The sequence below is a fragment of the Myodes glareolus genome, chromosome 7 (assembly GCF_982192425.1).
Source record: "Myodes glareolus chromosome 7, mMyoGla1.1, whole genome shotgun sequence".
Lineage (NCBI taxonomy): Eukaryota > Metazoa > Chordata > Mammalia > Rodentia > Cricetidae > Myodes > Myodes glareolus.
In genome coordinates, this window is record NC_142032.1 from 84728670 (window position 1) to 84794807 (window position 66138).

The window sequence follows — 66138 nt, forward strand, 5'->3', positions numbered from 1 at the left end:
AAAAGAGAAAAACAATGGCCCAAACTATCTCAGATTTTGGTGACTACATGAATTTATGGGCTCCTAGAATATCAGGGAAAAAAGTGCCAACAGTGAAAGTATAAAAAGACAACCACCTAGACATATAGCCACATTTATTTTTAATAAAAATAGAGATGGCAGCTGTAGAGATCTTTACAGAGACCAGATCGGTTCTGAGTTTGTCAAGTGACTCTCAATACCTGTAGCTCCAGCTCCTGAGGATCTGGCTTCCAAGTGCACCCCTAAAACACACATGGATAGAGGGAGTGGGACGAGAGGGGCAGTAGGGGAGACAGGGAGAGGGGAGAAGAGGGAGAGGGAGAGAGAAGACATAAATATTTTTGAAAATGGAGAAAGAGCTGTAAAAGCAGACAGTGAAAATAACACAAGGAGGCAAAGATCATGGACAAGGCTAGACCTCCCCCGGGTAGTTCATGAGGAAGCCCTCCTTCACGTACCCAAGGCACTTCTGTAGAAGTCTCAGAGTTTGAATAGGAGTTTGTGATACCCCCAAGGTCTATTATCTGGACTACTGGTGTCAGTGAACGTACTTTGCCCCAGGGTCAAGCTGTGATGCAGGTACTAGACCTAGAAACGGCGGCATCCACCTGTAACCTTGACTGAATCCTTCTGTGGCTTTGGCTCTCGTGTCAAAAGCTTTGCCAAGGGACCAGAACTGAGTCACATACATTAGCACGTTAGGCGGTCTGCTTCATTCAGTCTCAGCTGCACAGATCTTGAGACGACACTCTAATTTGGCCCCAGCTCATCTCAGCTGTCATGTGACATACGTCTCTCTCACATACAGATGCAGAGAGAAGTGAGCCCATGCTGGTTCCTAGGGCAGGGTTGTTAATCTTGGCTCCTCAGTAACTCCTGAACAGGCCCCCAAACATGTCTCTACTCCAATAGTAATCTTCCCTGCATAAAACATAGCAAAGACCTGCCCGGTTGCAACTCTGGGGACACATGTACCAACTTCAGTTGCAAAGCAGGCTTAAGGGACCCAAATCTCAACCCCTAAGCTGTGATCTGACAGCAACTCTGCCAAACTATGGCAGAAGACATACCCAGCTTACTCTTTAGGGCAGGCTTGCCAGCCTCCATTCCTCAGAGGATCCTAGAATAGCCCTAAATCTCAACTCCACTTTCTCTACGGTGCAGATTGACAGTAGTTTGAACTCTGGGTGTATGCATGCAGAGATGGTCTTAGAGACTCTGTCTCTTAGATCCTGAAGCAGCCCTGCTGCTTGGTTGTGGGCCCTCTTGGCCTCAGATTGAATTGGTACTGTCTGTCCCAGGACCCACTCCATGATCCAACAGCAGTCCTACCCGAGACTTAGAGGAAGTTACACTCGTCTGCAAACCAAGTAAGAGATCTGATTTGCACCCTGGAGCAAACCCTAATCCTCTTGCTTTAAGTCCTGAAGACAGTCTAGCTCAACCACAGATCATGCAAAACTCAGGTCTACTAGGGTCCTTGTCAAAAAGGGACAGCAGCCAGCAGTCAGGGAACTGGTTCTAAGAATGTTTGCTTGTGATCTCAAAGGCAAGGCCACCAGTTCAGAGATTTAAGAGAATACCCAAAATGACTAAAAACACTTTCTAAGGAATGGAAGAAGTATTTGTTCCTTCAAAGGGACAGGTCAACATATCAAATAAAAAGGAACCAGGCAAACCTAACACCATTAGAGAAACATATCAAGCTTGTAGCAGCCTACCACAGGAATTGGAGACCTGTGGGTTGTCAGAAGGAGAATTTAAAAGGCTCACCTTACAGAAGCTCAGGGAGATGGAAGAGAACCTATGTTGACAACAAGATACATTGAAGAAGAAAAGTAAATGAATTTAAGGGGAAAGTAAGCATATTTGTCATGAAATGAAACAAATATTTTCCAGAGACAATCTTATAGGTAGAAACTATAAAGTATGAAACTATAATTTAATTTATGCTGAAATTAATTGATGAATTGAGAGTTAGAATTTATACATAATTTGAAAAGTGATATCGACAGCTACTGCCAATAAACTGTCATGGTGCTATGAATTTCTATTAATGTATTCATTTTATTTAAATAACATTTTTTCATTTATTTTACATACTAACTGAAGTTTCTCCTCCTCCAAGCCCCCCATATCTGCTTCCCATCTACCCACCCCCACTTCCTCTCCTGTTCTGTCTCCACCCAGAAAGGGGCGGACCTCCCATGGCCTTGAGCAAAGCATGGCTCCTCAAGTTGAGGCAGGATCGAGCTCCCCTTGAGTCAAGAAGGGGCAAGGCAACCCAACATCAGGAACCAATTCCCAAAGCCGGCTCTCTGAATTTTACTGTATTCCCAATAAAATTATGGTTCATAGTTCTTATACCCAAAAGGCATCGCAAAAATAAAAATACATGGGAATAATGGGGAAAGAAAAGACTATATGAATGCTTTCATGTCTCTGTTCAATATAGTGATGAAGTCTTAGCCAAGCCAGGCAGGAGAACACAGAGGCCCTCAGATGAGAGACCAGGGTCAATGAGCACTGGCAAAGGCTGGGTTTCTATAGGAAGCCATGCAGACTCTTCCACCAGGCTTCTAGTGCTAATAATTTGATGAATTTACAGGGTGCAAGCTTAAATGACAAAATAAGTACTACTATAGTTATATGCACTACCAACAAATTATCTAAATAAAGCAAAGGAGGAAGAGAAGGAAATTAACACCATCATAGTAGCTTAAGAACAAAATAAAATCTTTGAAAATCAATTTAACTACAGAGACCTGTGTACTATTCACAGTGAAATATCGATGGAAGAAGACACAGATAAGTAAAAATATATTCCGGACTTATGGATACAAAAATTATTGTTAAGATTTTCATAGCATATACACTTTTCTGAAGATTCAATACAATAGTTATAAAAATTCCAACCAACTCATGTGACCTTGACTGGCTAAGGCATCTCTGAACTAAAATAACAAAGCCAAAAGTATTGTATATCCGACTTCAGAATATACTGCAGAACGTTAGTTCTCAAACAAACATAACCTTGACTTGATGGTGGATGTATGCATGAGTGGACGAGAGTGGATCTTAGAAATAAACCCACATGTTGGCAGTCAATTTATTTTAGCCCAGTTGAAACACCTTAGGAAAGAATAGATCTGAAGTGTCTAAACACACACACACACACACACACACACACACACACACACACACCTCAGGAAAGAGAATAGATCTGAAGTGTCTAAACACACACACACACACACAAACACACAAACACACACACACAGTGACTATGCAAAGCGATATATAAACTAATTAGCTTAATTGTGGTAGTCCACAATATATATCTGTATTAACATATCATGTATATACCCTACATATATACAATGTATCATTTTATCAGTTCTACTTCAGTAACACTAAAAAGTTTCAAACTAAAACCAAAACTAAATAAAAACTAAATCCAAACCCCTCCAAGGCTTACAAATGTAGGGTGGCCATTGTTGCAAATTCTGGGCCTTCTATTATGTTTTTCACTGTCTCCTACTCCTCATATCCTGCTTTAAAGTGCTGCAGCAAAACAACACAGGCTAAGAGACTTAAACCACAAGATGTATTGCCTCCCAGCTCTGAAATTTAGCCCCCTCCTGCAGTATTGGCATGGGCGGTTCCTTCCGAGGCTGTGAGGCCAGGCTCAGTCCCAGGCCCCTCTCATTAGCTGATGGATGGGCAGCCTCATGCCCACACGGTGCTTCCTTGTTTCTGCCTCTATCTGTGTTCAGATTTCTCTTCTTGGTTATGACATCATTCTTAGTGGATCAAAGAAGCCTTCTTTACTGTAGGCAAGTAAAAACACACCAGGGAGTGGAGCCCATTTCTGAGTTTCTCAGTGACCCATCATAGCAACAGTAGTCTCCTCAGCGACCCCTAACAGGGTAGGAATGATGGTAGAATCGGTTTTGAGTGTCAGAAACAAGAAACCTGCACGAAGCTGGTTTGTTAAGACAGGAAGCAGTCACTATCACAAATATCTCATTGCTTGAAACACAGAAACTTGCCAGTGTTTGTCAATTCTTCCTTAATTGTCTGTTGTGTGTTCCTCCTGGCACCTCTAAGGACTAAATTCTATGGGGAAAAAGAACTTCATTTTATATAAAATTTTGATGTATTATTAGTGCCCCCTCCCCCCATGCTCAGGTGCGTGCCGCTATGTGCTTGTGGCTGTGGGCGTCAGAGGACAGCTCTCCAGGCTGTGCTCTGGCTTTCTGCCTCGTTTAGGCAGGGTCTTCCTTGTTTGGACCAATCAGTGTACTCTTGGCTAGCTGGCTGGTGAGCTTCAGGGCTATCCTCCTGACTCTTGTTTTCCGTCTCATAACAGGAGTGCTGGGATTCAGATGTGCAAACCAGTCAGTTTTTATGTGGATTCTGGAAAATCGCTATCAGACTTACTGGCTGAGCTATATCACCAGCCTTGTTTGTGAAACGGTATCCTCAAGGCACAGGACGCTATTCAGAACCAAAACCCACGTATTGGAAGCCGAATAAACGAAAGTGAGGACTCGAGCGCCGCCTGGTGGTCAGATGAGCTAAACCGATGCCTTTGAACCCTGCTTGAACATTTCTTGGTCTCCCTGGCTTCAGCCTGAGAACCTTGCAACTTTGGTAAAGTTGACAATCTGGGCACACCCCTGACCGGAGCAAATGAAATCTTTGATGAAGGAAGAGATGAAACTTTGAAATCAGTAGGCTCACGTGAAAGGCCGGAGCATTGAGGGAAACACAGGTTTCTAGAAACTTCTGCCTTCCTACTCATTACTGTCACTATTCCCAGGATGACCCTGGGGCATCAATACATGAGATTTCCTTGGACCCTGTTCCAGTCAGGTTGCCAGGGAATAAAGAAAGAACAAACACTCTTGGAGACCAGAGGGAGCTCCAGCAGGGAACTCACGGGTAGCGTGTCCCCCTAAGGAAGAAGAGGACCAGCTCTGCCCCCCCCCCCCCCCCCCCGCTGATACCATCAGAAAGAAGCACCAAATGCTGACATAATAGTTTTAGGTAATGACTTAAAATACTACGCAAGCGTCTGGAACAGTCTTCAGTAGTCTATATTTGCAAAGGTAAATAAATGATGAAACAACCACCGTGCTTGGAGAATTTCGCGTTGCCCCCTGGGAGTTCTTCCGTAGGACAGGCTTAAGGTGTCACGCTTTTCTACCAGTCTCAACGCTCAGCTTGCTGGAAGAGTTGGACCTGTCGACAATGGACTGGGCCTTCTTCACCCTGCCTGCAGCCCCAAAGGGCTCCTCTGTTCTGATTTTTAGGACCGTCTTCGTTGTTAGTACCCAGCTCTTGTGTGGAGCTGGGACATGGAAAGAGTTGGCAGGAAGTGAACAAAAAGACCCGAATTCCAACAAAAGCGCGGATCCCAGTGTCCTCGAAGCCTACTCCTGCCCATAGCTCCCATGTCTTCCCCTCCAGCTCCCTTCTGAAGCAGACAGGCTCTTGCGGTGGGCTGAGCAAAGGAAGCCAAAATGAAGCAGGCAGTCATTTTCTGACCATGCTGCGAGCAGCCTATTGGGCCTCCCAGACCTCGCTACCCCGGATGGGCGAGGGCTTCAGTTCCCTTGCCTTGCCCCTCTACACGGAGCCTCACACATTTACTCTCTCCCACTTCCTTACCGGAATCCGCGCAGAACTGTATCACTTGCTTTTCACAGATGAGGAAACTGAGGATCTGATGGGCAGCGTATTCTTGGTGAGAAGAGAACTGGACGTATCACCTTCAGCTCTGACCGTGAGCGGCTTTCCCAGAGCGAGTGCCCCATCTACTTCCTTTAAGTAAGGTGGCACCATATGCCCTGCCCATACGGGCCTTTTTGGGCTTCCTCTTTTCATGATCAATTATCTTGATCTATTTTGACTCTGGTATTTCTCAAACTCTGGCTTGGATGGCTCACCTTTGTTTCACTTCCTGGTGAAATTGTTTTACACTGTTTACTTTCTTTTTCAGGGCTACAGATGGGAGTGGGGCTTGGTCCATGATGTGTGTGTGTGTGTGTGTGTGTGTGTGTGTGTGTGTGTGTGTGTGTGTAGCAGGGGGTATTCAAGCGCTATTTCTCAAAACCCTCAGCATTTTTAAAAAGGAAAGGAATATTAAATCAACAAATAAACCTTCTATCTCAACTCTAGTTTGGAAGTGCCACAAACAAGTGAAACTAAATACTATGAAAACACAGATTGTTAGCTTTGCTAAATCCTGTTAGGTCACAGTCTGCTGCCAAGTATTTGAAACTAGTTGTGCTAAGAGGGGGAACACATTTTCACTAGCCATTTGTTGCGATGGTAGCGCTGCATGAACAGGCAACTTTCAAATACACCAACGCAGACTTTCCTTCCTCGGGCCGGCAGCTTCGGGGCAGGGAGCAGCTGTGGTCTCTCCTCTGCCTGGTCAAGTCTTTGGTTGGGAGTAGCTCACTAGTGTGTGCTTTATCAATGGGACAGGTGGCCGCAGATAGGTGAGACCAGGAAGACACAAGTGATGAGGACTGTGCCCAACTTCAGGGCCCCGGAAACTCTGCAATCTTCCCTTGCGGGGGAGGGGGCGTTGATAGTTGCAGAATAGCAATAGACTCTGCCATAGAAACCTAGAGATGGCAGAGTGGAGCTTTCTAAGGGACTCTAGGAAGATGATTTTGCTTTAGCCATAACTCCTGCCCTTGTACTGAGCTCACAGCGATTCCCCACCCCAGAACTCACTCTGTAAAGCAGGCTGACGTCACCTGCCTCCATCTCCGGAGTGCTGACATTAAAGGCGTGGACCACTGCCGCCCAGTACCCACGGCGATTCTAAACAGGCTTCTACAGCAATGAATGGGGTGGGTAACTGGAGAAGGGACTAACAGTTGGGTGGAATACATGAGAATTTGCCACATCGCTCAAGCCCCTGCTTCCTTCGTAGGTTACAGCCCCGAATCTTTAACTTCTCTCTCGTTCCTTTTTCCTCATTCACGTTTATTGAAAGTATAGACAGAGCCAACTGCATCTACCCTTTCGTGTGCCAAGGCTCAGCCAATAGCTATCAGTGTTCTGACCCATGTGCTCAACTGAATGTTGGTGAGGGGAGGGAGACAAGTGCCCAAATCTTCTGCCACCAAATGCAATGGGCTCTCTTCGGTTCTTGCTGTGGCTGTTCCCGGCGGTGCTGTTCGACTGTTTTAGGATTGTTTCCTCCCCTCTTTCTGATACTGCACTGGCCTTTTGTCTCCTTCATGTTCATGGGCTCTCCTTCCTCTTCGGAACCCTTACGTACTATATCTCTTCAAGAACCTGCCCTCCGTAACCTGCGGCTCCGCTCCTTCCACATGTACCTTCCCCCATCTCAACAATCTCCTGTGTTGAAAATTACCTACATTCGAAGTCCCGATTTCTCTCTGAGCTCCAACTTAAGTTCCTGACCAATTATTCAGTGCTCCATATTGCTACTAAATATACTAGACATCAATATTGAGCAACCAGTCCTGTTAACCCGAATGAGCATGTCCACTGAGTGAAACAATATTCCCACCGCTCAACCCGCCTTTCTCAGTAAATGCTGAAATCATGGGCCCCAGTCTGTCGGGTTGAAGTCATAGAAGTCAACATTTAGTATCCCCCTTCCTCAAACACTGTCTCCCTTATTTAATCATTAATTCAACAAATCCCACAAAGAAGAGGTTTCTCTAAGCCCTTCCCGATTCCCTTTTACAGATTTTCCTTTAGCCCTTTTTCCACTCGGCCGCCAAGGTAATCATCTAAAAGGGCACAGTTGATTCAGGCTTTGCGCCGTGTTAGCTGCTTTCGTGCATTACTCTTTAGCGTAAGTCCAAATCCTTAACATGGGATAGGACGGCCTCCTCTGCCATTGTACAAGTCGACCAGGGTTCTTAGACCGCAGAGTCTCTAATGGGGTGATTCTCCTTCTCTGGGGGATCTTATGTGTTAGTTTTCTCAATATGTGCGGGCAGCAAGTCTGTGGAGAAGACACCGGGCTTGGGTGCTGACTGTCCTATGAGCCCTTCATGTTGAAAACTAGAATGTGCTCTTGAGAGGAGCTAGAAATGACCTAGTGGGGTATCTTTGGTCATTGGGGGCATACTCACAGTAGGGAGATGAGGTTCTGACCCTCCCTTATTCCGTTTCTGCTGGCTTGTGAGGCGAGACATTTTGCTCTGTAATGTATGCTTGTGTAGGTGGAGGTGCTGCCTCACAGCAGGGCTGAAACAGCGAGTCCAGCCCACCATGGGCTGAAAATCCTGGGACTCTGTGTCCAAACTAAGCTTTTCTTTACAGAAGTTGATTAACGCAGAATCTTCATTGTAGAAAAGAACATGAATGACCCTTTAATCACACTTGTGTGATGGTGTGAAGCTGGGAAACTTCACACCTTCAATACATACGCAAGTGTTTACCCCTGAAGCTCCTCTAGAGCCAAAGATAGGGCTTGCCCGTCACTGCTTCTTGACACCAGGCATTCCTAGAGGAAAACACTAATTTTAAGAAGATTCATTTATTCTATTTTATCTGTATGGGTGTTTCGCTTGCATGAATGTTGGTGCTCCAAATATATACACACTTGATACCTGAGGAGGTCAGAAGAAAATTTCAAATAAAGGAATCAGAGTTATGACTGGGTGTGAGCCACCATTGGGTTGAGAAGCAAACCAAGGACCTCTGAGAGAGCAGCCAGTGCTCTCAACTGCTGAGTCATCTATCCAGCCCCAATAGGAAGGGTTTGCTGATGTGAATTTTTCCAGCATTTTGGGGAGCTATTAGAATGCTGCATGCTCTCCCCCACAGTAGAGTTCATTGTCTGTCCTACCAGAGGAGGAAGCCCCATCCTTTGTATGTGGGGGGAATATGAGAGTATATTATCACCCTGAGTATCAGGGCTGCTTGCACAGGGATTTAATGGTCTGCCTATTGGTTGTACTGTCCCTTGAAGTAGCATTAGGAGAGAGATATATATGGTTGCTAAAATAACATGCTCCGAATTCAACATGCACAGAAATTCAACAGTGGACACCAGGCTCCATTTTCCCATGGACTCCGTGACCTCTCTTAGCAATTGTTTCAATTGTTGCTCTCATAGCCTGTTTGCAGGCCTCCACTCTTATTGGACTACATACATCATTAATGGAAAAGCAAATTAAATTCTTGGTCTGTGTGGCTATCAAACTTAAAAGTAGGCTGGATGATGGCCTACCTCAGAAAAAACTGGGACAAAGCAATCACTTGACAACATCTGGAGATGTTCCTTATAACATTTAGGCAAGAACATCGTAAGCAAGAGACAGTAACTCAGAGTCACAATGAATCATAATAAGTCAAGACATTAAGACCAGCCCTTCTCTCATCTCCCCTCTCTCCTTGGCATTCCCTCTGTTTCCTTCAGCTCTTTGAGCACTTGAGTCTCTCCCTAGGTGATGTCACTACCTCAGTGATGTAAGCTGGCTGCGCATCCCCCGAGACTGGGCTGTTGACAAGGGGAATAAGTCTCCCTAGGCACAGAATTGGACATTATCAGCTTAGCACAGGGCTATGCAGGGGAAGGAGTACAGTTTTATAATGTGCCTTTAGCTTCTGGGACTCCCATGAAGAGAGAGAATTTCTGTCCCTTCCTCTAGGATCTGGGACAATACCAGTGACTGGTGGCCTCTGTGGCCTTTGAGGGTAGGTGGAAATTTGACCTTGTGTAGGTGTGTGCATGTGTGTGTGGCAACCAGAAGAGAACCTCTGGTGTTGTTCCTCAGGTGCTGACCACCTGAGGGGGACGAGGCACCACAGTAGCCAGGGACCTAAGTAAGTTAGGTTGGCTGGTCAGTCAGTCCTAGGGATCTGTCTGTCTCTTCCAGAGCTAGGATTATTAACATAAAGAGCTTTATTTTATGGGGTGTCTAGGGCTTGAACTAAGGCCCCCATTCTTGCAATGTATCAGCTGAGCAACAATCCTACTATGATTTACTCTTAATTACCTATGGAGGTATGACATCTGAGACAACCACGCTGTGAGGAAATTCTGCCCACATAAAAGGTCTCTGTTTGTTACTCCGGCCCACTCAGGTTCTACGTGAGTGAAGCCTTCTGATGACAGGTGATCGGACACTGTTGGGCAACTGGAATACCAGACGCTTCTTTTTCACAGTTCTGGAGTCTATGGAGTCCATGAGGAAGCCGGTAAATAACCTGGTTCTCTGTCAAGGCTCTCGCGCCGTGCAGACCCCTGCTTCCTTCCGTGTCCCACAGGATCAGGAGAGAAAGATCTCTTTCTGTCTCCCCCATTTCTTAAAAATCTGCTGACCCCACCACTCCCTCATGATCCACCTTCATGACGTCCTCTTAGCCAGGATAAGGTTCAGTACAAATATAGTCAACATATGACCCGGGGGTGGGGGGGTGGGGTTTGCAACATAATCCCATCCATCAAATTCTCTCAACTCCTCAATACTTCAACAGTAGGTCCTAGATGTATTGGAGCCCTGACATTAAAAAAAAAATCACTGTTCCATTCTTTTTCCAAACTCCAAGCCCACAGAGTTTATAAGCATAATGAAATGGCTGCTTTAATCTGTACTCCCTTAAGTTAATTTGTTATGACCTAATGGACACTCAGGACAGGTTGTGTTCTTCTGCATGGTGGGGGGTGATGGTGGCTGATGTCCCTGCTTTTGAAAAGGTGCTGGCAGGGTATTACAGGGAGAGAACAGAAGAAGAACAGAGGAGGATGAGGGGGTCAAGCTCCATCATATGCTGGAAAAGACAAGGGCTGGCGACTTCTTCACAGCCCCCATACACTGGCCTCTACTAAAGAGATAGGCTACTGTGAGTACTCGTCTAGGCCATACACAGGAAGGATGGAGGGGAGTGAAGGGAGTCAGAGTCTATACTGAGGGACAGCACAGATTCCTCTGAAAAGCAAAGGGCCTTCACTATGCACAACACCAAGGCAAGGCTCATGGGTTGGACACTGCAATGAAATGTAGTAAAAATCATTCTTAATGTAGGAAAGCCAGCACAGAAAGTAAAGGAGTAACATCCGCTCACTACCCCAGTGCTAGTGAGGTGGAAACAGGACGGTCCCCCGGGGTCCACTGGCCAGCTAGTCTAGCCTAAGTGGTCTTCAGGCCAGGGAAAAATTCTTTCTTAAAGGAGAGTCATAGTGTTCCCGAGAGTGATAATCAAGACTTTTCTTTGGTGTTCACCAATGTGAACACTAATGTGTGCGCACACTTTCACACACACATGCATACGCACATGCGTGCACACTCACACCTGGACACACATGAACATGCCTCCATATACACATTCATTCTCACTAGGGAATGATGACAGTAGGCCACAGGTTAAGAAGGACCAGTCAGAATCAAGAGAAGAGCGTGGGACACAAACAGCTGCTGCTCAGAGCGGATAGTGTCACTCAGCTAAAACCGCCCAGTGTCCTCCACTAGGAGAAACCTTTGGCTGAACGGAGGTTCTTCTCTAGCCTGAGTTTTCGCTAGATAAAATCCTGAGTAAGACCGTGTAAGGTCTAAGCCTTCAATCACAATTTAGTATGAAACATGAGCCGGAGGAAATGCATCAAGAAAAGACTTTGGAGAGGAGGGAGAACAGAGGCGTCGGAGAAGGTCCAGATGCATGAGCAAGCTTCTCAAGAGCTAAGCAGCTTGTGTCCAAAGCCAGAGGAAGCCAGACTTAGAGGTTGTCTAATGCCATCCTTAATTCTTTTTATTCTTCATTATTTTACTATAATTATTTATTTATCTGTGTGTGTGTGTGTGTGTGTGTGTGTGTGTGTGTGTGTGTGTGTGTGACCTATGGAGGTCAGAGGACAATGGGCAGGAGTTAGTTCTCTCTTTCAGCCTTGGAGATTGAACTCAGGTCATCCGACTTGGTGGCACGTTCCTTCACCTGCTGGTGATCTCATGGGCCCCTTTTCCCTTTCAGAGATTTCTTCTAGTGCAGCCTGTTTGGTATCCTAAGCCGTATTTGTATTACATGATGACCAGACTCCATGCAAACAACTCATGTTGTCCTTTTGAGAATTAATCTGGGTACACTGACGTGGGAAGATAAGAAGCTTAAGAGGGTAGGAAATGAGGAAGGCTCATGTGTGACACCACCCTAGATTTTTCCAGTGGACAGCATGGATGGGTGAGAGGAGAGGAACTGTGACCTTCTGCCCTCGTGGAGGTGGGTGGCGTGGCTGCTTGCTTCCTTGCCTTTCAGCGACTGCCCATACCTTCACGAGTCCTTGTTGATAGCCCACGAAATGTCTTAGGATCTTGAAACAAAGCACCTTTTCAAGTCTAATAGGCTTATAATATGAAACCCAATGAGGCTTGATTAAAACAATAGTTATGAGAGACCTAGACCAGCTCTTACTGGCTAATTCATAGATTGTTTTTATCCGTGCTAATGTCATCTTTACAACATTTCAGGACATGGCAATCACTGCGAAGCCCGAGTAAGCAGCACGAGCCCAGCTGTTCTGTAACACAAACATCTGGAGTATTGGGTTTTCACACTTTCATAGGGATAGAGAGTTTGTGGGGGGGGGGCAAAAAGGGGGAGTTAGTTTTGACTGACACAGACTGTAAAAGTCAAAGCAGACATACTTGTAGGCTAAGGGACGATGGTCACGGCACAGGCTTTCCACAGACAGAACCTGTCCCTGTGTTTCCCCCTCTGTGAAACTTCAGATGATGACTCTCGTCAAAGAGCGGTAGTGGCTAGCTCCTGCCAAATGTTTGGTAAGCAGTGTTCTTTCATTGTCACTGAGTGTTCTTCAGAAGAGGCACTGGCTCTTGAGAACCTTTGCCTTCATTTCCTGACTGCCCAGTTCCAAGAAGACTCATTTACCCTTGATCTCCAGGTTACAGGTGACGCTCCCACCACCTCAGCATCCCCTTGCACCTGTAGAGCTGCTGGTCAGGTAACTATAGTAACCGGGCCATTTACATCATCTGTCAGTCCTCCATGGTTTCCCCAGCCCATAAGCTGCTACAACCCCCCTCCTTTCTGTCTACCCAAAGAATGCCCATAGAGTTTTGATTTTGAAATGATTTTAATATTGATTCTAGGAAAAGTAGATACAATAAGAAACGTGAGCCAAAGGGCGTGGCATGTTGGGAGGTGCAGAAGCTGAGCCTGCAGATGCCACACGTATGAAGCAGGATGGCCTGTGACTTGTGTAGAACATTTCTTTGGGCATGACAAATGTTGTATAAGTGGCATTTCCCTCTCGTTTGGACATGATGCCCCTAAGGACTGAAGCAAACTGGGAAGACTTTGGTGTCCTGCCCACAGTCTCCTCTTCTCCTAATTTCCAGTTCCTTCTCTTCTCTTTTCTTTCCCTCTTCACTCTACTTTTCCCTTTTTCCTTCCTCCCTTCCTGCTCACTATTATTTATAATTGCTTTTCCTTGCTGTTTTAGATTTTTCTCACTTTATTTTTTTTCCTGCAAATCTCTCATTCCCTCTTTTTTCTTTTAACATCCAACATGTCATTGTTCTGTGTAATAACTAAACAAAGACAGAAATCACATACACGCCTCTGTATGAGTACTCTTATATCTCCGTAGGAAGACTGAGAAGTCCCAGGAAGGACTGGGAAAACAGAACCACAGTGAGGGCCTTGGGAGTCTCACTGGGCCTGGCCTTGTCTTGATGTTTTCCATTCTTCAGTTCGGAGCTTCGCTCGATTGATTTTCCCTGTGATGGTCTTGGGCAGGTTCGAGACAAACGCCACCTGGTGTGAGAAATCAGATCAGCGTGGGTTGACCACAGTGGCATTAGATTTTTTTTTTTTTTTGAGGAGCTGCTGTAAGCACCAGCTTTTAAGTCTGGAGGGTCTAGATACATAAGGGGGGAGTATGGAGATGTTCTAACGTCAGCTCTGTCTGTAAGAAGCCTCAGAAGGTCTCTAGACACCAGGGCAGGAAGAAGATGGCTAACCCAGAGCAGGGAGGACAAGAGCACTGGATTTTATATGCAATCTTGACGAGAGAAGCAGTAAAATGAACATGGCATAGTCCAGAGGCAGACAACTGAACTTCCTTACCAAACTCTGTAGGCTTCACTTCCTACTCAAGTCAACTTTAGAAGGTCCCTGGATGTTTCCAAGACTCAACTTAACTATTAAGTACACTAAGGGACAGTAATATCTTTAGGTTGTTGTGGAGATATTAAGAGGTTGTTCATGGAGTGGACACGCGTGAATAGCAGCTGTGGTCATTCATCCGAGCTAGAAGAGACATCTGAAATAGATATCTAACTGGGGACATGGTTTTAAATTTTGTCTCAGTTCTTATGTGTGATTGGCCAAGCTACACAGTCTCATTGATGTCAGCATTCTCTCATTTGAAGTGAAGGACCCACTCTGATATTCCCGAGCATTAAGCTGTAGATGTTAACAATTCATTGAGACTTTCACTTAAGTGACTCGGCTGGCTGTGGCATTAATCTGGGAATTGGTTGTTTGTAGAGCTAATAAAAGGTAGTCAGTGGGATTCTGGTAAAGAAAAACTATATTCTTGGCAGCTTCAGAGTGAATGCTTCCATAAGAATTGTTGAGAAAGGAATTTGCTCAAAGCACATTGGGATGGACCAGAGGCTGAAAAACCCGTGGGCAGAATACATAAGCATAGTCCCAGCCATTCAGTTAGTCCCTCTTCATCCACGGCTTGGTTTCAGTGGGCTTTAATTACCTGTGGTCAACTGCAACCTAAAACAGATGATGCATATTCAAGAAATAAATAATTTGTAAGTTTAAGTGAATTTTTAAAATTAGGTTGTTCTAATTGATTTATTTTATTACCTGTGTTGTTAATTTCTTATCATCTTTGAATTTTAAACTGTATTTGTCAGAGGTATTCATATATGATGATTAATCTTGTCAGCCTAATTTGATTGACAAGAGCCTAGGAGGTTAGCTAAGAGCATCTCATGGGGATGACTAGGGATGGGTTTCCAGAGATGATTGGACCATGATAGCTCTGTGTTAATGAACGCTTTAGTCCATTGATGATTTCACATCATCAATGTTATTGATATTTCACATCATCAGTGTTATTAGGAGGTGGTGAACCCTGGAAGCTGGGGTCTAGAAGGACGGAGAAGATCACAGTGAAGGACTGTCTCTGGGGTTATATATCGGCCTTGGCCCCTCTTGTGTTTGCTCTTTGCTGACTTTCTGTGTGAGGCGCAGCCTCTTCCTCCACAGGCTGACACTACCATGTGTTCTGCCTCATGCTGGGCCTGGAATCAACAAAGCTGAAGACTAAAAATGGAAATCGCTGAAACCAACATAAGTTCTTCCTTGTATGAGGCGTTTTTCAGGCATTTTGGTCATAGTTTGAGAAAAGTAGCTGATACAGTATACATAGGGAAAGAAGCCCACAGTTTACAAGAAGTTTGTTATTACTGAACTGCCCAAAGTCATTCCATTTTGTTCTTGTTGAGCTAGCTCTACCCACCCGCTCCCAGCCCTTGCTGACTGCCCACTCCCAGCCCTTGCTGACCATACCCTGCCCAGCTGAACGTTTCCCTGCAGCTGCACTTGGAGGCCCATTCTCTTACAACTTAAAAAAATCATTTTTATCAATAATTAGACCTTTCGAAGTCCTGCTTGCCTCTGGCATGATGTGATTACTGTTTTTGGCTTTATAACCCCACCCTGTGGCAAAAGCCTGCTCTTGATCTCTGGCCAAGAAAGTCATGGTGGCCTGTAGCTTTCTCATATGTGGTGATTTCTTATCCACTGGTCACCCTGTTTTAGAAGGGACAATGGTATTGTTTCTGAGTGATTTAGCATTTGAAGGGCAAAATGGAATAATTGCAGCGAAGACCAACTGTTCTAAAGGATTTGCCGTTTGGTACCCGGAACACATAAGGAGTGGAAGGGGGCCACAAGGAAGAGTTCAGTTTGATGCTAATAAGAAAGCTACCCTGTTTTACCGTGAATGAGGAATAGAGGATGTGGCTGGCAGGGAGGGCACTGCAGGGGAAAGAACCTGCTGCCTTAGGGACTCTAGAGGACAAGAACAGGGCCAGTACTTGAGTGACTCATTGTGTGTATGGTGTGACTGGGTCCCCTTTCTTGGTCTTACAAAATGTCCAGTAGCAATTCAAAATCCCTCACATATGGCATGACTGGATATCTTGCTTCTTCTTTAAAAGTTAAAAATAAAGCCATTCATTTCTGTTATATGTGTATGGATGTTTTGCCTGCAAGTTGTCTTTGTACCATGTGTATGCATTACCTGAAGAGGCCAGAAGAGGGCGATGGATTCCCTGAAACTAGAGTTACAGACAGTTCTAAGCTGCCTTGGGGATTTTGGGAACCCAGTAAAGATTCCCTGGAAGGGCAGCTAGTACTCGTTACTGCTGAGGCATCTCTCTAGCCCCATGTATCTTCTTTAAAACAACACTCATTAAACGTTTACTCTGTTCCAGCCACTCTTCAACATGTCCAATGCTTAAAGTCTTAACCGCTCCGCCCCCATATCTAGAGAGGACATCTAGTTCTCTATTAACTCAAACGAACCTTCAACAGATCAGAGTCCCACGCTAGTTCCCAGGCTGTTTCAGCAACATGGCAGACTCCCCCAGGTGCCTTTGTCTATTCTCTCTCTCTTATGTATATAAAAACTTACCAAGTTAATCAGGGAGCTGCCAGTTCGGTGGTTTCTTTAGCAATAAAGAAGCCCTTTACATACAGAAGGGAAAATCAACATCTTCCGACTTTATTTTACAGATGAGGAATCTCGGGATCAGAGAGGCTATTGGGCAATTAGCAGAAGTGGATTTTGACCCACAGTGTGACTCCTGAGACTGTGTCGTGTTGCCCCCTTTCGGTTTGAGAATGAAAGTCTGGTTGTGGGCTCTGATAACCCAGCTGCATCCCTTTGCAGGAATGGAGGACAGGACATAGCGCCCCACCAACATTTTTCTAGTACCTTTTTGAAGGATTGCTGTCTTGCTAGGGTCATGGCCCTTCCCGCAGCAGCGTGCATTCATGCCTTTTCTACATGGGGTTACAACGGCCCTTTCCAGCTCCTCATTCCAACTCAGCACATTTCTGAACTGACCTCTGAGCTTCTCATGGGGTGGTCCAGGTTCCAGCTGAGACCGAAACTCAGTGTGCTTTCACTATGCCCTTCTCCCCCCTTCCCATGCTTCCTTTTCCCAGAGGTACATATCCAACACTCTTAAAACCCTTGCATATGAGCATCTCTCCCTGGGGTCAGCTCTTAGAGTGCCCACCCATGACAATTAGCCTGTAGCAAGCCACTGGGCACAGAGGATACCTAAGAATTTAATTGGCTCTAAGCCTAATGTGGTTCCTCTCACGATCCATCCCAGGCTCAAAATATTTTTTCCCATTCTCTGGGACAAACTCCTATTTTGTGCAAAGCCAGCAACTGGGTTTGCTATGGTTTGGACATGAAGTATCTCCTAAAGAAGTTCATGTGTTGAAGGCTCAGACAGGGTTCAGAGGAGGAGCTGTGAGGGTGTGATTGGCTCATTGGCTTCCTCAGTGGATTAATTCACTGGTGAGTTCAGAACCTGGTGGCATCGTTGGGAGGTGATGGACTCTTTGGGGGAGGACATTCTGTCAAGGGTTATCTCATCCCGAGTCCCTTTCTCTGTTGGTCTGGTTCTGGACTGCCATGAGGCGAGCTGCTTCCCTCTCCCGTGCCTTCTCACCGTGGCATTCCTACCTCGCCACACGTTGAAAACGAATGGAGTCAGCTGACCAGGGATTGCAACTTCTGAAACCATAAACCAAAAGTACCTACTTCCTCCTTGAAGTGTTACTCGGGCTCTTTGTCTCAGGGATGAGAAGTCGAGCAGCCCCAGTCTCCCTGCCCTAGCAGTGCACTTGTCTCAGCGCCCAGAGTGAAAGTCCCTGACAGTCCTCTGTGGGCCCTTTGCTCTGACTTTCCCATCTGCCGTCCCTTTATTCCGCCATTTCCAGAAGGAATATTTCCATTTTCCTAGGAGAACCCCCTATTCCTCACTTAGACCACATTTGGGGTGTAGGGAAGAACTCTCTTCCATCCTCCCTCTACTTCCTGCAAGGATGACCACATGGCTCAGAACTGACCAATCGGGATATCCCATTGTCCTGGTCCCATAGAGTGGTTTAATAATAGGTACCCAAATTAGTCCAGCAAGAAGCAACTCCAAGGGTTGGAGAGATGGCTCAGAGGTGAAGAGCACTGACTACTCTTCCGGAGGTCCTGAGTTCAATTCCCAGCAACCACATGGTGGCTCACAACCATCTGCAATGAGATCTGGTGCCCTCTTCTGACCTGCAGGCATACATAGAGGCTGAACACTGTGTATATAATAAATAAATAAATCTTTAAAAAAAGTGCAATTCCAAGACCTTTATTGGTCTTTGGGGGACATGCATGCTTTAGTTTTCCAAGCTGCTAAGACTGTATACTTGGAGAAGATGGCACCTCAGAGAAAGAGAGCATTTCAACAAATGAGGTCAATCCAGAAGGCGAGTGAAAAAATGAGATAGAAATCTCTGACCACATCGTCCATGTGCCTGGGACTCACCATGAAGAAGGTTATGCCCACTCACAGACTTGTCAATTATACAAGCAGCAAATTTTAAGTTCTATTTCTGTCATTGCAACGGAAAGCTATATAGTTCTGAACATTTTTTACAAAGCCTCACTATACAGAGTGAAACTTTCCCATGAAAGCATTTGGCTTTTAATTCAGGGTGAGTCGAAGGCTGTGGCCATTCTTCAGGCACTAAGATAGTGGTTGGGTGGTTTGGGGGGAAGTTTCTGGTCACTGCAAGAAAGACTTTTGAGTTAGAAGCCTTGCTCGCATGCCAAAGAAGAGATGTATAATAGGCGTTCTTCTGCAAGCACAGGGGACACGGCTGGTGAAGGCCTTACCTTCCTGGGGTACTTGTAGGGTGCCGTCACCGACTTCACATGCTGCTGCAGCAACTTGGTGAGCTGGTCTGGGTCATGGGACAGGAACTCAGGGGCAAGGACCACAAATGCCTTTACCACCTGCAGCAAGGATGGAACCCAAGTGGGATCAGAATACCTATTCATCTCTTGGGATGAAGCAAAATCAGTATCAAGATGGCCACCACTACCACAACTAAATGCCTGCATCTATTCAAACGTCTGGATCAAAGAAAGGGAAAATATTGGAAGTGGGTGAGAACAGCCAACGGGCCAACCGGTCCTCCAGGGACTTATCTTTCGGAAGGAGTCGTGAGGATGAGAGACCCCGGAGTCATCTCCTTCACCCGTGATAATAAGGACTCCTGGGGAGGGCGGGGGAGGAGCTGCAGAGAGGAAGGACAGGAAAGCCAAGACTGGGGGCTCTAACTTTAAATGGTTTGTTCAATCTCTTCAAACTTCAGTTTACGTACATCTGTAGGGTGGGATGAAGTTCTCACATTTAATTCATGGGAGGTAAAATAAAACCATCTGCTATTAAAAGCCCAGCAGAAGGTCCTCTTTCGCCCTCCCAGTGGCTCTCGTAGCCACGCGGTCCGTATCTGCCAGCCACACGGCATCACCAAGTTTGAGCTATGAAGAAATGTGCTGGGACCCAGATCCACTCACCCACCTTATGCCCTCTCCATACACACAGTGAGCTCTGCTCAGTCCTGGCACCTCGATGTTGCAGGGTCCTCCTCCTGGCTCATGCCACGGTTCAAGGGCTGCATCTTCTAGACCAAGCCCTCCCTTATTCTTGTCAAGAAACAGATCCTTACAGCTGACTATGTGCTACGGTGCTACGTCTGGTCCCCAGCACTTTGCAAATATCTACCACATTTCATGCTCATGACGATCCCTCGTCTTACAAATGTGGAAACTGAGGAAAACAAGTGGTTAAGTAGCTTGGTGAGGGTCATCCAGCTCATTGTAGGTCGGTCAATATTTGAACCCAAGCTGCCTAGCCTGTGAATCGGGGCTGGAGAGATGGCTTAGTGGTTAAGAGCATTGCCTGCTCTTCCAAAGGTCCTGAGTTCAATTCCCAGCAACCATCTGTAATGAGATCTGGTGCCCTCTCTGGCCTGCAGGCACACATGTAGGCAGATATTGTATGCATAATAAATGAATAAATAAAAAAAAGAATCTGTGTCCTTGACTGCCAACACTGTCTCTGTGCTTCCCAATGGCACTGTCACCTCTCCTCTGGAAGGGTCCGGGCTGCTGATCACAGCTGTCTCGGCCACGGCAGGGTGCTCCATCAATGCGTTCTCTACCTCTGATGGTCCAATACGGTACCTGCGAAAGTACATCCTTCAGAGGAGGCAGGACACCCAGTCTCGAGGACTGAGAATCAGGCAGAACAAAACCCAAGCTCACTGGTCAAGAAATAAATGCTCACCCGCTGGAATTAATGATATCGTCTGTCCGCGCTATGAAGTAAAAATACCCTTCTGGATCCTTGATTCCCCTGTCTCCCAGGAGCCAAAAGTCTCCCCGAATATTGGCCTCTGTCTTCTTGGGATTGTTCTAGAGAAACAGAAGCAAAAAGCTACTGTGTCTGCAAAGTCTAAGACCCCTGGCCCAGGACTTCTGTGAACAGTTACTTCATTCGGTTTACCACGTGAGCAGCTCTACGTTGCGTGGTGAACCTGTCGCAAATCGACTGACCTTAGATTCTGCAGTCAACTTGAATCTTCTCCATTTATTTCCGTCCTTCCAGTCTCTCACTACTACCCTGAATCTAATCTTATATTTAACACTGATGTATTCATTGGTCCATTTATATCCTAGGGCGTTTCCCCTGTGTATTCTCTTTTCCCTTCCTCAGACACAATACCACCCAAGGTTATTGAGTCCATTTGGCATTGTCTCCCTGGCTCTCTCATTATAAGTGAAAGGTCTAGAGATTGGCCAGTAGGATTCCAAAGCCTCAGCCAGTGTTCACACTTCTGCCATGGCTGGGCCCCTCCATGTAGCCGAGTCACAAACATATGGGTAATTGGGAGGCTTGAGGGCTACCTGTTGTCTGGACGTTATTATAGCTTACTCTGGTATGGAGCATGGGTTTTAAGTTGATGTCCAGTTACAAGGTTAGAATTCTACACCTACCTCTATCATTGGGAACGCCAAGGGATGTTCAAGGGGTTTGTCTGAAGCCAAACTGCTATTCTAAGTTATAGAAGTGAGACAACAAGCCAAATTTCATGACCACAGATTTCGGCAGACCATGCAACTTCTACCGGCAGTACCAACATGGCCTTAAATATATCTGTCAATGCCACTGCATCTGTTTCCTGTGTAAAGGATGGGGACACCCGTGTCCTAGCTCCTTTGCTAGCATGTGAGAACACATGAGGAATGTGTACAGGCAGTGTTTGGGGAAGAGCGCAATGTAACTGTGTCCTGGTTGCATTGCCTCAGTTTCCTCATGGAGATGATAATTTGGACCTGTCATGGTTCTTTATTTATTACATGTGTATGTAGCTCAGTCCTAAGTGCTTTATAAATACCATTGCCTTTACATTCCTAGTGAGATACAATATGATACCCAACTCACCAATAGAAGTGAGATGGGGGATAAATAACTTGCTCCCAGTCATCCAATAAATCCTGGAGTAGCGTTTGAATTTAAGCAAGCTGGATCTCAAACTTTTACATGGTGTCTAAGAGCATTAAATATGTTAAAGGTGTATCAGGAATTTTAAGAGTCCTCCTTTGTAGTATATACTCAATAAACCTTCCTAATGCTGCAACCCTTTAATACAGTTCCTCATGTTGTGGCCACCCCCAACCACAAAATTATTTTCATTGTTACTCCATAACTTTAATTTTGCTACTGTTATAAATCATAATAAAAATAATTGTACTTTATGATGGTCTTAGATGACTTCCATGAGAGTATCATTTGATATCAAAAGGGGTCATGACCCACAGGTTGAGAATTGCTACAATACATAATAGGAAGAGCATTATCCTTGGACGTGCTCACTTATTATCTTGGGTACAAGCCTTCGCCACATTTCCAGAATATGTGTGTTCAAGGTTGTCTCTGACGACTTCCCAAGATTTGTAGACTTGACTTGAGCCTATAATCTCTGGTTTCACCATCCCTACATGGTAAGAGAGCTGGTCCTTCTCATATATCATCTAAGTGCTTTCCAGAAGTCTGAACCCTAGATGATGTCAGTGCTACTGTGATTCTTGCCATGGAGTTGCCCAGCATGGCTCAAAAGCTCCACAATACCTAAAAGTCTGGGCCCATGCTTTGTGGAGAGAGCAGGGAGCATGCTCAGTGGAAATAAAAATAAGTGCACATTGTAGAAGGTTTTATTGTTGCAAAGGCTTATGGGTAAAGGTGAGTTTTTTAAAAAGTGATTTCTTAGTACTCGGCTGAGGATGGCGAGAGAGAATGGCCAGGCTTCAGCTTCATCCTTCTTAAAGTGCTCATTTTTTTTGGGTTCTAGTTTAACATTATTGTTGGTTTACACACAATTTGTCTTTATGGAAAAGTGCCCATTCTTGAACCCCGAGAACTCTGACTTTCACCAATACCTCTTGAGGGGTCTCTACAACATTTGGCATCCCTCATTCTATGTGGTTCATCTCATCCTTTCGGGGAAACAGAGGGAGAGCATAGTTCCTCACCACGTATCCAGAGAAGATGCCTACTGGCCGGTTGGGCTTCACCCTGATGGCTATATCTCCTTCCTTGCCAGGGGGCAGAACGTTTCCAAGTTCATCTATGACCTGAAGGAAGAGGAAGATTGGATGGATGGCCCATTGAGGAGAAGCTACTCAAACAGCGCTGTGACGGCAGAGTTGTCAAGGGGAGACCATTTTGCTCTCAACAGGAATCAGAAATCAAGAGGAGCCAGGAGGTTTAGGCTCAGATTCCTGGTGCACCTGCCTGGGTGTGTGCCAGACAAGCCTCTCAGCATACTGGACCAGAGGAACCTAGGCAGGTGCCGTTGGCTTGAAGAACTCAGGAGAAAACACCTATTTTCACTGAGAGATTCCTCACTTGTAGATCTAGAGACTGAAAACCAAATACTGTTCTGCCACCTTGCCCACTTTGAATTCAGTTACGAGGCACTATGCTTGGACGCTGGCCTCCGTAAAACAGAAATGCTTATGGTGAATGAAATAGAATACTAAAAAGCATTTCTGTATAGTTACCACAGTCAATTACATGACAGATCATCACACATGATTATGAATTAGACATAAGTTGTTATACTTACGATATAAGTATAACAGAAATCTACATGTAATCATAGACCCATAAACATAAATTCAAGTTCTTAGAATTCAGCCAAAATCAATAAAAAGAGAAAAGGCTTTAGCTACAGTACTGTCACAGTAATGCTAACAAAAATGAGTGCCGTCCACTGATTCACAACAGAGAGTGGTGACGTTCATTGTCTCATCGGACACTGGACTCTGTGCTGCAGTGGGTACCTACTGACCCAGAAGGAAATGTGCGGGGTTATCAAACTAGAAACCTGAGTTACAAAACATTATACCAGGTCACTTCTATTTTTCTTTCAAAATCACGTTTAGTGATGCAACTCCCCAGGCAATTTTCTAAATGAGCACAGTGTCTCTTGTTTTTTTTCCTCCCCATCCTTCCCCTTGACCTCTCTCTCCCACTCACGCAAAAAAAAAAAAAAAAAAAACTAAAAACGTTTCATTCATTCATTCGTGTGTGCGTGTGTGCGTGCGTGTGTGTGTGTGTGTGTGTGTGTGTGTGTGTGTGTGTGTGTGTAGGTTGTGGTTTGTCCTCTCTTCCACCATGTGCGTTTCAGGGAATCAAACTCTTAAACACCAAGCCAGGACACTGACTCTCCTCCTCCTTTTAAAATATTATCTTAATATACCAATATTATTTGTAAGTTTAAGCTTGTGATTTTTGAGAACTTCATACACTAATAATTTATTTACATCAATTCCATCACCCTCCCTAACTCTTTATTTGTCCCTTTTCTCTCCTCTCAAATTCATATCTTCTTCTTTAATTACTGTTACATACATAAGTGTTTAATAACCACACACACGCACACACACACACACACACACACACACACACACACACACAAACACACCATGCTGAGTCCATTTACTGTTGCTCAGGTATGCTTATGCTAAGGGGTTGACTGTTTGGGATTGAATGGCCTATTAGGAAGCTTGTCCCTGGAACACTGGTTCTCTCGCTCTCGGTAGCCACTAACGGCGTCTCCTTTTTCACGCAGGTGTGAAGTCTTGCGAAATCTCCCCCTTCATATTGGGCAAGGTCACTATGCTGGTTTTGTCTTGGCAACTGTGTGGTTGAGATTTCCTGGGAGCAGCTTCTGCTGCCATCTCTAGAAGATAGCAATCTCACAGCATGAACCCTGGTATTCTGGCTCCTCGTTCTCCCAACCCTCTTCCACGATGTCCCCTCAGCCTTAGGTGTGGGGTCTCACTCAAGATGTAGCAATTGGGGTTGGTTACCCCATGCCAGTTGCTCTCTTCATTTGGACAATTCGTGGACCTCTGTAGTGGTCTCTGTCTACTGCAGAGTGTGCGTGTGTAGGGGGAATAAGTTAGGCTTATCTGCGGGCAGAAGGATAAGTACGTGGAATGTAGTTAGAGATTTATTAGTTGAGGGAAATGGCAGTGGTTGGTCATCCTCTAGGGTCTATGTCCTCCCCAGCCATAGGTTTATAGTGCTAGGCATGGATTTCTTCCTGTAGAGCAGGCTGTATGTCAAATTTTGTTATCTCTAAGACAAAACTGCCATGATTGCACCATTGGGATCTCTTGCTGGGACAGTACTTGTTATTAGACTTATAGTTGAGTAGAACTATGGTCAGGTTGCATGGCACCTTTCAATACTGGGCGAGCGAGGCCTCAGGAAGGAGAATTTAGGTCAGTTCCAGTCAATTTCTCCAAGTCTAGTGCCCAAAGTAGGTGGTGTCTTCATCAATAGGCTCTTATTTCCAGGTCCCAGAAGGCAACCAAGGGCAATAGCAATGGCCTCTTTTGTTTTGGAATCTCTCAGAGCCATACCCCTAGCCAACAACTCCAAGGGAGAATTCCCATGCCTGGCGTTAGGGTTTTGGGTTTTGCTAGTCTTTGGCTCTTTAGGGACCCATTAGCATGCATGTTGTATATCTTCATTTAAACTGTAGTTGTACACACACACACACACACACACACACACACACACACATACACACACACACACCCTACATACACATTCATTACATATGCCTTTAAATAAACATAGAATAACATGCTTCCCTTTGGCTTTTTCAAACATCCTTAGTGTTATTTGTGTCTTTTTTCGCCCCTCTCTCTGTATTACCCTTCACTCTCCTCCCCAGCCTCGCTAGTAAAAGTCTCTCCATTTTTCTCATTTTCCCTTCCTATCACTTGTTTTCCTACCTCCCCTTCTATCGTTTCTTCTACTCTACTCTCCCCCTGATCGCTTCCTACTTTCTCAGTTCCTATTGTTACTCCATGTTATGTACACAAACCTAAAGACTTGTAGCTGGGTAAGACTCCAGGAAATAGTGGAGAGGGTGCTTGAACTGGCCTTCCCCTGTAATCAGATTGATGACTGCCCTAATTGTCATTATAGACCCTTCTTCCAGAAACTGATGGAAACAGATGCAGAGATCTACAGCTAAGCCCTGGGCTGAGCTCCCAGAATTCAATCACAAAGAGGAAGGAGCAACAATATGTGCAAAGGGGTCAAGATCGGGATGGGGATACCCACAGAGACAGCTGATCTGAGCTAGTGGGGGCTCACTGACTCTGGACTGACAGCTGAGGAGCCTGCACAGAACCAAACTAGGTCCTCTAAATGTGGGTGACAGTTGTGTGACTTGGGAAGTTTGTGGGGTCACTGGCAGTGGAACCAGGATTTATCCCTAGTGTATGAGCTGGCTTTTTGGAGCCCATTCTCTGTAGGGGGATACCTTGCTCAGTCCAGATACAGGAAGGAGGGTTTTGGTCCGGCCTCAAGGTGATATGACAGACTTTGGTGACTCCCGATGGGAGACCTCACCCTCACTGAATGGGATGTGGGGTGGGAGGAAGGTGGGAAGAGAAGGAGGAGGGGAGGGAGAGGAAACTGGAATTTGTATGTAAAATAAAAAAATCCTGTTTTTAAATAAAAAAAGCAAATTTAAAAAAGATTTGCAGCTGGAATCCTGAAATAAGAAAGAACACACAGCATTTGTCGTTCTGAGTCTGGGTTCTCTCATTCAGCATATTTTCCATCTATTCACCTGCAAGGCTCGTGATTTCATTTTTCTTCACAGCTGACTGTATCTTATAAATAAAATGTATACATACAGTGTATATGTAACGTGTGTGTGTGTGTGTGTGTGTGTGTGTGTGTGTGTGTGTGTTAGATTTTCATTTTCCATTTATCAGCAGAAGAACATTTAGGTTGTTTTTATTTCCTGGCTGTGGTGAACAGAGTAGTAATGAACATGACTGAACAGCATCTTTGGAGTAGGGTGTCAGCCCTTCAGGCATATGCCAAGACGTGGCCTAGCTGGGACATAAGGCTGATTTACCTTTAGCTTTCTGTGAACTACCCGCATTGATGTAACGACTGGATACAGCATTTTGCAATCCACTAACAACAAACGGGAGCTCCTCTTTCCTCATGTGCTCTACAGCATTTGTTGTTAGTTCTTTTCTTGGTCTTAGCCATTCTAACCAGGGTGAGATGACATCTCAAAGTAGATTTAGGTTTGCATTTCCTTAATTGCTAAGGATGATGAATACTTTTAAACATTTCTTAGCCATTTTTTTGTATTTTATTTTGAGAATTCTCTGTTCAAACCCACAACCCATTTTTGAAGTGGGTCATTTTGTTTTCTTGGCCTTTTGTTCCTGGAGTTCTTCGAATATTCTGAGTACTATTTCTCTGTCATGTGTGTAGCTGGCCAAGAGTCTATAAGTCTATATGACCCACTCTGTAAGCACCCTCTCCACTTGGCTGGTTGTTTCCTTTTTTTAAAATACTTATTTATTTATTATGTATACAATATTCTGTCTGTGTGTATGTCTGCAGGCCAGAAGAGGGCACCAGACCCCATTACAGATGGTTGTGAGCCACCATGTGGTTGCTGGGAATTGAACTCAGGACCTTTGGAAGAGCAGCCAGTGCTCTTAACCTCTGAGCCCTCTCTCCAGCCCTTGACTGGTTGTTTCTTTTGCTGTGCAGAAGCCTTTTGGTTTTGTGAGGTCCCATTTGTCAGTTGTTGGCCTTAATTTCTGCATAAGTGGAACCTTGCTTGGAGAGTCCTTTCTTGCATCTTTATCTCTTGACCACTGCCTATGCTTTCTTCCAGCAGTTTCAGAATTTTAGGGTTTACATCAAGTTCTTTCATCCACTTTATTTTGGGGTCTAGTGCAATCGCCTACCTGCGGGTACCCGGTTTCCCCGGCACCATTTGCTGTCTTTCCTCCCCTGTGCATTTTTGACATCTTTGTCGAAGAGAAGATGGCTACAATTACATGTACTTACGTTTGAATTCCTTTTGTTCCATTCACCTACACATCTATTTTTTGCTGACGCTGTGCTCCTCATTACTGTAGCTCTGCAATGTAACCTTGGATTTGGTATGGTCACCCCTCCAGCACTGTTTATTTTGCTTGGGGTAGCTTGTCCTATCTGTTTTTCTTTCTTTTTTTTACTTCCATATGAGTTTTAGGACTTTTTTTATTTTTGTGAAGAGTGTCATGGGGGTTTTAAGCAGGATTTCACTGAACCTGTAAATTTGTTTTTAGTAGAATGGTCATTTTCACAATATTAATTCTACCAAATCCATAAACATAGGAAGTCTTCCCCTCTTCTAGTGCCTTCCTCAATTTCTTTCTTCAGAGAGTTAAAGTTTTTCCTGTGAAAGGCTTTCACCTCCCTGGTTGGGTTGATTCCTAGGTATATCCTTGAGGGTACTGTGAATGAGATTGTACTCATGGTCTCCTTCTCAGACGTTAGATGTTGGTGTGTAGAAAATTACTCATGTTTACAAGTTTATTTCGGATCTTGACATCCGAAATAAATGTCATTTCCATCCGAAAGTGGCTGGAAGTGTAGAACATTTTTAGAAATTTTCTGGTAGAATTTTTGGTATCTTTTATGCATTATCTCATATCATATGCAGATAGAGATAATCCGACTTCTTTTCCTATCTAACTTTGTTCTCTTCCTCATTACTCCAGCTAATGCCTCCAGTACTCTATAGAAAGAGAATGGGGGAGTCAACAGCCCAGTCTCATTTCTGAATCTAATCTGATTTCTTCAAACTTTCTCATTTATAATGGTTTTGGCTGTGAGCTTCTCATATATAACTTATTACATTGAGGATTCTTCCCTCCAGTCCTGTTCTCTACAGAACTTTAACCATGAAGTTGGCTTGGATTTTTTGTTAAAGACGTTTTTAAGCATTATGGAGATAATCATGCAATTTTTGTCTTTCAGTCAATTGATATGATTCGTTACACTTATTGTTTTGGGTATGTCGAAGCACACCTGCATGTCTAAAATAAAGACAACTTGATCATCGTGGATGATCTTTCTTGTATGTGCCTGTGTTTGGTTTATAAGTATTTTATTGAGATTTTTTACATCTATGTTCACCAGGCATATTGGTTCATAGTTTTGTTTTGTTGTAGTGTGTTTACCTGGCTTTGGTGTTCAAGTTATTATGACTTCACAGGGGTTGAAGGTGTTCCTTCTGTTTACATTTTTAGAGTAATTTAAAAAGTCTTCTGCATGTACTGGCTTTTTGGGACCCTATTCTCTATGGAAGTAAACTTTGCTCAACCTAGATGTAGTAGGGAGGGCTTTGGACTTTCCACAGGGCAGGGTGCATTGCCCTCTCTTAGGCTTGGAAGGGGTGTGTGGAGGGAGTGGGATGGGAGTGGGAGGAGGGGAGGGATTGGGAATTTGGATTGGTATTTTTTAAAGTGATTAAATAAAATAATAATAAAAAGCATTGGCTATAGTTTCTGTTTGAAAGGCTGGTGGAATTCTGCTGTGACTCCATCTACATCTGGACTTATTTTTTTAAGTCAGAAGGTGGGGAATCTGGGGAACTCACCCAGCTGGGCTGGCATACCTAATATTAGTTCACTCAATGAAAACGTAATAGATGACTACATGACCGCAAATTCATGTTTTCCCTCCCTCCTTATTGCCCTCAGCAAACCTGCACATCATAATGGGGAATGGCTGTTCCGAGGGAGCCTGGTTTGACCTTCATTGTCCTGGAAACTCTGCAGGTGATTCCCTGTGAGGAGAGACAGAGAGAACAGCGGGGCTCAGGAAAAGCTGAGGGGAAGGAAGTTCTCACTCCTGCCCTAGTCATTCACACTCCTGTCTCCTCCACTCCTATCCTCTGGCTTTCTCCCTTTCCTGGAACCCCAGTCCTAGTGGCTTCACCAAAATATTTGCTCAGAAGACAATCTGGTTACTCCCCAGGGAAGAGAAATGAACAGCTCCTCTCCACAAATCCTGCTCGATGAGAGAAATGGGTACTTATATTTTCCAGCACAGTAGAGTGACTAAAATCAGCAGCAATGGACCCCACATCTCCAAGCTGGAGAAGAAGGATAAATGCTTGGGTAGGTGGGAAAGCCAAATACCCTGAGCAACCATGATATGTGGTGCTCAGATATAGAAATATCACACAGTAGGGGAGGGTAGAGCTTGGTGGTAGGACAATTGCGGGTCCTGTGCAAGGTCCTGGGCTTGGTTCTCAGTTTCACAAGAAGAAGAAAAAGAAGAGGAAGAGGAAGAAGAGGGAAAGAAGGAAGAGGAGAAAGAAGAAGGAGAAGGAAAAAGGAAGGGAGGAGGAAGGAGAGGAAGAAGAGGACACGACAGAACAGGAGAGGAGAGGACAGGAGAGAAGAAGACAGAAGAGAAATCCTAAGGGTCAAGAGAGAGGGAGACACTCGGAAAAAGAGCCAATAAAGCTAGGAGACAGACTCTCAAGGCTGTTCTGGTGAGTAGCACAAAACAGTGCAGATACATGCTATCTATACGCATGCTGCCCATTAACTGCAAGATTGGCCGGGGTGGTAGGGACGCAACTGGCTACTCATCCTTCACTTGTGTTTGACAGCAGAGTATTGTGCCTGACACATCTGAGAGCTGCAGTTTTCTGCGAATGTGGGGCTCCATCACAGACAACTTCCGTGATGGTCTTGTCTGAATGAAGTTGATGATGCTGTGCTGGTGGCAATGTTGGGAGGGATCACCTCTAAGGGCCGAAGAGGACTCAACACCTCTCTGATGAGACTGACTGGTGGCTCTCGTAAGACTCTGTTAGTCACACAAGAATAGGTTTTCTACAAAGCAAGGCTACCCCTTGTTTAGTTTGTTTGGCCCATGTCTGTTTTCCCAACCATTTTCATCATGAGTTGAAGCAGTGTCGGGATAGGATACGGAATGTATGAGCAGATGCCAACGTTCAATCTTAGATTTCCCAGGCTTCAAAACTATGAGCCAAAGTATCTACTTTTTTTTTATAAATCTCCTAGCCTCAGTTAATATGTTATAGCAACACAGAAGATTAAGTCTCTAGCTCTTGACTCTTTACCTCTTTTCATAGCTCCTTTCATTGCCTACCTTGGCATCAATGTCTTGATTTTCTGCCTTCCTCCCCCACTGGACTGCAATGCTCATGAAATCAGGAACATTGTCATTTTGTTCCCATAGTAGATGTTCAATAAGTATTTCTCAACCAAAAGAGTGATACACTACTTCCCAATAACCTAATTAAGAAACCTATTTTTTTTTTTTCTGGCAAGAGTACGCAGCCCATGGTCCCCTAGGGAGTAGATACCGTTTCTGTCTGGCCGTAGAATTCTCGGATGTCCAGGCCCGTCTTGGCTTTCCAGTTCTCCAGAGTCTCTGAGAGAAGGCTCTCACCTCCAGTGAAGCAACTATGCAGATGTGGGAACTTGTAACTAAAGAAGAGATTTTATTTTCCCTCAGCGTTGTTGAAAATGAAGTCTCCCCAGGCTTGGAACTGAGTTCTGCTATGTGATGACCCTGGGTTTATATAGGTTAAGCGTGTCCAGATAAATGGGCATAGGGATGGGTCTAGATGCTCCTACCAGTCCCCAAACGTCCATCACCTGGAAAGATCCTGTTGTAGCAACATCCGGAAGATGAGGGGGGCACCCACCATGCAGCTGATGGGATAGCTGGACAGCACCTGCAGGGGGAGAACCTTCTGAGACACTGCTCACTAGAGCAGCCGACAGACTCAGCACGGCAAACATCGCTGTGTCAGTCACGACTCCTCAAGTTGTAGTGCTACAGACTGAGAGCCTAGATTGTCTGTTGTGTTTGTTTCAGACCTAACAAGCCTCATGATTCTCATTCATGATCACGACACCACGGAGGAATGAACGCAGACAGAAAGAGGTACATGATTCATTTGGAATTCTTTTGTCAAAGCCTGACTGGCTCTTGCCATTCAGTTTAAGACTCATCTTTGCAACCTCACACCTACCTCACTAAAGGACGTATAAAGTGTCTCTCTGCTCTCCAGGAGAGTAGATCAGATATAGGGTAAAAGGACCAGGGAAAGAACTCCCTGACCATGACTTGACCCAGAGACCAGGGACAAAGAAAAGTACCATGACTCTAACTTGACCCCAAGTTGGAGACCAGGGTTGTATTGGCTGGTTTTGTGTGTCAACTTGACACAAACTGGGGTCATCAGAGAGGAAGGAGCCTCAGCTGAGGAAATGCCTCCATGAGATTCAGCTGTAAGGCATTCTCTCAATCGATGATCAATGAAACTATATAAACTCTGTCTTCTGCTCAGTTCTGTGCTGCTTCTCGCCTGAGCAGAGGCAGCCATCCTCTTGGGATTTTCCCTCCCAATAAATCCCTTGTGTGAGGTTTGTTGTGTGGTGTGGCTTTGTGCTACCCCTTGGCTCCCGACTGCCAGGATACCTTTCCCTTTAGAGCTGAAGCACTTGCATTGAGGAAGTTCCCCCACGCTGCAGAACTGTAACACTTACACCTGATGCTGCAGCAAATGAGTTACATGAACTTGACTCAGTGTCTTGACCTTCTGGAACTAGGTTTGTTATAGGCTATTTCCATGAAACTAATTGTGAGAGATCATAGTGGCCAAAAGTGGCTAAAACATTCTAAGGCCGTGTCCAAGGGAGGCCTGGAGCCACATGCTGCCTTTGCCCTGTACTTCTTCCTGAAGTCCCCACAACGACCTCATGCAGCGTGTTCTGTGATCCTGTGTATGGACCTGAGCTCTGCAGGGTTAAGTGGCTCGCAAGCAGCTGGAGGAGTCGGCGTTTGCCGCAGGGATGCAATGCTGTTTCCCTCACCATATTTGTTTTGTGCAGAACTAAACAGTGATCCAAGCAAATGTTTGAAAAAAAGAACATTTGAGTATTACATAATAGCTTCCTGTACATGTAATTGATGACTCTGTCTAGTTCTGTAGTATATTTTTGCAATCAAAATGAAAGCACATTTGTTGCTTGTTACTATGCAACAACATAGAAGATTTACTTGATGGTTACCTCAGACTCTGTAAGGAAAGCAATCTTATTTGCTCTTTAGAATTCCTCCCAGGTAAATCCTCCAAACTGGACATAAACAAAACACCCATCTGTAATATGATGGGAAGGAAATGGTGACATGTTCTTAGAATGGAATACTATAGAACAATTTAAAAGAACAAGCCAGACACATGCAAAAATATGAATTAACCTCACACAGAAATTTGCTGAGTGGAATAAACCAGACACAAAAGATAATCCATCCTACACTCAAATTAACAGAGAGAGAGAGAGAGAGAGAGAGAGAGAGAGAGAGAGAGAGAGAGAGAAGAGGTGAATTTTAAGCAGGTAGAAGTCAAAAGAGTTATTGACTTTTGAGGTAAGGGTGTGGCCAGGGGAGGTATGGGTACCTCCAGGAGCCATGGAAACATTTGAGGCTTCCGTCTGGTGATGGTTACCTAGGTGTCTAATATGAGTCACACATCCATATGCTGGATGGAGCCCTGGGCTGGATCTCTAGGCCTCACGTGACTGGATTTGGAGATAAAGGTGCCAAATACTGGAAAAGCTGTGCCAATGGCACATTAGTGTTAGAACAAAAGGATGAGATTCTCTCTTTTCCTCCTTCCCATCTCTCCCTCCTCTGAGGCTATAGCAAGAAGGTGATCGCCTATAAGTCAGCATGAGGGCCCCCATTAAGCAGGCAACTCCTCCAGCACCTTGATCATCTTTGAATCCTCCCTCAGAGGCATGGGAAGCATCGGCTATGAGAGCTTCCCAGTCTGTGGCATTTCTGGGTAGTAGCCTAAGCTGACCGAGGCAGTGTCTGACCCAAGTGAATTCTTTTCAAACTGTACACTAGAATAGTGGCATTCCATACTTTTTAACCATCATCTTGTGTTACACTGCAAAGGAAGAAGAAAATAGGATACACTCTTACGTAGACACATGCATGTACACAGATGCCCATGCATACATGTACGTATGCACACATGTGTGTGAGGGAAATGACAGCAGAAGAAGTGCCTCTTAGCTGAGAGAACAACCACCTAGTCCCATCTTTTGAGCACATGCCACTCATTGATGCCTGTGTCCACCTCTGTTCCTAGACCATGAGCTTTGTTAGGTGGGTGCAAATTTGCATCTTGCTTCCTGCTGTCCATTGCTCATTCATGTGGCTGGGATTTTAGCCGAAGTTTTCCTATGAATTGAAATCAACTGCCATGACCTGGAGTGGGTAGACCCCGAGCTTACTCTGACTAACCAATGTGGATGGCTCTCTCTTACCTTTAGAACAGTCTGTGGGTCAAACTTTGGCAAAAAATAGATAAATGTGCATGCTCCCAGTGTCCAGGGTTCCAGAAATGAAGCTATAATGTTCACTATCCAGCCCGTGTCTGAGATGGTCCATACTGTGTCAGAGACATCCATGCCTGTCCAGGAGCTGAGAACACAGAACACAGGCACACAGAGCTGAGTGCACACTGATCGGTGTGGTCCTTGAGGGGCTGTGGGGGGAAGGGTGAGGTGTGGGCATGTCGTGTGTGTGTGTGAAGGGGTGGCAGCACTTTTGAAAACGTGACCCTAGAAGACACAATGTAGCAGATAACTGGGTTTTGCTCTTACTTTATTTCCAATACTAGGACAGTGACTGACAAGTGAAATCACCCAGGAAAAGCTTACTAACAAAAGGCATCAAAGTAAACAATCGTGTGTGTGTGTGTGTGTGTGTGTGTATGTGCACGTGTGTGTGTGTGTGTGCACATGTGTGTGCAGGCATAGGCATGCATGGAGTGTGCAGATGTCTTTATCTCTTCCTTTCCACCTTAGTTTTTAAACAGTGTCCCTCACTGACCCAGGAGCTTACTGATTGGCTAGACTGGCTGACCAATGTGCTTCAGGGAGCCCCTGCTGGCTCTGCTCCTCCAGTGCTGGGGTGACATGTATGCACCACCACACTTGGCTGGGGGATCCTCAGACTTATGCAAGCACTTTGCCCACAAAACCATCTCCTCAGCCTCCAAGTCAACATGCTAACAGTCACGCCACGTTCGAAGCTTGGCGGAGGAGGCCCTTTTGCCATTTGATTCTCTTTGCTCCAAGCGTCATGGACTGCCCAAGCACAGCTGCAGTTTACAGGAAAAAACTTATTTCCATTCTCTCTTCAGGGCAGAATAAGAAGCATCAAACTGGGGTCAAAGCAAAGATGTTGTAGGGTAGACAGGAAGAACTTCTTGCAACTGGGAGTGTGTTATGGGATTCCCCTCTGTATGCTGTGACTATGTTTTATTACCATTGGTGAATGAGTAAAGCTGTTTCAGCCAATAGCTTAGCAGAGCAAAGTCAGGTGGGAAATCTGAACAGGGATATATAGAGAGAGTAGGCAGAGTCAAAGAGACGCCGTGTAGTTGCCAAAGGGTCTGAGCAATTGGGAAACTAGTGAGCAGTCTCTGCCTGCAGGAGTACATTGCTATGTGCTTGCATGCTCACACATATACTGAAGGTGATTGATCTCTTTAGGAAAGTAAGCATATTGGGACTGATTTGGGATGGCAGGTGAAAAGTAGTGCCTTAGTTTTAAAAGTAATTTCAAAATTGTACCTTAGTTCCACTCATGTATTAAGTTATTTTGTGTGCAATTGTGTGCATGTGAAGACAATGTGTGTTCAAGGGAAGACAGCACACACACACGTGTGTGTATATATATATGTCTGTTGAGGCCAGAGGTGAACATCAGGTGTTGTCCTCAGGTCCTGTCTACCTTGATTTTTGAAATGAGGTTTTTCACTGCCTGCCTTGGGGTTTTTCAATCCAGCTGAACTTGTCAGCCTGTGAGTCTCAGGAGCTCACCAATTGCCACCTCCAGGATTTAGCATTACAAATTCAGGTCACCAAACTCTACTTTTTAAACTTTTTAAAGGCATAAATGTCCTACCTCCAAGCCAACAGTACCAGCAAACTAAATTAGTCTAAATTAGGAGTGAGGAGTACAGCCCCGTAAAACCCTTGTCACACAAGCTTGGGGGCTTGAGTGTGGTAGGTCACCCAACTCTCTTCTTTAAATGTGGATTCTGGGGACCACATTCAAGCCCCCTTCCTTGTGTGACAAGGCTTTTATGAGGCTTTACTCCACACTTATAATTTAATAAGTTTTTTAACATTAAAATATTTCCAATTTTGATAATAACACGATCATTGCAGTAAAAATCTATGGGAAAAGAGCACAGAGGTCTTCAATTATTAGTTCATGAAGACCTTGGCACTGTACCCTCTGGTTCCACAGGTCATATTTACCCAGTAATGAAATTGGTGCTGGCTTGAAGCCTGTGTTCTAGAAACGCCGGTAACTCTGTTTACTTCATTCCACTGATAACACTTTTCATAGAAATCAATTTGAAAAGTAATTTGTGGTTGACAAAAAAAGATGTCCTCCTGGAATCTGGGTATCATTAAAGCAAATTGCCAGGACCCCAAAGATAAGGCAGAGTGTCTGGGAAGAGGACGCCTGCACCTGCTGCTATTTTCCGCCCTACTAGTGTGGTGTGAAACAAGGAAGAGGGCTTGAGACCTTGTGTTGTCTGAAACAGAGGCACCACTCTGAAGAGTTCCCAACATTGAAGACTTGACCTTTTAGCCTCCCTTCTCAAGTTGTCTTTCTAGAAGCCTCCAGGGCAAGTAGGACCCAACTTCAGTATCATCATTCTGAGTCTATAGAGGAAAAAGGCTCAGCTTACTCAGCGTCCATCTTGGCCTTGATGCCCAGGCTGGAATGGGAGTGCTCTGCCATCTTGGGAGGGCCACTGGTTCCACTAGTGAAGTAGATGGCAGTTGGCTCATGGCTTCCAGTCTCCACACAGTGATGAGTGCTGGATGCATCCCTACAAGGACCAGAAAGTCAGTATCTCGGAGCTGGCCTGGATTCTGTGACTCAGCATCCCTCACTAGCCCTCAGGCTGACAAGGGCAAGTCAGAGGATTTGTGTCTGAAGGGAAGGTCTCGAGTGGTAAAGTTCCTGCATCCCGGAGCGAGTCAGGGTTAGCATTTGTTAACTATGTAAGTATGTACAAGCTACTTTACTTCTGTGAGTCTCACTTTCAACATCTGTGAAATGGGCACAACACAACCTATCTCAGAGAGTGTAGTGGGAAAATTAACTCTACTACACAGAAAGAGAGAGAACATACTTAGCTGGGACTGAATGTTACTTGTGCTGTGCTTGGCCCCAGCATGATGGTAGAAGCACAGACGGTGAGCAGTTAGTTTTCCAAGAGATTAAAAAATTTTATTTTATGTCTACAAGTGTTTTTCCTGCGTGTGTGTGTGCGTGTGTATGCATGACATGTATATGTTTCCTGTGGAGGTCAGACAAGGACATTGTACTCCCTGAAACTAGAGTGATTTACGGTTGTAAACTGCCATGTAGGTGCTAGGGATCAAACCCAGGTCCTTTGGAAGAGCAGTCAATCTCTCCAGCATCCTACAAGGTTTCTTGACACCCACTTTTATTCTCTGTAATAACCCGCAAGTCTCTTAGAATTTTGAATTTGAATCTTTCAAAACTTTATTTTATTTTATTGTTTATTTTCATGGACATTATTTTAAAGATCATGGCAGGAGAAAGAAAAAAAAACAACTTTATGGTCTCCCTCAGTGTTTCCTAAGGCACATGCTTCTAATGGAAGAATTTTAGACGTGCAGCAAGAATCCCATTTATTCAGTCAGTCTTGCTATGAAATTCTGGAAAGATCATTATTCCAGAAGGACCACTATTTCGGAAGGACTACTATTCTAGAAGAACCACTATTCTAAAAGGACCACTGTTCTAGAAGGATCACTATTCCAGAAGGACCACTATTCCGGAAGGACCACTATTCCAGAAGGACCACTATTCCGGAAGGATCACTGTTCTGGAAGAACCACTATTCTGGAAGGGCACTATCCTGGAAACTATATTTAGAGATATGGAATGCGGGAAGAAGAGACTGGAAGTCAGTGCACCAGGCATCTCTTCGATGCTGCCTTTCATTTCTTCTATGACTGTGGTGAATCGTACTGGATGCCTTTCAGCCCCATGCAGATCAATAGCATGTTGTTGTTTCTAGCATATGCAAGTGATTCACCTTAATGCCAGGATGTATTTGTGTGTGTGTGTGTGTGTGTGTGTGTGTGTGTGTGTGTACCTGTGTAATGTGTGCAGTTGTATGTGCCTAGCTAATGTATTTGTGTGCGCATGCATGTTTATATTATATATATGTGCCTGTGTGTGTGGGGAGGTAGTCATGTGAGTATGTGCCAAGTAAACATCTGTATGTGAACTTTCAAAGACCAAAGCAGAGCGTCAGGTGGCTCCCTTTACTGCTTCCTGTGTTATTTCCTTGAATCTCCGTGAACCAGAATCTTAGCTTTTTGACTAGGCGAGGCTGACCTGTGAACTCTTGGGATCTGCTTGTCCTCACCTCCTAATGCAAGAGTTACAGGCATGTGCAGTCATGCTGGCATTTTGCATGAGTGCTGGGGACTTGAACTCAGGTCCTCATACTTGTACTACAAGTGCTCTTACCCTCTTACCCATTGAGCCATGTTCTCAACCCTCAGTCTCCCGGGGTTCTCTTTTTTAAAATGTGTCCATGGCATGGGACTCTGGCCTGCAAGTGTAAGAGCCCAGAAGTGTGTGGTAGACAATGGCCCTTACAACCATCAACAAATGAAGTTGAAAGTATTTGCTAATCCTTTGTTAGAAAATCCTGGGGGCATTCTATCTCCTTCTCAGAAGGTTTCTGCATACCCAGCCCCATCCACCTTGGAGATGATTAAATTCTTGCATTTGCTTTTCTTTCTTCATGGTCTCACTCTCCTTAGCCTTGATTTCCACTTTGGGTGAGAACCTGGCTAAGGCAGGAGATACTCACTTCAGCAGTCCCTTGAAGTTCAGCCATCCTTCTCGCCTTTTTTCAGACACCAGCAACTTAATTTTCAGAAAAGGGCAGTCAGGGGCCACGGTGTCCACTTCCTGGGCCACTTCATCGCCAGCCACAATGGCCCTGGCATTGGATGACTGCAATCTGTAGAGTATGTCTGTGGATTTCATCTGGATGGTTCCAGGCATGAAGACAAGGCCTGGAGAAGACAAACAGTTGAAAGGAATTGTCTTCTTCCACAGAGAAGGGCTTTGAACATCCACAGGGTCCAGCAGGGAAGGACAGGTGGGATGTGAGGACCAATAGGGAGTAAGGGAGTAAGGACAGCATGTTCTATTGCTGGAAAGGTTCTTTGGGGAGAGAAAGCTGCATTTCTCTGCCTTCCATTCCCTTTGCAAGAGAGAGTGCCCAGCCTGTGTGGGCAGTTACTAACCAGTTCGTATGCAGCCCAGGGTTACCAGCCACCACTCTGGGACTTGGGAAAGAACCACTGCCACTCGGTCCCCACGCTGTAGGCCACAGGCCCCCGAGAGGACATTGGCTGCCTGTTGGCTGAGTTCACTCAGTTCTCGGAAGTTCCACTTCAGCTCTTCCCCGCTGCCACTCACCCACCACAGGGCTGGGCGAGGAGGTCTCTTGCCAGCCTGACAAATGAGAAGGCCTGGTGAGAAGACACCGTGGGGACACAGCAAACAGAACAAATTGCAAGTCTAGGGGTAGGCTTGTTGATCCCAGGACATCCACACACTATTGCAAAGTGTTGAAAAACCTTCAAAACTTTGATTTAAGCGAGGGCTAGGTCTAGCAACACTATATTAAAACAGAGACTTTTAGTATGCATGCTTCAAAAATAACAGTTAAAACCCAATCTATATTACTGTGATAGATAATTTTGATTGCTAGCTGGATTGGCTTGAGGAAGCCTAGGAGGTGAGCAAAGTGCCACAGGCATTATACAGTCAGAGCACACAGACATAGACAGACTCACAGGACTATGATCTGGTGGAGAACTCAATTTGCAAAGCTTCGAGAGCACGCGTCTTTTGGATAGTCACTGTCAGTTCTGTAGGAATCTGGTGAAATCATGATATTTCTCTCTTCCGTAATGGGATTTATCCCAAAACATCCCAGCAGTGTATAAATCATTCTTTAAGCCGGGCTCTTCCTGTACTGGCAACTGTATACCTTTCTCCATGCCTCAGGGCCCTGGTGTGGAAGCATTCACTCAGTCAAACCTTTGTTCCCATAGTCAAATCCACATAAAGCCAGTCCTCCACTATTAACCTTATTGACAGGACTTAGTGACAGGAAAGGAGCCCTGGGCAGGAGGCACTGAACAGAGAGACAGTGTGTCTAATCTAACTGATAAACAGGTCCGGGTGGCCCTGAATTCTCTAACAGCCAACTCAGGAGAGTGTAACCTACTGTCCTTTGCTCTACCCTAACAAGCTATTAATATTCTGTGCTTACCTTCACCTTTTATGTGACACAAGGTCTTAATCTAGAAAATTAACTGTTTGTACCTTTACCCCTAAGATATACAGGAAAGAACCTTGAGTCACTAAACCAGCCCCAGAGAAAGAAATTTCTTCTCACCTGGGTGCCAGCAGATACAGCACCAGGATGCTTAGCCTGGGGGCGGGGAGACAAGCTCCTTCCTAATGTTCTCACAGCCAGGCCCCTTCTGACATCTAAGGTGCCTACCGTGGCAGTCTTTTATCCATCCTGTTAGTCCTAAGAAATGCATGCTTGATATTACTGCTGTTTACCAGAAAGTTGTTAACTGTCTGTGTGGGTACATAAACTGGAAACCTTGTGGGATACGAAGTGCAATGAAGAACGAGGAGGATCACCAAAAGGGGGAACGTCAAGAGAACATTAGAGAGAACACAGGCAGCGTAAATGGGACACGATGAAAAGATTTATGTGGCCTAATTTATTTCGTTTACTCTCAGACCTTATTAGTTACATTCTTGGCTGCTATAGCAATCCTGAATCCTGAGAGTTTTCGTGGGGCTTAACCCCAATATAAACCTTGACGTATGCCTGTGCATTTCCAGAGATGATCGGATGGTGTGGGCTCTGATCTAACCAATGGATCAATGGCTTGATGGATTCATAATGTGACATAGTGTAAATCAAGAAGAGGGTCCTGGGTAGAGGAAGTTATTTGGGAGGCATCCTTGCAGGTAGATCTTCCCTCCAACCTCGAATTCTTATCATTGGAGTCAGTATTTCCCCCTTGATTACTATTAGTTTCCAGTTTTCTGGTTTCTTTAACTAGTTCTTTCATGGATTTCAAATTGAAAGATGTAGTAGAAAGACTTTTCCTCAGTAGTCCTAAGAGAAATAACTTAAAAAAATATCAAGAAGCTAGCTGAGGGGACCACTCACTCAGGAAAGTGTTGGCCATGGAAACTCTAGGGCCCGAGTTCCATCTCAGAACACACGTTAACCAAAACCAGTCCTGGTGACACACACTTGCCATTCATGCACTGGGGAAGCAGAGGCAGGCAGATGCCTGAGGCTTGCTGTCCAGTCAGTCTAAGGTACTTGATGAGCTCCCGGTCAGTGAAAGACCTTGCCTCAAAAACCAGAGTGATGGAGCTGAGGAAGGGCAACTGAGCTTAACCTCTAGCTTCCATGTGCACTATCACAGATCAACATGTACACATATGTGCTTTAGTACATGCAAACATACCTACAGGCTTAGAAAAAGATACTCTTTGTGTTGTTAACATCACCCTTGCTACACAGTTCCTTCCTCTGGATTGAAACACTCTCTTGTGGATGGCGAGGCTCAGACCCCCGGGAACTAACAAAACAATGAAGTCCAAGTCCGCAAGATGTGCCAGGCATGTGAATCTTCTACAGGCCAGTCCAGGTTGTTACATGAGTGGCGAACAGCTGCTGGGGCTGCTGTTGCCTGCCAGTTGCTCCAGGAGCATCACTGATACACAGAGAAGAGGAGGGCTTCTCAGAGGCACACATATCCTTGAGTTCCTCATGATCCTGCAACTCCTAACCCACACCCCTTAATTAACTGTTACAGGCTCATTGCTTCACCAGTCTTGACCTGGATCATATCAGCCCTTTGGTCTGCCATTACACTGTTTGTCTGTTTCCAGGAAGAGCCACACAACAGCCTTCTACCTTGTCCCATCTTCAGCATAGAGAATGATGCAATCTCCAGGCTAAGGTCGTGTCACAGGGCCAGGACCTCAGAACAGCACTGTCACAGCTCCCTCTGTGTAGTCCTGTTTGATGCCCCTGCCAGCCTTTCTCCTGCCTTAGCCCGTGGGATCTTGGTCCATCCTCTAGAAGCGTATTTCAGGTGGAGGCAGGTGGTGGGCAGGTAGCAAATGAAACTCAGGGTTGGACAAGGAACTTGGAAGTGTCTGCCTCCCCTCCCTCTCCATCTCTTACGCTGAAGCCCTTTATTCCCTGCTGGGTGGGCATCTCACTTGCACACTTGGGCGTCAGAGACATGTGGCTTAGCTTTCTGAGAAGACTGGCTCAGTCTTGAGTTGCTGCTGATTTCCTCCTGTAATCTGTGCTAATCAGACTGGCTATCACTGTGATAAACACCTTAATATTTCTCTTAGCTCCAGGGTTCAGAGGCTTTGACCATTATTGCTTGGACCCATTACTCTGAGCACGTGGTGAGGCAGGGCATCATGACAGGGTGATGGGGCTACTCACTTTGTGACAGACAGAAGGCAAAGAGAGAAGCAGAGACCACAGGCTAAGCAAAGGCCCTCAAGTTATGTTCCCAGTGACCGAATTCATCTCGTTCCACCATTTAAAGCCATCACTTCCCAAACCATTGCCCCCAGCTGGAGACCAAGTGTTTAAACTGAGCCCATTAGGGCACTACACCGGCAGTCCGTAGCAAGTTCACCCATCCCATCTACGCCCAGCCCACTGCTCTTTATTTCATGCTGGGAAGAAGTCACACTGGAGAGTGTGTTTGGGGTTACTAGGTTCTTCACCATGTCCCATGTGACTTCGGCCTTCTTTTTTTAAAAAAAATATTTGGAATAGCATGTATTAGTTATACACGATCATAAGTTTTATTATAATATTTCATATATGTGCACAATGCATTTCAATCCTATTCCTCCTCCTACCATCCTCTTCTGTCGCCCTCCTACCATTTCCCATGTTTCTTGATAGATTTCTTCCTCCCAGCTGGAGGTGGGTATGGTATGTGGGTACGTGTGTGTGTGTGTGCATGTGTCTGTGTATGTGTGCATGTGTCTCTGTGTATGTGTGTGCCTGTGTGTCCCAGTAGGTTGTATTAGTGTTGCTTCTAGGAGCATGGGAACGCTTTGTTTATAGGATCGTGGACACATTTCTAATGGCTACACTACTGAACAAAATGTCTCTCTGTCCCTCTTTAACCTTTAACTGCATATGAATCCTCTGGGAGGAGGGGGGCCCTCTGAGCTTCTCCCTACTCCATGAAATCTATTACAGCTAATTATTAGCTGCTGTGAGATCAAGCGTAACAGCCATCTCGTGCCCAGAGATGACATTTCACACCCCCACCTTCTATGTTCTTTCTGTCCCTTCTCCCATAGGTTCTTCCTGAACCTCCGAGGAGATGATAGAAATGTCCTCTTAATGGAGCATTCGATAATCCCTGCTTCTCAGCCCCCTGGCCAGCTGTGAGTCTCTGCAGCCACACTGTCAACTGCATGCAATGCTTCTTTGACAGAACCCCAGAACTCTTCTCCCTTTCTTTCTCCCAAGTCACCCTTCACAGCTTCAAAGAAGATGAACATGCAGCTCACAGCTCCTTCTGCTGTCTGAGATGTAATAAGCAACCTGCCAACCCCAAGTGAATGAACTGATAAGTGAATGAAGTCCATCCAGCTGTGCCATTCTCTCTCCCGTTACCTTCTCCATGTTGGCCCAGTGGTCTATCACATCGCTAGCGAAGTTGAACTTGGCTGGTACTTCTTTCTGGTTGCCCCACTGTATGGGTATTAGTTTCTTGCTATTAGTTTGGAATGTACGAATGGACATCTGAGTACCCCAGAGGGTGCAATGTCTTGGAATTTTCCATAGCCAATGCATGGTCGGAGCTGCGAAGAAAAGAGATGCAGGTGAACGCTTCCCTACTAGACTGTGAGACCATCAGCTAGCGAAGAGGGTTGTTTGGTTGTATTTGTGAGTGGACTGAACTGACACTGAGTGCCTGGTTCAGACTTCTCTGTGTACTACTCCCCTATGGCACCGCCCTCCAGCTCCTGCAGCAGTGGATTTCCAATCCCAGGTAACATACTATTTTATCTTAAAGTATGAATGCTGAACCATTTTGTGGCTCCCTGTAGTTGGGTTACGACTTCTCAGTGCAGTGTGGAGGGAGAGTTTATATTCATAAAAGTCACGTAGACTTCGGCTTGGTAGTGAGATACACTCTGGTTAATAGGATGAGTATGGGTTGGTCAGATTTGCATTTACACCCCCACCATGTGTGTGTGTGTGTGCATGTGTGTGTGTGTGTCTGTGCACTGTATACATGTGCATACACAGGTGTGCACACGAGTATGCCCGTGAATGCGTGCAGAGGTCAGAGGAAGATACCGAGTAACCTTCTCTATGTCCCCCATGACAGGGTATCTAATTGCATCTAGAACCTGCCATTTCCCAGGTAGGCTTGCTGGCCAGAATGCCCCAGTGATCCTTTGGCCTCTGATCCCCAAGCACTGGGCTCACACAGACCCAGGTTTTTACAGGCCTGCTCGGCTTCTGAACGTGGATTCTCATGCTACTGCTGTGAGTGCTCTTACCCACTGTGCCATCTCCCTAGTTCCGTTTCTGGGACTTCCCATGAGAACTAGAGCTCTCAGAGGAGCACTAACCTTCTTCCTGGGTCTTAGAGTGATGCCATAAGGAACTCACCTAAGCCCAACCTGGCCATTTCCAACCTTTCATTATTCTTCAGCTAAGTTTGGTAGGCACACCCTAGATCTATGTTTAGAAGGAAACATGTATATATTTGAAAGCGGTGGAATGCTCGGGATGCTTGGTAGTGCACCAACTGTTGACTAATACATTAACTTTGGAGTTAGTTTTGATCGACGTACCTGAAACTGTACACTGCAGAATCTAACATAAACAACAACTTGCAGAATTATAGCTGTTGTTATTATTGCTTTCAGCTTTATTAGCTCCAGGGAAAGATGCTCTAAGGCTTTATGCACTGGTCTTTGAAGTCTGTCCTGTGCTCTTGCATGAGATTGCAGAATTTTAAACCTGATGACCTTTGAGTCAGAGAATCCAGCCAATCTATCCCCTTGGCTGGATTCCCAGCCCCCTTGATCTAGGCAGAGGCCTTGAGAATGCTTGTCTGTGGCACTTCCATGTTCTCTCCTGTATTCTCAAAGATGAGGTGAGAGTTTCCCTTCCAGGCTTGGCCAGCCATACCTAGTGCTTTCCTGGTTGCTGGTGTCTCCCTTTCGATGGCTGACTGCTCCTTATTTTCTGGCCTCACTTCTTCATATAAGCATGTACTCCTTCACCCCAGAAACCTCTTAGTTTCTGTCTGTGCTTCTGCCCAGCTCTCTAGCTCTCCACTTTTGGTTTGCTGAAAGCCCCTTTCCTCTATCCAATGTTGTATTCCTATTAAGACCCTGTGACATTCCCTTTATGGCTCCTAGGAGTCTTAAGTTCTTGTCTTCCATGGGGAGTTTTCACCCTCCCTCACAACTGTTACTTCTCATGACTGGTGAGAGTCATCATGGTGCATGTGCCCCCCACCTCTTGCCTCTTGCAGGAACACTTACTTGCCAAGCTGCTTCTGGAACTCCCTCTGGAGGTAGCTTGGTCTACTTCCCTCTTGGGAAAAAGTTCCAGAGCTCCTGCAGCCCTGGAGGAGAGAATAGCACTGAAGCAGATGGTTTGCAGATCAAATCCTCCGAGGGCTCTGCTAATCATTAATGGTGCATAACTGGGCGATGCTACTCCTCCCAGTAAAGTTTGTGTGCAGTGCAGTTTTTGAGTCTGTGCAGGGTGACTCTTTAACCCAAGGGGTCAAAATGAGGTCTATTCTCATGTTTGACAGCAAGCCTTTTCTCTTACCAGGAAGAGAAGGGAATTTCAGAGGCTCTACACACTGTCTTGCTGCCTTTAATCTTCTCGTTTGTTTGGTTTCCACCAAGGGTCTCTTTCCCTGTTCTGGCTGTGACACTGCCCATTCATTGTGACAGCTTGGATCCAGGCCTCTTGTTAATAACTTACAAGTGTGTCTCTAGACTGGATCTCTCTCCTGAGTGTTCATCTATTTGATGGCTCTACTTGGCTATCTAACAGGTTTTTAAGAGTAGATGCAGATAGTTCCAGGCATTCTAGTCCTGAACCATCCACTGTATCAGTGGCCTTTACAAAAGGATGGTCACCCTGTTGCTCCCACTCTCCCTGCATGAAATCTCAGGCTTCCAACCCCTTACGCCTAGACCTGGGGAATCTAACAGTTCTGCCTTCCAGCTGTGACTGCAATCTGCCTCACTCTCTTCAGTGTTCCAAACCACCATTTTCTATCTGTTTTAGGGTTACCAGCACTGTGCTGAAACACCGTGACCAAACGCAAGTTGGGGGAAGAAAGGGTTTATTTGACTTACACTTCCACATTGTCGTCCATCATTGAAGAAAGCAGCACAGGAACTCAAACAAGGCAGGAACCAGGAAGTAGGCACTGATGCAGAGGTCATGGAGGAGTGCTGGTTAGTGTCTTGCTCAATCTGCTTTCTTGCAGACCCCAGAACCACAAGCCCACAGATAGTACCACTCACAGTGGGCTGGACCCTCCTCCATCAATCACTAATTAAGAAATTGCCCGGCAGCTGGATTTTATGGAGGGATTTTCTCAACTGAGGGTCCTTCCTTTCAGTTTACTCTAGTTTGTGTCAAGTTGACGTAAAACTAGTCAGCATACTGTCCAGAGGAGCATTTTTGTGCTCTCTTTCCCTTTCTTCTTGCTTCTGCCCTTGACCCTTGAAATCTGTTCCCAGAATGAGCCTGACTTAACTCAGTCAGACCGTGGAGCCTTCTGAGTAAAATATCAGGTCCTTGCTTGCCGTTATCTACAAGGTCGACCACAAAGACTTCCCAGGGCTCTTCCTCCCACTTCCCCAGTCCAGTCAATGGGCCTCTTTGCCATCCTGTCTCCATGCCAGACACACTCCGGCCTCAGGACCTTTGCGAATATTATTCTCTCTGCCTAAAATCCTCCTCCCTAACATTCAGATGACCTCCTGGCATCACATCCTTTCTGAAAGTCGTCTGTGCTGGCTAGATTTTTGTCAACTTGACAAAGCAAGATTCATCTGGGAAGAGGGGATCTCAACTGAAAAAAAAAACCACATCCATCAGAATGGTCTGTAGGCAAGTCTGTACAGCATTGAGTTGTGCATAATTATATAAACATTCTTGATTAATGGTTGATTTGGGAGGACCCAACACACTGATGTGGTGCAACCACAGGGTTGTATACATTAGTTATAACATATTACATATATAAACATAAACTATGTATGAATATATAAATAAACACCATATAACTACACACACACACACACACACACACACACACACACACACACAATTTCACAGTTTCCTGACCAGGACATGGGACTGAGCCAGTCATTCATAGCAGCTTTCTTCTATGGCCTCTGCTTCAATTATTGCCTCCAGGTTCTTTCTGTGAGTTCCTGACTTCCCTGCATGATGGACTGTAAGTTGTAAGAGGAAATGAACCAAAGTATTTTCTTAAATATTTATTTTTGTTTGTTTGTTGTTGTTGTTGCTTATGTGTATGTGATGTGTCTGTGTAGGTTTCCATGAAGCCCAGAAGGGAATGGCAGATCCCTGGAGCTGGAGTTATAGGTGACTGTGAGACTGATATGGATGCTGGGAACTGAACTCAGGTCCTCTGAAAAAGAGCGGTACATGCTCTTAAACACTGAGCCATCTCTCCAGCCCCTTAGGGCATCATCTTTGTGTGTCCTTTCTGCTCACCTAATCTAACATCACAGATTCCATCTTCTCTGCCATATTTCTTCTCTCTGGCCATATAGATCTCATTATACATTGTTTCTTATTGTTTGTTTTTCTTTTTAGCTTTTACACACATGCTCTTGAGGGAACAGATTTTTATGTTCCGTAATTCTTGTTTCCCAAAGCTCCAAAGCAGTTGCCGGTCCCTATCCATGGACACAGTAGTATGTCAAATTAATTGTCCTTCATCCTCAAAGTAACCCTGTGAAACAGGGGATTACTTCTCTAAAGTCTCATGTGTATATGTATGTACAGACACACCTTAACATCCTTATGCCCTTTTTGACAGTGCATACATACATAAACCATGTTGTGCCCTCTCTGTGCCCCGACACCCGCTGACTGCGTTCTTATTCCCTACATGTTTACTCCTTTTGTATCTTGGGGGTTAGGGGGGGCTTGATTTTGATCTTCTCTGTTTAATGAGGGTTTCTTGTATCAGCATGGATAGGACATTATATACTGGAGCAGGGGCACTCACCAATGTCTACACTGCTGAAGAAAATGACACCTCATTAGGATTGGGGCTAGGCAGTCCTTAGAGGTCACATTGTCTGCAAGGCAGAGGCAAATAAGATCTCAGTAGGGGGTGAGAACTATCAAATAGGGGAGGGAGGGGCTGGAGAACTCAGAGAGATGGCCACATAGTTTTAGCTCTGTCTTTCATATGCCTTGGGGGATGAAGGTTAATGTCTTCAAAACTCACCTTCTTATTTATCCACAGGAAATAAAAGGAACCCCTGCTTATCACCCCCTTTCCTCTCCAGGGCCTTGTGGCAATTTTCAGTTGTCTGAAGTTTGTTCTTGTGACATCCTGTTTCCAGGGACCATGAGAATTTCAGAGTGACCAAAAGCCCCTGGGCATGCTTTCTAGCCTTTGATGCGCACTGACCATTCAAGCCTCAGCTTCCCCATCTCTTCATAGGTCAACAGTGACATCTCCAAGTCTGTGTGAAGATGCGTTGGACTGATTCTTACCGAGCATGGCAAAGAAAATAGCTGGCGTGTCTTTCACTGCTGTTTGACTCCTTCATAAGATCAGAAACACAAAAGTGGGGCTGGGGAGATGGCTCAGCATGTAGAAGTGCTTGCCATTCGTGCCTAAAGTGTGGTGGCATGCATGTGCAATCCAGTATTCCTAAGACAATATGAGGCAGAGACAAGGGAACTAATCTGGAAGCCTGCAGGACCAGCCAGTCTGGAGTATGCTTCACAGCAGCAGAAACAAGAGAGGCCCTGCACTACAAGGTGTTAAGAACTGATGCCCGCAAGCGTCCTCTGACCTCCAAACCCATCCTGCGGCATGTGGGTACAATTCAGCCCTGAAGGGTGTCTATCTTCCTTCTTCTAGACTTCCATAATAGATATTCCCAATTGCCTTGGAACCATGAGCCATGAGCTCTTCTGTACGCTTCTGGAAAGTCCTTTATATTGACGTTAAGCCCATTTTGCTGTTACTTCCCGGGGACCGCTCAGCGTCAGCCCACAGAATGTAGAGTCAGCTAGACTGTTCTCTGACTGTTTCATCCAGTGCTTTTAACCCATATCTAGGCTGGAAATCTAATCCCCAGCTGCTCTTCTATGTTGGGACTTTAATAAATACTAGGTTTTCCTTAGACAGAAGAAGGATGCCTTGTGAAGGAATATGGGAAGATTTACTTCCTGGTCAGTACTTTGAGGTCCCCTGAGGTTTGCTGTGTTCATTGGGAGTCTACAGTGACAGGCCACTCTTCCTGTTGCCTTTTCTCCTTTATAGGTGCATTTGCCCCATCTTAGGTGCTTGCCAGAGACATCAAAGCTGTTCACCTCCGCTGATCTGAGCCTTTTCCTGGGTGGGAGGGAGGTGTAGAATCACCCTCCTTCCCTGCTCCCTCATTGCTTTCAAAGCCTTATGTGCTCCACTCCTCAGTCTGGATTCCTGTCTTTTTGTTTCTTTAAATAATATATTTATTCTTTCAAGTGTGTGTGTGTGTGTGTGTGTGAATCATACAGGATGCACTTTGACATTATTCCCAATTATCCTCTTCCCATAAAACCTTCTCCCTAATACACTCCCTCCTACTTTTATGTCTGCTTTTACGTCTTCTCAAGTTTAATTAGGGCTGGTTATACAAGCATGGCTGAGGAGTTATTTACTTGGGCAAAAATCACTTAACAATGGCTATACCACTGAGAATTATGACTCTGCCTACCTCAGCAACCCATAACTGCCTACAGCTCTCTACAGGGTTGAGAGCCCTTGTGAAAGTCTCCCCTGACCACAAGGCGGTGAGGATAGCCACCTCTGTTGTGAGTTCAGAGTGTGTCTGGAGACGGTGTTTTAGAACAAGCCTGCTCCATCCTCTACTTTACATTTTCTTCTGCCCTCTTTGCAATGTTCCCCGAGTCAGGGAGGTGGTAAATATATGGATGTAAAAGTAAACATTTACAAGACAGCTCGACACTATGTCCAATAAGCAGAACAACTGTAGTAGGTTGGTTTCCCACTAGGGACTGCGACCTCTCGAGTTGTGGGATTTTGACCAGGTTTACATTACCAGGCAAGAATTCCCTCCTGTGGAAAGAGCCTCAGATCCAACCAAACTGTGGTCAGTTAACCTTATAACAGCCATGCACTATTTTACCAATAGACATGTTTTTCCTGGAAGATTAGTTTTGTTTGAAGATGACTTTTCTTCCCTGGAGGCTGACTCACACCTCCCAGCACTATAAAAACTAGCGGGCAAGGAGGAAGTTTCCAGTTCGGTTCTTAACTTGAGTTCTCTGTGATCTGCAGCCACACACAACACATGATGTCTTCTGCAGTAGGGCCATATTATCTCTTCTGGTGGGTGACTAAGAAAAATGGCAACAGTCTGTATTGTTTGAGGGCCTCTAAGGACCACCTGACCAACGACTTGCCCTGGGATTTTAACTTAATAGCTCATGACTTCTAGGACCACCCGTGCAGAGTGGGTTTGTACTTTCTTCTGTACCAGGTCATAGTAACCTCCTTGTTTCTGGGCAAATGACTCCCATCATTCGCAGCTCCCATCAGATTCCTAGTCGTCTCACTCCTTACACACAGCTTCACAGTAGAAACTTGCTTTGGAACTCGGAGAATCTAAAGTTAAGTTGCCTAGGTTTGAAGGCAAACCTTCTGCTCCTGAGTCACGTGCTCATGATCTCATTCACTCTGAGCTTCAGCACTCTTGTCTAGACAGAAGGGTGACCCTAGCATAGCTCTAAGAATGAGGATATTGATGTCAATGGCACATATGATGTTGAGAATAACACTTATGCGGTACATTTCAAGACCGCTGGGCCTGCACTAAGGGTTAGCATATATAGCTAGCATTTGTGATACCTTGGGTTACATCATTGGCGTAACAAACAAACCAAAATAGTCAAACTCAGCTGCTTCTGGGAAGGTGAGATATTTGAATTTTGATTGACGTTAAAATATTTCTTATTTTAAATTTAATTATTCAAGTTCAAGCTATTTACTTATCTAAATCATAAATAAACAATAAAAATGTATTAATTACTGTAAATATCTGATAAATCAAAGTCAGTACAGTTTGGAATAGCAGATTTGTAAGGAAAATCTGGAATCAAATCTAAACTTCTATGTAGGTGAAGACTCTGGGGATCATGCCTGATGATCTCATGCATGGGCAAGATTGGAGTGGGCACAGTCCAGGGAATAGCAGGCAAAATCACATACGTTCAAGAAAACACACCAAAAAATTTATTTGTTCACCTAGAAAATGGGACAAAAGGGCCTACAGAGGTATTTGCCGTGTGCTTCTAGGTAGATAAGTCATGGAACCCTGTCCTCACAGGGATATTTGTCTCTGTCAATTAGTCAGTAAATACTTATGAAAAAGACACAGACATGACCAAAACACATCTCTTCCAATTTGAAGGAAGAACAGATAATAATGTATAAAATGATCTAGCTAATTTTAGATACTGCTAAGCACCAGTCAGAAGTCAGACCACATCTCATTTTCATTGAGAACCAAACAGTGAATCTTAATATAAAATAGGCATTTGAGTTTTGTCATCATCATAAAAGGACCATGTTATGAAATATTAGTTTAAAATATGTTACATTTGTTTGTGCTGTGGAATGTTTGTTTAATGATGTGTTGTATTCTTCAACATTGCATTTTTTTAACTCTGTGAAACTGTGTTATTTTTGCCTGCCTAAAACATCTGATTGGTCTAATAAAGAGCTGAATGGTCAATAGCTAGGCAAGAGAGAAAGGGGTAGGTGAGGCTGCCAGGCAGAGAAAATAAATAGAAGGAGAAAAGAAAAAGAGCGAGGGGGCAAGTAAAGGAGGAGAGAGGATGCCAGGGGCCAAACTACCCAGCCACACAACCAACCATGGAGTAAGAAGGAAAGAAAAGTACACAGAATAAAAAAAAAGTAAAAGCCCAGAGGCAAAAGGTAGTGGGATAATGTAAGAAAATCTGACCAGAAATAAAACAAGCTAAGGCCAGGCATTCATAAGGAAGAATAAGTCTCTGTGTAGTTATTTGGGAGCTGGGTGGTGGGCCCCCAAAGAGCAAAGATTAAAAACAAAACAGCTACAGGACCGCATGCCCACCCCACTCCGTGCTGGCTTCCCTCCTCTTCACACCCCTCCGGAAAGCTCTTCCAACCTCAGTAGCGCTACCTCCCACCTGCTCCCTGAAGGCACGCCCGGCCGGCCCAGACTTTGCACAAATGTCGCTCCTTTGTCAGGTTGCTTTCCTCCAGATTTCTACTTGAATATCCTCCTCTAATCTTTCAAATCTTTGGCAGACTTTTTTTTTCCATCTCAGTCCTCTCAGCAAAGCTTGCCTTAACCACCTACCTACTTGAAACTGCAAGCTGCTCCCAGACTGCTTCTCCTTCCCTCCATTACTCGCTATTCCCTGACTCTCTGCTCCTTAATCCTAATCGCTTTTAACTTTATAGAAAGAAATTTAAAACATTTTTGCTTCTGTCTCTGTTCCCTAGGACTTAAGCTTTGTTAAGACAGAGATCCTTGCCTGTCTTGTTTATGGAGTTAGCTAAAGAACTCAGGACAGTCTCTATCTCAGAGAGTTCAGTGAATACTAGGTTATATAAATTAGCACCATGAGGAAAATAAAACACTTGGATATTCTAATGAACATGACTGTCTGAAGTGTGTAGCTGCATAAATGACTGCTTCTGCTTATGTATGAATGTGCCTGTGTATGTCTGTGTGCACAACTGTTATGAATGTCTGAACTTCCGGTTCTATGTATGAGTGCACATAGCTGTGTATGTGTGATTGCTCATGTGAATTTGTGAGTGTGTGTGCATGTGTATGTGTGTGTATGTGTGTGTGTGTGTGTGTGAGAAAGAGAGAGAGAGAGAGAGAGAGAGAGAGAGAGAGAGAGAGAGAGAGAGAGTTATATTTATTTACAACTTGAGAGGATTTGGAATCAGCTAGAAAACACACCTCTGCGAAAGCCTATCAAGTTGATTCCAGAGATGTTTAGTGAAGAGGAAAGATTCTCTTCAACATGGATGACACCACACTGTGATCCAGGACATCAATAAAAGAGGAGGCGGCATGAACACCAGGTTTCATCTACCTCTGCTCCCTGACTGCACACAATGCAGCCATCTGCCATGCGCTCCCTGACTGCATACAACGCGATCAGCTGCCATGTGCTTTCCCCACCACAAAGAACTGTGCTCCTCAGACCACTGGCAAACTTGAATCATACCTTCTTAAGTCGATTTTTCTCTTTTTCATTTTCTCTTTTCCTTTCTCAAGTTGCTTTGCTCTCAGAGCACTGGGACTGAGTTAGTTAGACTGTGGATATGGGTGTGATGAGCTTGCAAAGTGATGTTAGACACACGGTCTCACGTTCATTGTTATTTTGACATGTATTCAAAGGAAGATGGCAGATTTGTGCTTTTGGGAGTTTTATATCAACTGACGTGAAATCAGCTGATGGATTGCACAGATGGTATAAAATTAGACCTATAACCATAACCATGCAGTGCAAGTCAGAAAAAGCTGGGAGAAACCTAGGTAAATGATGCTGGACATAGAGTGAGTTCTTGGGGATGGGGTAGAAATGGTCGTCATTGCAGAGGACTTCTAGGTCTGGTGGAGAAGAGTGGCCACGTGATAGGTGGAATATGGTTCCTAAAGGCCACATGGTGGCTGGGAATTTTGTTCCTTTCCTTTGGGAGCTGAGTCAGGCTGAGGCCACTTGAAAGGAAGCTGGTTGAGGAGTAGGTGTCAGCAGGGGGCTACAAAACACTAAACACCAGAAAAACAAACAAACAAAACCATGAAAAATGAGCCATGAAACCAGAGATCTCCAAAGATGAAATATAGTGGCTGAGAAAAGTTTTTTAAGAAGTGTTCAACATCCATAGCCACCAGGAAAATACAAACTAAAACTGCTTTGAGATTTCATCTTACCCCAGTCAGAGTAACTAACATTAAAAGAAATAATGGAGACAAATGCTGGCAGGTATGTGGGGGAGGGGAGGGAAATACTTCTTTACTGCTGATGGGAGTGCAAACTGGTCCAACCACTACTGACAGCGGGGGGGGGGGGGGGTCCTCAGAAAGTTAGAAATAGGCTTACTACATGATCCAGTCACACTACTAGAAACAACTTACATATATGGGATAGAGGGGAATGACTTACGGGTTGTGGCTCGTTGAATCCAACAGTGGCTGCCTGTGAATGGAAGGTCCAGGAATCCAGTAGTTGTTCAGTTCACGAGGCTGGATGTCTCAGCTGGTCTTCAGTGTACACCGAGATCCTGAAGAAGCAGGCTCTAATGCCAGCGGAGGAATGGACTGGCTAGCGAGGGTGAGAACGAGCAGGCACAGACCGAGCGCACTTCCTTCTTCTATGCCCTTTATATAGACTGTCAGCGCAAGCCGTGGTTCTGACGAAAGGTGAGTCTTCCCACGTCAACGGTCTGGATTAGAGGTTGGTCTTCCCATCGCAAAGATCCAGATTAGAGGTTGGTATTTCCCACCTTAAATGTTTAAGAAAAAAATCCCTCACAGGTGTGCCCAGTCATTTGAGTTTTTACTAATTAATTAGTCAAGTTGACAAACAAGACTAGTCATCATAAATCCATCCCTGTCAACGCGACACAGTCGTATCTCCATATGTCAAGCTGCCTTTGTTAGGATTACTGTGGCTGTGGTGAAACACCACGATGAAAGCAACGCAGTTTTGCAGGGAAAGGGTTTATTTGGCTTACACTTCCATATCACTGTTCATCATCAAAGAAAACCAGGACAGGGTCCAAACAGGCCAGGAATCTGGGAACAGAAGCCGATGTGGAGGTCATGAAGGGGTGCTGCTTAGCGGCTTGCTCAATGTGGCTTGCTCAGCCTGTTTTCTTATAGAATTGAGGACTACCAGCTAGCTCAAGGGTGACACTGCCCACAATGAGCTGAGGCTTCTCCTATCAATCACTAATTAAGAAAATGCCCTACAGCCCTGACTTATGGAGGCATTTTCTCAATTGAGGCTCCGTCCTTTCAGATAATTTTAGCTTGGATCAAGTTGACGTAAAACTAGTCAGCACAGATCTGGTGCGGGAGAATTGTCTGTATTCTGTCAATCATATTTTAATAAAACGCTGATTGGCCAGGCAGGCAGTATAGGCGGGAAAGCCAGACAGGAAGTAGGAGTGGAGTAAAGAGACTGGGAGTATTCTGGGACACAGGAAACCCTCAGCCATTCCTGCGTAGAACACCGAAGAGGCAACATGTAAGCTGTCACACTGAGAAAGGTACTGAGCCCATGTGGCTAACATAGATAAGGATAATGGGGTAATATATGTTATAAGAGTTAACAAGAAGCCTGACCTAATGGGCCAATCAGCTTTATAACTTATAGAGATCTCTGTGTGATTGATTTTCTCTTTGGGGTATGCCGGTTGTGGGGTACCGGGTGGGACAGAAACCCCAACAAGCTGGCCCTCATGCTACACAGATCCTTAATTTCCAAATGAAAATAACAAGCAGTTCATAATTATACCCAAACATGACATAACTATTGCAGATACAATCACAAATGCATTGCATATTTCACCAGGTCATAAGCATTCCTAATACAATTTAACTGTCCTTTGTACAACCACAACCACATAATACGGTGATGGATATGGGTCTATTTTCATTCTTCTACATGTTGATATCCAGTTATGCCAGCCCCACTTGCTAAATACGCTTTCTTTTTTCCATTTGATACTTTTTGCCTCTTTGTCAAAAATGAGGTGTTCAAAGATGTGTGAATTGATATCCGGGTCTTCTATTCAGTTCCATTGGTCATCCTGTCTGTTCTTATGCCAATACCAGGATGTTTTCAGTAGAGTTCAGATGAAGTCAGGGATTGTGATGTCTCCAGAAGTTCTTTTATTGTACAGGATTGTTTTGACTATCCTGGGTTATTTTTTGCTTTTCCATATGAAGTTGAGTACTATTCTTTCGAGGTCTGTAAAGAATTTTGCTGAGATTTTGTTGGGCATTGTATTGAATCTGTAGATTGCTTTTGGTAAGATTGCCATTTTTACCATGTTAATTCTGCCTACCCAAGAGCATGGGAGGTCTTTCCACTTTCTGGTGTCTTCTTCAATTTCTTTCTTCAAAGATTTAAAGTTCTTGTCATACACGTCTTCTACTTGTTTGGTTAGAGTTTTTCCAAGATATTTTATGCTACACAAATGCATTCTTAACAAAATCCAACAGCAACACTCATATCAATTATAACCCTCTTTTCTGCAACAGATCACGTGGCCTTAGCTGTCATTTATAACTACCCTTTCCTCCTACCCATTCTGTATTTCCTCCATCCTCAGCAAGTACTTCAGCAGGTCTTGGCTCTTTTCCTGGAAGAGTGACCTTACCTTCATTCCTAAAGGGTCTGGGCCCTTTGTCATCCTGCCTGGATTAGGCTGTTGTAGTTTCCCACTGACTTTAATCACAGGGCATCAAAACACCAAGAGACGCCCTAAAGGACCTCCTGCATTCAAGACATAATCCTTCTTACCTCCATTGTGGAGAGGCAATCCAAGTTAGTCCTTGGTAATCTGAATCAATCATCCCTTTTAACTCTTTTATTACTTTCTTAGCCTGTTGTCTTAAAGACATTAGAAGCCCAAAGTGACCAAGAGGAAGTCTGAACTTCTAGTTCAATGGAATATTTGCTGTGTTCCTGGCAGGAGCACCCCCTCCCCTGGAAAGGCCAGCAGAACTGAAGGTCATGGGAACAGGAAACAAAACATTTCTTAGAGGGTCACTAGGGGTAAGAGTGACTGTAACTTTTCCCTTCCTCACCCTTGACTCCTGGACCCATGGATCCTGGTTTTTGGAGAAACTGTACCATATATTAGATCTTGATTCAAAGCATATACCACCTTCTGGAAAACCCTGGCCCTAACTTCCAGACTGCTGCCTTCTAATGGGGCACCACCCATATTTTCAAAAGGCTATTCCATCTGTCTGTCAGGGGAACGGCTTCAGAATGGTAGAGAACATGACCATGGACCCACCATCACACTTCTCTGGCTGCCAAATGAGTTCCTTGGTCAGAAGCAATACTGTGTGGAATATTATAATGGTTGAGAAGACATTCTGTAAGTCCATGTATGGTGGTTTTGGCAGAAGCACTTGTGCAGGACAGGCAAATTCATAACTAGAATACATATCTAACCCTGTAACAGTCACAGCATGGTCCACAGGAATGATCATTGATGAGCAGTGGGTTGGGGAACTGTGAGAGGGACTCCAGGAAAAAAGGCAGAGGGCATTTACCTCAGGTGCCTTCTGTCCCCTGGATTGTTCTTGGACGTGATTTTGAGCCTCCTGTGACTTAAGTCTACATTCAGTTTATAGGGCATGTTTATTACTATTAGATGTCAGAACATAGCTATAGAACCCATTCTGGTTAGCATACCCAGAATCTGAATACCTTGCATTAGTGCTTTCCCGGATATAATCGATAATACATGCTTAAACTGGTCTGTCCCAAGGGAGTTCTGGGAAAGGGTTGCCCTGTTAATATTTAGTATGTGCTTACTGACCTTTATTTACACGTTTTCTGATCATGCTTTTCTGAACTCAAACAACCTTCCTTGGATCATTGCTTTCTTTGTTACGTTCGTGTATAAAGCACGCCGAAACTGAAGTCAGGCTGTCTAGACTGTAGTCTGCCCCATCCTTTCAGGTCCTCAGCTCCCAGGTCCAGCAGATAACATCTGCCAGGACCACAAAAGTCGACAGAAAGGACAAAGTGTTGTCCTTTACAGGGAGGAAGTGGTCCAATGTTGCAAACTTGCCACCAGGTCATAGGTTGGTCACTCTGGGAAATCGTGCCTTATCTGGGGCTCAGGGTTGGTCTATGCATTTGGAGACCTGGCATTCAGTGGCAGTTTTAGCCAGATCAGCTTTGGAAGTCCCTATAGTTGAGCTCATGCATAACTGTAGGCCCATTGGGTAATGTCAGGAGTAGCTGGGCAAAGAGGCTGATTTTCACAAAATGGGTGATACTATCTACTTGATGATCCTATTCAAAGATGTGTTCTTTTGATTGGTGTAATAAAAAGCTGAACAGCCAATAGCGAGGCAGGACTTCCAACCAGAAAGGGAACTCTGGGAAGAAGAAAAGTGAAGTTGCTAGCCAGATGTGGAGGAAGTAGGATGTGTAGTACAGAGATGAGTTAACAAGCCTCATGAAAGAACATAGATTTACAAATATGGGTTAAGCCAGGCCGTGGTGGCACATGACCCAGCACTCAGGAGACAGAGGCAGGCGAATACCTGCGAGTTTGAAGACAGACTAGTCTACAGAGTAAATTCCAGGATAGGCTCCAAAGCTACACAGAGAAACCCTGTCTTGAAAAATCCATATATAAATACACATGTATGGGTTAATTTAAGTTATAAGTACTAGTCAGGAAGGAACCCAAGCTAAGGCAGAGCTTTCATAAGTAATAATAAGTTTCTGCATTGTTATTTGTGAGCAGGTATCCCAAAGAAAATTCCAACTAGAAATGGCACCCAACATCCGGCATGTAAATCCTCATAGGCCTTGAAAAAGTGGACTCTCGGGTAGGCTCAGCATACAGAGCACAACTCTTTTAGGAGGCCCTGCTGTGCAGCTGAGCACTTGAGCAGCCAGCACTGGGTACAACCTCAGACACAACAAATTCCCAGAGCTGGGGCGGTAAATGCAGCTCTGGGGAGATACCCTCTGGCACGAGGCTAGGCTGTCATGGAAACTGAGGGGAGCAGAGCCAGCTGCCAGTGTCATTCTTTGGCAGTAGAGTTTACTAGAGTTTACCATTGCTCTCCTGCAGTCAGAGAACACTGCAAACACACAGCTGCAGATGCATAAAAAGTCAAGTCCAGACACAGAGAACCTTGAAAAAGGTACACTATGCTTTAAAAGGTGTTTAGGTTATGAAGAAAGACATATGGTCACTCACAGATAAAACAGATGAAAAATAAAAGAGTAAGTCTTTAAAGAGAGAGTAAAAGTAATAGAAAAAATAAGTCACATGGCAAGATCAAACTGGCAAAGACAAGGAGCTTTCTTTGCCCACGTCATTTATATAGACTGTCAACAGAAGGTGTGATCCTAATGAAAGGCGAATCTTCCCGTCTTAAAAGATCTAGATTAAAGGTTTATCTTTCCACCTCAAAGATCCGGATTAGAGGTGGGTCTTCTCACTTTAGATGATTAAGGAAAATCCTTCACAGGTGTGCCCGGCCATTTGGTTTTAGTTAATTCCAGGTGTGGTCAAGTTGACAAACAATAATGACCGTCACAGGCACACACCCAAAAGACTCTCTGTGCTACTACAGTGGTGCTTGCTTGGCCATGTTCATTCTTGCTTTAGTCATAATAGTCAGGGAAAGGAAACAGCCTAGATGTCCATCAAATGAGGAGTGAATAGTGAAAATGTGTTACATTCACACGATGGGAATCATTCAGAAAACGATTAAGAAAATGGTTAAGAAAGAATTAAGTTACAAAATTTGCAGGTAAATGGATGGGGCTTGAAGCAATCATTCTGGGTGAGATAATCCAGAACCAAGGAGATAAATGTCATATTTTCTTTCATGTCTAGTTTGATTTTGAATCTTCAGATGTGTGTATTTTATTGAAAAAATCTATAGGATTTATTTATTTATAGGAATCTATAGGAGGTTAGGAAACTAGTAAGGGGTTAGAGTGGCGAGGCTTGCACTGTGTGGGAGCGAGAATGCAATGGTATGGGGGTACAGGAAGGGGGGATAGAATGCAAGGGTATAAAGGGGGGACAGAAAGGGGAGATAGAATGCAGTGGTATGGGGAGGGACAAAAAGGGTAAAATTGAGCAGGAACTATGAGGATGAGGGGGTGAAAAGAGGGTAAGAGCCAGAAGCTGTGGACAAGGAGACTTTTCCAGATGCAACGGGGCAGCTGCACATCTGAACACACAGTCGTTGCAACAGCATGCTCAAGACCTGGGCAAGCTCCAGGCTGATTCATCATGGAGTGGGGATGAGGGGGATGGGAAAGGTGGGGTAACCCTACCCCTAGCTGAGAGCTACTGGGAACTGACAGCTACTGGGAGGAGAGTCGGTTTTCTTTAAGGGCGTGGCCATCCTGTAGGTTGATAGGGCTACAGCAGATGGCCCACACCCACGAGTATACAAACAACAGAAGTTGGACCTGATAGGCTTAAAAATGAGGGCATAATGTCGGGTGGGTAGGGAAAGTAGGATGAGTCTAGGAGTAGTCTAAAGAGGGATTTGAACATGATCAAAATGCATTCTATGGAATTCTTAAATAATTAAACAATAAAAATAAATTAATTAAGCCAATAATGGTACATTCCTGTAATCCCAGTACTCATAAGACTTATGCAGGAGGTTCTAGGCTTTAAAGCCAGGGCTGATTCACAGCAAGAGTGGTAGGTTGAATGTAATTGGTCCCCATAATCTCATAGAGGGTGGCACTATTAGGAGGTGTGGCTTTGTTGGGGAGGGGGTATGGCCTTGTTGGAGGAAGTGTGCCACTGTAGGAATGGGATCTGAGATTTTCTATGCTCAGGATATCACCCAGTGTCTCAACTGACGTCCTGTTGTCTGCAAGAGGTAGGACTGTCAGCTCTTTCTCCTGCACCATGTCTGCCTGCATGCAGCCGTGTCCCACCATGATGATAATGGACTGAACCTCTGAACTGTAAGCCACCCCAATTAAAGGATTTCCTTTATAAGAGTTGTTGTGGTCACTGACCTGAGCTGGTGAGAGCTCACTGACTCTGGATTGACAGGGGAACTTACCTAGGACTAAACTGAAAGTGGGTGACAGTTGTGTGACTTGGGCAGACTGTGGGGCCACTGGCAGTGGGACCAGGATTTATCCCTAGCACTTGAACTGGCACTTTGTAGCCCATTCTTTTTGGAGGGATACCTTGCTCAGCTCAGGGCCTCAGTCCTGCCTCAAAGTGATGTGCCAGACTTTGTTGATTCCACTTGGGAAATCTTCCCTCTCTGAGGAATGGATGGGGTGCTGAGGTGGGGGAAAAGTTGGGGGAGTGGGAGGAAAGGAGGAAGTGGGAACTGGGATAGGTATGTAAAATGAGAAAAGATTGTTTTTAAAAATAAACTTAATTTAAAAAATGTAACATGTAGGGCCGGGTGGTTGGGGTTTCTGTTCCTCCTGGTACCCCACAACCGGCAAATTCCAAAGAAAATCATACACAGGACTCCATAAGATTATAAACTGATTGGCCCATTAGGTCAGGCTACTTATTAGCTCTTATAACTTATGTTACCCCGTTATTCTTATCTATGTTAGCCACATGGCTCAGTACCTTTTTCAGTGGGGCAGCTTACATCTTTCCTCTCCAGTGGTCTGGGCAGAACTGCCGAGGGAGCTTCCTGCTTGCCAGAATACTCCCAGTCTCTTTGGTCCACCTCTACTTCCTGTCTGGCTTTCCCGCCTATACTGCCTGCCTGGCCAATCAGCGTTTTATTAAAATATGATTGACATAATAGATAATTCTCTCACACCAAAAAAAGAAAAACAGAATTGCTGTGATCATGGTGTCATTTCAGAGCAATAAAAGCACTAACTAAGACAGCAAGGCAAAAGAAAAAACAAATTTCTTTAACAAATATGGCATCTACATTGCTTTAAGATTTTATTTTCTAAAATGATGTCTATACTTCCAATATACATAGAGATTCAACACCTCAAGTGAACCACCCTGAATTACTCATGAGAGTGAAGCAATGACCAGTTGACTTTTAATTCTAGTTCTGGGAAATACCAGCTGTGTGGATGTCAACTCACGGCTGGGCCTACCAGTGCCATCTCTAAAGTAGGATACTATTAGTATCTGCCCTACAGGAGGGCAGGTGTGGAGGCACTGTGAGCTGCCAGGGTGTGGCAAATGACCCAACCTGGGTGTGACTGGCCCAACCTGGGTGTGACATGCTCCCAGGAGCACATCTGCTCTCTCTACCTCGCTTGTATCCTTTGTCCAGAGGGTGCACTCTTTCTCTTTACCTGTGTCCGTGTTTCCTCAATCCCCGCTCACTGGAGACTTCCCTCCCTGGCCCCCCTTTCATGGGCGTGTGCATCATCTGAATGTATAAATAATGCATGTTTTTCTACATTTGTGGGTCCGAATGCATGTGTGGAGGAGCGTGTATGAATTCTTGTGAGGCTATGCATGCAGACGTTGGGGGCAGGGGTTGCACATGCATGTGGAGGCCCGAGTTTAGTGTCAGAACCATCCTCCATTGTTCCACCTTACTCATTGCGGCAGGACCCCACAATCAATCCCCAGGGCTGGCTGATGGTTTGTTTCTCTACTCAGCATTCTCCAGGGATCTCCCATCTCTACCTTCCGTGGCTGGACCACCACACTCCATGAGCATTTATACGAGTTTCTGGAGATCTGAATTTTGCTCCTCATACTTGTACAGCAAGGTCTTTAACTGCTAGGCCATCTCCCCAGCTCCACCAGAGTGAGCCTATGCAAACTTCTGTGCACCCTAAATCCCCTGGACCTGTCACTCACTGTGTGCTCTGTGGCACTTATCACAGTCATGTCCTTATTGCTTTTGCTCCATGATAAATAATGGCTGCCTCTCCACTAGACTAAACTTTGTAAGCAGTGTTGTGGGTTGAGTTGATTTGTTGAAATCCTAATCTCTAAAACCTTAGAAAGTGACTACAGGGTCTTGGTTGTTTTCTTGATTCCTTACTCCCTTGCTTTGTGTTATTGAGGACAGAATCCAGAGCTTTACACGCATTAGGCAAATGTCCAACCACTGACTGTATCTTCAGCCTCTTCTTTCTACTGACCTAGTTTGAGACATTAAATCGCCCAGACCGGCTTTGAATTTACTCTGTAGCCCAGGCAGCCCCTAGAGCTTGCAACCCCCACCCCTTTACTGAGTCAAAGTCTTTAAAGAAGTAATCAAGTTAAAGTAGGTTCTGAGCATCCAAATACCCTAATGTAGTAGGAAGGGATGTGTGTCTTTAAAAGAAGTGGAGGCTGAGATGCAAGTATGTGTGCACCTTTTGTATATGTGGGAGAAGAGCATTAGAGGCATAGGGCAAACACTTGCAATGCGAAGAGAGGCCTCAAGTGAAGACAAATTCTTAATAATTTGATATTATAGTTGCCCCTGGAGCTGAGGAAACAGATCTTTGCTGTTGAAGCCACCCTATCCTGGGACTTGCCTGGAGCAACCTTGGCAAACTCATATAGGTTGACTTTGCTTGTTATCACGTTCACAGGTTCCAACACTGAGTAAGTGCTCAATAAATACATAATAGCCAGGGGGGAAGAAATGCTGGGATTTGGAAAGAGGTCACAGGTGTTGCTTTGAGTTTCTACCAGTTTCTTCCTTTGGTAGCTAGTCTCAGTCATCTAAATCCATGCCTTCTAGATTCTGAGCCTAGAAGTTGGCTTCTTGCCACTGTGCCCTGAGGTATTTACTATTCTAGGATAGGCATGGATTTGTGAACAGAAAGGTAGACATGAGGCAGGGGGCTAGAAGATTGTTTCTTTTGGAGGCTACTTATATGTGTATAGTGTAGTATATGTGTGTGTGTGTGTGTGTGTGCACTGTTCATGGGTGTGCACATGCGTGTGGGGGACAGACAGTTTTACTGTCTTCCACTCTTGTTCCCCACCTTACCTTTTCGAGATGAGACCTCTCATTGAACAAATAGCTCACTGGTTGGCTAGATTGACTGACCAGCAAACTCTGGGAATCCTCTTGTCTTCCTGTTGCCCTAAGACTGAGGTTATAGATGAGCATAACCATCTGACTTTTACATGGATATCGGGAATCTGAAAATATGGTGTTCAGGCTTACATAGCTTTATGATCAGTGCTGTCTCCCAGGCCCAGGAGAGAAATTGCTTCTCTAAATTAACTTGTTCATTGAAATTGTTGTTTCTGATTCTTAAGAAAACTTGGGAGAGTGCTGTGGAACAATCCTCTTGTACACTGTAAAGGTTTGTCATTCAAATTGGTTTAATAAAATGCTGATTGGCCAGTAGTCAGGCAGGAAGTATAGGTAAGTGACCAAACTAAGAATGATGGGAAGGAGAACGGTGGAGTGAGGAGTCACCAGCCAGATGTAGAGGGAGCAAGAAATGAACATGCCATGCAGATAAAGGTACTATCACATGGCAGAGCATAAATAAAGAATATGGGTTAACTTAAAATATAAGAGCTGGTTAGTTATAAGCCTGAGCTATTGGTCGAGAATTTATAATTTCTATTAAGCCTGAGTCAATTATTTGGGAAGTGACTGCCAGGTATTTGGGAACAGATGAGAGGGAGAGAAACATCTGACTACATATTATGCCCAAACATTCGGCAAGAATTTCCACATAAAGCTTGAAAAAGATTTAAAAAGGATTCTAAACACACCAAAACAATCAAACTTGCCTTTCTTGGGTAGGCTGTGTTTGTTGGTAGGAAGCAGAGACACAGGTCTTTTAAGAGATAGTATTCTGACTTGGTGCCAGTGGCAAAAACCGGACAAAAAATGTTTTAAGAAGTCCTACTACCAAAACTTATATAGTGTTTATGGGCAGTGGGTGGCACCTAGAAACTCCCTAGAATTGAGGGTGGTAAGCATGGTTTTTAGAGCTAGAATAGACTCTCAGAGAACTGAGGGAGAGGAGCCAGTCATGAACATGCCATGATTTAAGTTACACAGCAGCATCTTTTGCTGATGCAGACAAAAAATTTATAGATACACACTAAGGACAGATTCAGATTAAAAAAAAAACAGCTTCTAAAAGGGTCATAGTATGTTTGAAAATATATGTAGACTTAGGAGAGAAAAGGAAAAGGGTACAAAATGTTCTTCAAAATGAATAGAGTAAAAAGTATAATAAGCCACATAAAGATGGAAAATACACAGTCTGGATTATGTATATTATTCTGTCATCTTTAAAAATTTTGGCCACTTAGACAATAAAGAGGACCCTAAGAAAGACATACATGGATCTAATCAACATGGGAAGTAGCAAAAGACAAGATCTCCTGAGTAAATTGGGAGCATGGGGACCATAGGAGAGGGGAGGAGGAGAAGGGAGAAGAAGGAGAAGAGAAAAATAAATATCTCAATAAAAATAATAAAAAAAATTTGGCTGTTAAGAGACTTTTGATTATGGAAACTGCTATATTAAACCAACCTATATATTTTAAAATTATCTTGACTTCAAAATTTAAGTCAAAATATATGCTAATTTGTGGGAGAGGTTATGCTTTTGTTTCCACAGAAAATGAGAGGCTATGGATTTATTCCAGGTTAAGAAAAATTTCAGGAAAATCCCCTGAAATATTTCCAATGGAATACAATGGCCCAGGTGATCCATCATTCAGAACAGGTTCTAGGCTGCTGTCTGAGTTGACCCAGCCTCTCAAAATACTCCTATCAGGACTTGACCAAAATCTTAAATTTTCTCCAGATACCCCAAAGATTAGCAGTGCCCCCTAACAGCAGAAAGTAGTCTAGAGAACTATGCCCATCATCCCAAAATATTGGTTATAAATATTTATCATTGCTTAGGGGGTTGGTTACAAATTGTTATTGGTAATAGTCAAAACAAAGGCTAATCAAAAGGGTTATATTCAGAAGTCTTTTTCCAAAAGAAAAAAGGAGATATGATATAGAAATTATAGGATAAAAGGGTAGATTACTGAATCTACATTTAAACAAAAAAGCATCTACTAGTCTTTAATATTTTATATGACACGGATTTTTGTATATTGATATAAATTTGAGGTTGCTTTTGTTAGAACATACTGTATATAGATTTCTACTCTTGTATTGTGCCTATGCAGTTCATTTAACAATGTAATATAAATTTCTAGTCCTTAAAAGTTATGATTACAAACTATTTAGGATAATAAGGAAATGCAGGTTAGTAGTTAGTTACCTATTACAGTCAAACTTGTCTTGCAGGTATGTTTTCAAGGTCCAACATGAATATATTTTAGATAGACAAGTAGTCTTCAAACACTTCAGAGATCTATAAACTATGGTATTTAAGATG

The 66138-nt window shown here is 44.5% G+C and overlaps 1 protein-coding gene across 1 annotated transcript; it reads right to left on the reverse strand.

Annotated features, from left to right (window-relative positions):
• Positions 1-13095: 13095 nt before the first annotated feature.
• On the reverse strand, positions 13096-45451 carry LOC125417046 (acyl-coenzyme A synthetase ACSM2, mitochondrial-like). Its single transcript, XM_048460270.3, has 14 exons — positions 45291-45451; positions 43399-43586; positions 38930-39140; positions 38488-38695; positions 36313-36456; positions 33866-34022; positions 31178-31257; positions 30883-31006; positions 29245-29325; positions 22676-22777; positions 20430-20557; positions 20227-20326; positions 18971-19090; positions 13096-13797 (listed from the first exon to the last, which is right to left on the reverse strand). Exons 1-14 carry the CDS (start codon positions 45439-45441, stop codon positions 13693-13695), a joined length of 1899 nt encoding a protein of 632 aa, XP_048316227.3. The 5' UTR covers positions 45442-45451; the 3' UTR covers positions 13096-13692.
• Positions 45452-66138: the final 20687 nt, after the last annotated feature.

Bases quoted from the DNA above. Each gene is read 5' to 3' on its own strand.
- LOC125417046 (XM_048460270.3), bottom strand. From the start codon at position 45,441: ATGATTAGCAGAGCCCTCGGAGGATTTGATCTGCAAACCATCTGCTTC. The intron at 38,696-38,929 runs GTTAGTAACTGC...TGTCTTCTCCAG, and splicing joins CCTGGGCTGCATACGAACTG to GCCTTGTCTTCATGCCTGGA. The intron at 31,258-33,865 runs GTAAGAGAGAGC...CTCCCCCTGCAG, and splicing joins ACCCACAGACTGTTCTAAAG to GTGCTGTCCAGCTATCCCAT.